Here is a 70,880-nt window from a genome sequence, read left to right on the forward strand (position 1 = left end):
AAATTAGAGATTTAGATGTTGTTTTAGGATCAACTTAATGTAATGTTTTAGTGACAAGGAAAAGTAATTGACCATGTTTAAGTAAAATCAGATTAGAAAAATCCATTGAATCTAATGTTCACTTCCCGTCTATAGGCTGCAAGCTGCGGTCTGCTAAATCCATCTTGCAGTGTTGCCCACAGAGATGAAAACAGAAGATGGCTCCAAAGGCCTTGGAGCAATTAAAGACTTAGCAAGTGTAGGCAGAGAAGCAAAAAGATTTCCTGGAGGGAAGCTCATTTAAGCTGCTTAGAATCCTGTCACTGGATTTCACCTTTGATATTATTTATTAGACAATAAATTCTTATAAAAGTGCTCTGAGATAGGTTAAAAAGTTGGACTTTCAGACTTGCCACATCCTGACCCTGACCCGGCTGCACACAATTCCTCCACTGGAAAGCTGAGCAAACACAACTTATCTGAATTCCATTTGGCAAACAGTGTGTGTGTACACCTACCTTAACATGGCCGTCATTTGCCCCAGCTTCCGTAAAACTAGCTTGCTTCCAGGGACACCTGGTATGTGTTCTGGTGAGGAAACAGGGCTCTTTAAGACACACGCCTCAGGGCAGGTGAGGCAGAGCCCGGAGCAAGCTGTGCCTCCCGTTGGACCTGCAGCTGTCCTGCTCCCTCGGACACGCCTGCAGGGTCAGAGTCAGTGTCCAGGGTCCATCCTCTTGAGTTTTCCACTTTTGGCCTTACGACACAGTGACCAGGCCACGACCTGTCCGTTCTAAGGCTCCGGGAGAGTGTGAGCGAGCACACCCTGCCTCCTTCACCCCTGGAGCTCAGAGGGGAGGCCCTGCTGCTGGCGCAACTCCCATGCTTTGGCCAAAGGAAAGGGTGCAATTCCCCTGGGGTGAAGGGAGCAGCCTGAAAGGAGACCTATCATCACTCCAGCCGTCACCTGCCCGCACTCAGTCTATCTCCTGACCCCTTCCAAGGTCGTCCACTGAGGCCCAGTTGCACAGGGGGATTGCTTATTGTCGTGACCCTGAGAGTAACTACTTTCTGATGTTGTGGTCTTTGATGGACTGAATGTCTGTGTCCGCTTAACATTCAAACACTGCAACCCTGCCTGGCCCTCAGCCCCAGTGATTGTAGTGGGAAGCAGGAGCTTTGAAACACTTTAAAATGTAAGTCTGGGAAGCAGAAATGGGGTGTGTGGACTAAGCCCCTTACCCTTCTCCGCCAAGAGGAGGAGAGTGAATTAAGGCCATTAGATTCCAGGACTGATGCCCGTTCAATACCGAAATACTGAAGTGTGCTCTCGATCCGGAGATTGTCCTGAGTGTTGACCAGGTAACTCCTCCACTAAGCAGTTTAAGATAAAACTGAACCCAGCTTGCACACCAGTGTGGTAAATGAGCTCAAGTGCCTTTTACATAAATTATGCTGAAGAGTTTTGAAAATCGTTACTTCCTGGAATTGCTCCTCCGTACATTTTCCCAAGAAGTATCTGTAATTCGGGAGTATTTTAGGCTAGAGTTTTGGGCTAAGCACAGTATTTCAATTATGTTGAGGAACTTTACTGGGAATCTCTGGCAAACACTTTTACAAACCTTTACAGTGCAGGTGGCAGCAGAAGAGACCTCATCACACGGTTCAGTTGCGTTTCATTGATTTTTATGGAGGATCCTGGCGACAAACTTCAAAGTTTTCACTTGGCAAACCATAAGTCAATCAAAGCAGGAACCATCAGAGGGCCCCACCTGGCGGAAAGCCACCCACCACGGACTACAGAGACCCAGAGGAGCCCTGACAGCCCCCGGCAGAGACCACGCGAGCACACGACAAGCGTTCCACAGAAAGACATTTATTGGGTTTCAAGGCTTGCTTTCCAAATCGTTTTTCCAATTGGGGCAGTGCCTCTAGATGGTTTGACTCATGCACTCACCATTCTTCTGGAACCAGACTAAGATCGATGCTAAACATTTTATTTTATTTTATGGCACATGCATTTTGATTTCTCTCCTTCTGAGGATTACAGGATAGGATAACTCTAGAAAGAGGACCCTTGGCAGTCTCACTGTGAATTGCGCCGATGGCCTGAAAGTGGACATGATATTCAGTTAGCATCCTACCACTGACAAGGTGTCAACAACATTCATGACATAGAATCACATTCATGGAGAAGGCAGGCGGGAGGGAGACCCAGCCCATCGGCTTATGGCAGTTTCTATCTCAGCTCCATTAATGTCATGACCAGTGATGGTCCAAGATCTCCAGGTACAGAATGCCTGTGTGTCGGCAAGTGGCATAGTTCAACTCTGCGAGAGAAACAGGTTGAGTCGGCAGCGGGAAACCACACCAATCTCCATACGGCCCCCGGGCCCAGCAGGATGGCCTTGCCCCAGAGCCTTCCAGCCCTTGCTGCTTGTCTAGCTCCGCTACAACCTCGAGATAGAATCCTGCTTCTATTTGCACCTACGCTCTCTTCAAGTGCTCTGTTTTGATGACGATTATCTGGCCAGCACAGTTTGCTCCTGTTTCTTCTGGAACCAAGCTAAGATCACTTATTGCCTTCCCAAATGTCAACACCCACTGTTGTTTGGCCTTTCCAGTTCACTGGCCATGTTCTCCAGGCCAGATGGGCCCTGGGGATGAGAGACGCCAACACGTGTGAACTGGAGGCTGCAAAAACTGGAAAAATAAGGCCAACAACTGAGAAGCAGAGCCATGGACCATTTTAATGTCTTTGACTTGGCGGGGGTCATGCAGGCTGAGCTCAGAGCACCCCCCTGCAGCTCCCAGGGCTGTTGCAGTCAGGTCCCTGCCTGTGCACCTACTGGCTTTCGGTACAGAATGGATCACCTCAGTGTTCCCCAGACAGTCTGGAATGCCTGTGGCTGCGCTGACCCGAAGGTGGGAGGAAGGTGTGTGCTGGAGTGTGGGCCACAGGAATGGCCTAATGACCTCAGGAGGTGCATCATGAAGGATCGGCCACAGCAAGTTGGTGACCTTGCCACTCGCTCCTCTCTCGGATTGTTCCCTTCACTATAGAGTGCATGAAGTTTGGCCAAGGGGTCTCCCAGATGCAGTGCCTCTACCTTCCCTGTGGTCAAGACACGGTCTTCTTTCCCCAGAAAGAAAGTTCCATTCAAACCTGCTGTTCAGGGGTCTTGATAAATTGATGACAGGCAGGCCCTGCACAGAGAGCCAGTGACCGCCATCTCCGCCCTTCAGGGCTCTCTGGGGAAACCCCAGCCTGTCCCATTTCTGCAGCCGCCCTCTCCTTCCCTTTGCCCAGCTGTGGCTCACCCCCGACTCCTCCACCACATCTTCCTGCTGAGGAGTCAGGAAGTCTCGGCCTGCGGTTTCTGCAGGGCAGCTGTGCACGTGTCTCCCTGGCTGCCTTTTCCTGTGTGTCCTGAGATGTGCCTTAACTCCTCTGATGGCCCATCTCTAGGAGGGAAGCGGACTGGGTGGAGAGCCAGTGGCTGAGTGAGAATGTAGAGGTCTGGGGATGAAAAGCAAGAACATAATTACATGACAATTGCATTTTAACCTCTGTAATTATTCATTCTGAGCAGGTCTCCAAGTGTGTTCTAATTAAAGCCTGTTATGGTGATATAAATCTCCCGGTACCGTGAAAATATGGTGTTCAATTCATATAGCAGTCTTTGGTTTCACGAGCACTTCGCCCCCGTCATTTGAGTGGGTCTAGTGGAGTTTACAGCGGAGGAAGCCAGGTGCAGGTGGGTGATGTGACCCGCCAGAACCTCGGGGCCGACTTGGGCTTCAGCCTCTCAATCCCAGGGGTTTTCCCCTGGTCTGTAGGTTGATCTCTCAAAAAATAAAGTTGAATTTTGATAGATGGGATGAACTTGGGAGCTGAAACTGAGGCCTGAAGCCTGGTGTATGTGAGTAATGGATGAGGGAGACTGTGTCCCTCATGCAGCACTGGGTCATGTGAGGGATGGGTAACAGGCCCGCTGACAAGTTCTTCAGAGCCTCCCCTCGGCCTTGGAAGGCCTTGGAGAACACGCCCAGGAACCAGGCGGTCACTGTCATGGCCTGGCCCCGGGGGAAGGCTATGGGAGGGGCAGAGGTTTGGGAGCTGGGGAAGCATCAGAGTTGGTATTTTTCTCTTCCTTTGGATCTGCAGCCTCTGGCTTGATTTGCGTTCCAGCTGATTAATGGAGAATGTGAGATGCGAACGTCTCCTTCCAGTGATCACCTTGCCGTCTGTGTGAAGAGGGACCCATTTTTTGGCTTTGTGGGAACATAACCCCAGGACACAGGGCATAAGTCTCCTCTCCCACTGGGTCCACAGGTGGGCATCTCCTGCAGAGGGGAAGAGTGAGGCTCCTGGCCAAGGTGTGAATAGCCAAGAGATGATAGGACCAGAGTGCAGTGGACACAGGGTCCCCTAGTGTCCTGCCATGATGCAGGATGCCAGATAGGGACTCACAGCAATAGGCATGTTTTACATTGTCACTGCTTTGAAATTTTGGAATTCTTTCTATTTAAATGAAAAATTGCTTTTCTTTCACTGAAGAATTGATTTCTTCTGTAGGTTTCCAGCAAACATAATGGAAAGGCTGAGCAAAATAACCCAAATTCCAGGTGCACTGAATGGCTGAGATTGAGCTGCACGTCTCCCTGCCTCACTGTGGGCAGTAAAGGAGCCCACGGGGGTGGTGGCATGTCCCCTGGCAACACCTTTCTGTCCTGCTTACCTGGACACAATGGTGGACACATTTTCCAATCAGCTGATAAAAAATAAATCGATCCAGCCTTGGATAAATATTTTTTCCAAAAAAAAAAGAAGGAAGTTGCTTTCAATTTCACATTACCTGGAAATTGCTAAACTCAAGTGCTTTCCTGAGCTGAGAAGAGGTCTCTGCCCTAGGTCTTCAATGCCCATGGAGTAATTCCATCCCTACCAGCAGTCCCAGGGGCCGAAGACCATCAGCCCCTCACTGGTTCCAGCTTGGAGAATTCCACGTTGGGGATCAGAGAGGTCAGGCTGCAAGGCACTGTCATCGAGTTTCCTGACCACAGCTGCTCTCGGGGAACCTGAGCTTGATGTCAGGCCTTCTCAAGTGGGTCACTGTAGCCTGGCAGCTGCATTTGTGTATTCGGGGCAAATAAGGAAGGGTAAGGAAATAAGAACAACAATAAAGGACAGATTTGGTTGATCCCCAGTCACTCTGCGAGGAGCAGACCTTGCTGTTTGAGGCGAAGCCTCTCTGGTCTCCAAAACCCTTGAACAAAGAGAACAGCGACCCGAGAGTCAAAACTGCCTGAAGAGTCGTTCGCAACCATCCAGAAGTGGGTTCTTCCTTCCCCGCGGGAGGTTTGGGTTTGACCCAGACGTCCCTGGTGCTTTCAGTTTAGATTCTCCTCATCTCCCTGGCTGCCCCTTGGGACTGTTTCCACCTGTTAGATTTTTGCAAAGACTGTGGGTTCCTAAGACTGCATTTCCTGGCTGTGAGCTGTGGCTCCTGAAGTACAAGTTTTGGTGTTTGCAGTCTTTGGAATATTCACATTTTACAAAGCAGATGAAATATTTTAAATGGAAGCCTAGCTCACAATGATTGGATTCTTGAGTCAGTGTGTCAGGTATGCATGATTTTATTTAAAATGTGTCCAATCAGATTTTCCACTTGGAATGAACATTTTTTACCTCTTTCCACAAGTTATTATAAACAGTATTTCCTCATTTCATGGAGTTTCTTAGAAAGTTCTAAGTAACTTAACAGAAGAGAAAAATGGAACGGCGGGAGATTAAATAACAGGAGGTTTACACCACACGAGGTGCCCGCGTCTCAACCGTGGGGGACACACATGTGACTACTTGGGGAGGAAACAGACCCGGCCATGCAAGTCAGGTGCGATCCCGTGGTCTCCCCGTCACTAGCACGCAGTCCACCGAGTCAGATGATTGCATGAGTGGGAGACAGTCTTTGCTCTGGTGGCAGGAGCACGAACCCGCTGCTGCCACGGGGGGAGTGTCTCCTCGTCTCTGCCAACACGGCTGTCTCTGTCACTGCTCTGAGCCCCAGGGGGTGCACCTGGCGTGCGTTTGCAGCATCCCTGTCTCTCATGGAATGGCACTGGTTTATCTGGAACAGCAGCACACCACACAATCAGCATAGAGAGCACAAGTAACCAAGTGGGCGGTTTTAATCACTAGAACCTGGCAATGTTAAATTGTTTTCATGAGCCGAAGGTCAGAGCATGGAAGAGGTCTAAATGATGTGACAGCAGACCAGAGGCCACAGAAAGAAAGACATGTCTTCAGGTTGTGTTGACCTGCCAGGAAGAGAGACACAGACACAGGGCACAGCAAACAGGGGCCGGCCGGCCGCAGTGCGAGGTGCTCCTAGGAAACAGGAATGCGCCGTTTACATGGGGCTGGAGCTGGCGAGCACCGAGGCTCCCGCCTGCTCGCTGGAGCTGCTGGCATGGGAAGAAGCTAAGGGCCAGGTGCCGGGAGGGCGGGGACGGGCGGGCTGGGGAACGTCACCATCTCGACATGTGTTCTAAAGCGCTTAGAGATGATCATTCATTTATCATGGAAACCTAACCCCTTCTCTCTGTGAATACACTTGTTCATAAATAACTTCAACGTCTCCTTGGCATTCAGGGTGCAGTTCTGGCTGGAGTAGAAAAGGGTGGAGGGTGTGCAGCGTGGGGAGGAGAGGTCAGGGAGTCGGTGCGAGTGGACACGGGCGGGCGGTCAGCCGTCCGACACGGGCGGGGTGACCCAGCCGTATTTTTCGTGAGTCTTCACCAAGCTCTTAAAGGTGGCTTCGGCCTCCTTGCGACTGAAGGACTTTTTTGACTTGCCGGCTTTTCTGCAGATCCGTCCCTGCGTGAGATGAGAGGAGAGAGCAGGTTAGAACTTCAGCTGTCCTTCTGTCTCCCATCAGCTCTGCCTAAAACGCGGGGGGTCATGGGACTTTCTGAATCAAGGTGACCTCGTGGCCATCAGCACGGGTGGGGCCTCTCGGCCGGGCAGACAAGGCGTTGGCACAAACAGACACAGAGCCAGGGCTGGCAAACCTGTCTTCACAGCCCACAGCCTTGGCCTCCCTGAGTGTGCTCGCTCCGTGAGGCAGGAAGCCGGCCTCTGCCCTCATCCCCACGATGGCTGGCAGGACCAGTCGTGTGGGGCGAGCGTCCACTGGGAACCCAACAGTCCCCCTCTAAGGCGAATGGGCGGAAGGCTGTGAATTCTGACTTCTGATTCCTCTTTGATAGCGGAGGGGGTAGTCAACTTATGTACAGGTGTATTTGCATATTCACAGAAGTATTTGAAAGCTCTGGCTTTTAAAATCAAGCAGTGAGTTCCTGTCACTCATGCTGTGTGTATTACACAGCTGGGAGGTAGGTGAGGGGCAGGGGACCGGTCACCTCCCTGGCAGTGGCCAGTGAGTGCTGGTCTGAGGACTGAGAAGCTGGCTCTGCAGCGGGTGAGGGTCTGGACCCTCCTAAGGTGGCACAAGAAGGCTCTAGACTGTAAGAGAGGGAGCTGGGACAGAGTCTTGGAGAGCCTCCAGGGCACAGAGCACAGCAAAGGCAAGAGCACACAAGACAACCAGCAGCCAGGGCAGTGCCTAGACGGATCTGCTGGGGCCCCTCGTATTCCAGCCTCAGTTATTCCTGAAACAGCCTCTTGATGGAGAATCACCTGAACCCTGCCCGCCCCCCCCCGGCCTCATGGGTTCCTCGGCTCCCCCTGAGCCTGGAGCAGGCTTAGGCTTTCCTGGGGATCTGCTCCTTTCCCAAGTGTCTCATGCAAGCCTTTCACACATGGGGCAGAAACATCTCTCGAAAGATCTGGCTGCATTTCAACAACTAACAAGTGCCTTCTAATGATTACTGACTACCTCCTGCTGTTTATGGAGCTTTACTAAAGGCAGAGCTCTCTGAACAGGCCCACTGTGTTCCCAGTTGTAATGCTGTTTGCAGCAGCACAGCTGGGCTCACTGTGGTGCCTTGTGCGGAACCAGGCCTCAGCACCCCCACCTCCTACACCATACTGCAGCCTGCCGCCCTGGACAGCCACTGTGGGCCGAACTGCCCGGTCCCTGTGGCTGGAGGCAGGAGTGTCTCCCAACCTTAGCTCTCTGACAGTCCACAGTGGGAGAAGCTGGGCGAACCTCCAAATCCTCTGGCAAATGGTGCCCACACCTGAGGCCCCGGGGACAGAAGGCCGTCGTGCACGTCTGACTTAGGGCTGGGGCTCCTTTCGTCAGTGGGCACACAGCGCGATCCCTGGCTGGGGGCAGAAGTCCAGGTGAGGTGTGCTGCCCTAAGTGGGCAGCCCTCTCACTCTGTCCATCTGCCATCGGAAAGGGACACCTTTGGAAAGGCCGGCTGAGTTCACATCAACTGCACCGCAGGAAGGAGCAGGGAGAGGAGAGGACAGGAAGTCACCGGCTACGACTGCTGGAAGGGCCCCTGTCCTCGCAGTACGACTCCTGGTTTTGATTTCCTCACTCTGCCCCTTGCTGTCTGCTGCATCGTAAGTGACAGAGGGGACTGCTGGGAGCTACCATGTTCATAACCGTCACCTCCACGTGCGGAGATGGGCCCCAGCTTGCTTCATTAAACACACAAGGCACATCTTTCTAGGGACACTGGTGACAATTCACGTGTCCCACGAGAGCTGGTAGCAAGGGCTGCAGTTTTGGGGTGAAGCGCGTGTTTTCAGCGCCTCTTTCTTCTCTCCAACGCTGAGTGTGTGGTGTGACTCGGGGGTTGTGAGCAGAAGGCACCTGGACAAGCTGGTCTGTGTGGCCAGAGGCAGGAGTGTTCCCTAAAAAGCAGAGTGACCTTGGGGCATCCTATCACGTTTCGCAGAACGTCCACCTGGCCTGTCCTTCGTGAAAGTCCCAGCTCTTACAAGAAGCAGCTGAGAAACCCCCAAAGGAACAGGCCAGCTCAGTCGCCTTTTCTTCTCAGGGAATCATCAACAGAAAGCCCAGGGCTCGGTCAGTTCAGCACGGGAGACAGTGGCTGTCCTGGGCCAGGGGTTGGACGCCTCCCTCCTCTAAGCCGTCCCTGGGGAACCCCCAGCTCCAAGTGCTCCCTGCACTCCCAGTTCACAGACCCCTCTTTACCGACATCCATCTGACCTCTCTGGAGGGGCCATTCCCACATCGCACACCATGTCCCCACTCGGTAGGGTGGCTGAGCTGTTCCTGTTGAGATGTTCCTCATGCCCAGGGCACAAGAGGACACCTGGCCTCAGTCCCCGAGCTGCTGCTGGCGTTCGGGGACTCTCCTTCTTGCTTTACACATGGCCTCCTGAAACTTGGTCTTTTGGGGTTAAAGTGTACCCAGGAGGAGAGTGGACTTGCAGACCCAGCACGCTGCAGTCTCCTCTCCCACCTTGGGTCTCACTGAGCTAAGGTCAGGGACCAGCCCGGAACACTTCCCTGTGGGAGCTCCTGCCCTCCGCCCACCCGCTGTACTCAATGCTGACAGGAAATTCCTGCCCTGCAGCGGCTGGCCACCACCCAGAGTGGGAAGGGTGCTCTTGGAGCCCTCTCAGGAGCCCTCTCAGCATGGGACTGTTCCACCGCAGCCTCAGAGTCCTGTCCCGTGCAGAGGCCTCCCGGCTGCATCTGTCCGAGGGACCATTGGGGCAGCTTTACCCCGAGCTCTCATTCTCCCTTTTGGGGTCAGCCGCTTTATTCAGTACGCACACATTTCTCTTCAGCCAGGAGTCTCCGTCCCGGGCTGGTCCACCCATTCCGTGCCGGGTGCCGGGAGGCAAAACCAGGCTGCCTTGGGGGCCACGCGGGGACAGGCGGATGGATGTACTGCAGCCGCTAGGGCTGACCTCTGGGCTGGGAGACTTGGTGGTGGGTGGTCCTGGGCAGGGCGCAGGGGAACCCGTGCCTGGCCTCGCTGGCCAGATGCCAGGGCACCCCTGAGCCGTGACAGTAAACTTGTCTTAACCGTGTCACATGCTCCCACAGGAGGGAGCCCCTGGCACGCGGGGCAAAGATGCCCATGAGCTCAGTCCTCAGCCCTCTGGCAGGTGACTGCTGTCTCCCTCAGAAGGGGGCTGGTGGCTGGCACTGCAGGGCTTTCCAGAGAAAGGGTTCTGGTCCTCACAGAACTCAGAGCCCCAGGGTACGAGGGGTTCTAGTTTAGGGCAAAGAGGAAAGGAGGGAGGAGGGCAGAAAGAGGGTCCTGGGGGTCTGTCTGTCAAGGAAGATTTCTGTTTGATGGCACTTAAGCTGAGCCTTGAAATCAACTTCAGTACAGGCTCAAATAGCCTGCTACACTCTGGGGACAATGAGCACATGCCCAGTCGGTTTGGGAATGGAATGTTTAGGCTGTGCGTGGGTGCTAGTTGGGGGAGGAGTGGCAGAATTCAACAGACCTGGCTTCAAATCTCTTTCAAACTGTGTGACCTTAGGTAACTTACTTAACCTCTCTGAATCTCAATTTCCTCATCTGTAAATTAAGTATATTAATAGTATTATAAACACTGGAGTTTTATAAGGATTTAACATGTTAAAATATGTAAGATGCTTGGCCTGATGCCAGGCTTAGGGTTAAAAACAATAAATGAGGCTTTTTATTTTTTAAACTATCATGGAGGGTGGCATCTTTTCATTAAATCTACTTTTATTCTGCCTTCTTGAAAAAGCAAAAGATTTCTGTCTTTTAATGTGGATATTGTGATTCTATATATTTGGTCCCCAAAATGTCTTCAGGCAAATCCAGTATATTGTGTTTACATGTTTAATCTCAGCCTTTTAAATCATGTCCATTTCCAGTGGTTCATATTCATGTATCCAAACCTATATTCTCACTTGATTAGATTTTTCTTTTATTTTCCTTGCAAACATACCCTCTTGGTATTTCTGTGTTTCACTTGCCTGTGAATCACAGGGGTAGGCTCCCTAGAAACAGTTGAAACTTCCAGACTCCTTGTAAAGATTTGAGGTCCCCCAGTGCGGTTCCTGAGACTGGATGGCGGAGCGGCGGCTGGTGGTGAAGCCGTGCCATGGTAGTTCAGCCCCCAGCAGCCTGCCCGGTGCCGTTCCACACAAGGGCCATGCGCATTGCAGACTCCCCATCCCACAGGACCTGGGGAGCAACCTGGAGCTCCTGGGCTTGAAGAAGGCAGCGCACAGTGGTGCTGCAAGGAGGTGCCCTTTGGAAGACACTGGGATTCTATTAAGGGTGTCCATAAAAGCCCATGTGTGTGGACATAGTGGTGACATTCAGACAGCAAGGACGGAAGAAAGTGTGTCTGCAGTGCACTGACCAGGGACCAGAGCCCAGCAGTGGCCTTGCTGAGTAGAGGGAGCCCTGGGTGCATGTGCCAGGTGGAGGGCGGCAGCCTCCACCTTCAGGCTGGGGGGCTTGGTGCCTGTCATCAGGACTGTGCCCAGCAGCAGCCCACCCTGAGGAAAGGAGCAGGGTCGCGAGGATGGGGCCCATGGGCTGCCTGGAGCAGCACGGCTTCTGTCCACAGTCCAACTCTCAGAGGTCGCAGAGCCCATCGCCTCCGCGGGGTGTCGCTGACCCAGGCTGAGCGCATTCCGGCGGGTGAGTTGCCATGGGCGGCTTTGCACACGGCCCAGGGCAGCAGAATTCCAAGCCCAGCCTCAGGGCTTGCTGGGAATCCGAGCTTCCATTAGGTGACTTACAACAGGCTATGGCAGAGCTGGGGTTCCCACCTGGGTCCTGGGGCCGAAGTCTGGGTCACCCACAAGACCTCGTCAGAACCAAAAGAGAGTCACGGCTGGGTCTGTGGAGCCTGGGGGGACGCACCGGCCTGGGGGCCACCTCCGGGAAGGCCAGCCTTCCTGCTCTCACCCCTCCCCACGGGTTCCTCGGCTGGTGCCTGGCGGAAGCCCCCGCCCAGCACGATTCTGGTTTCTTTCACTATTTAGGCGTCCATGTCCCCCACCAACACAATCCTCCAAAAGTTTCAGATTTCAAGGCGTTTTTCAATTTCAGATTTTTGAGTTTGAAATATTCAACCTGTAAAATCTATGCAAATATTCCAACGTTCAGAAATTTCTGGAATTGGAGGCACTTCTGGTCCCAAGAGTCTTGGATCTCAACCTGCATCTTTTTGGAGGACACAGCTCTACCCACGACAGGAGGGAAGCCCCCTAGACCTGTCCTGTGGGTGAAAGGGCTTCGGGTCAGGTTTCTTTGGGGATGAGTCATTTGGGAGGTGTTATGGCCAGACGGGTTTGGTGGCTTGTCCAGTTAGGTTATTGACATGGTCCAGAGAAGGTGGCTGAGGGCCTGGGAGAGGTGGGTGAGGAGAGTCCAACTGAGGCCCAGTAGAACCACGAACCAGCTGTTTCAGGACATGGCTTATCTTCAGGGCAAAGTCAGAAAATAGTGTCCAGATGCAAAGCTGCTCCTCTAAAGAGGAAAAGTCCCTTGGGAGAACATTCTAGAACTTTTCATTAAGATCTTAACCACAGATTCTACATTATAATCTCTAAAATATTTTCCTAATTAGTAGCCAACCCATGTATTGTTTCTTAAATTTGTAAAATCTCAGGATGACAAAACCAGCATCGAAGTTTGGGCCAGCAAACCAGTTTTGTCTAAATTTTGATGATGCTCATTAAAAAAAAAAAAGTAAAGCCACTCCCCTCAGTACTATGACAACAAGTCCTTAAGCCCTGGCAGCACTGAAGGCACGGTTCCCAGATGCTCACAAAACATGAGCGTCTCCCCCTACGCCTGAAAGAAAGTTCTAGCAATTGTCAAATCTGCTTTGAAACAGATGGCATTTCTTGGAGGAAGCCAGCAGAAAAAGGAACTTTTTTTCTAAAAATATAAATGACAGCAAATGATTATTTTAAAAAAATTGTTTTTGGAGTTTCCATCAATTCTTACAATTTTGCTTAAGCGGCTGGACCCCAGGGGGTTTCTTTAGAATGCACCTCAGTGGGTGGAGTGACAGCAAGGGGACACTGAAGGCCAATGAGGTGCGCAGCATGCCAGGCAGGGTTCTCAGGATGGGATGAGCCCTCCCACCCAGCTCACCCGGGCAACCCTGGGCCGTCACCAGCCCCAGATGACAGCCGAGGAAACGGGGACACGGACATGGATAAGATGGCTGAAGTCACACTGCCAGCAATGGCTGAGAGCGGGGTCAGCGCCGGAGTGTCTGGCTTTGGAGGCCATCTGAGCCCAGGGTCAGGCCAGCCCTCAGAAGCAGGAGAAGGGTTGCTGATGGAAGAGAAGGTGACAAGGCAGTGACGCTCCACACCCTGCAGCTGCCAGGCTTCTGCCTTGCGCGCAGCACTCTCCCCCACCAGGGAATTCCTTCCGTCCCTCTGTCCCCTCTTTCCAACTTGTGACTCCCACGTGCACCCTGTGGTTTACCACAGCTTGTGTACACCTTGAGCCTGTCAGGACATTGGCTCTGCCTTTGTCTCCCAGCCTCTGGGCCCCGTCACGGAGCCTGGACCTCCACATGCCCGGACTGATTCTCAGGGCCTGGCAGGAGCACCCTCCCGGGAAGGCTCTGTCCGCTCAGGTGCCCATGCTGAGATAATGGCAACCTGTGTCTTTCATTTTCCAAGGCACAGAATGCAAAAGGAAGATGCCCAGCCAAGGACACTGTGTTCCGTTTTCAAGGCTAAGACATCTATTTAGCACAAAACTGCCCTCCTCCTGGGTTTTCTCCTTCAGAGACATTGCTACCTGGCCATGGAGGGTTCTAGAACTGTTCCCTGAGCACACCCCACTGTCATGGGAGACTTGTGGGAGGACGCAGACAGGCACCTCTGCGTTTCCTTGAACACTTGCTCCTGCACACGTTAGTGCCATTAGCCTGCAAGCCCACTCTCCCGGTGTCACCCTGACCCAAGATGGCGCTGCCCAATCCCACACTCTGACTGTTTGCAAGGAACAAGGCATTTTCCTGGCTAGCCTGACCTCTTGGCTCAGAATCTGGGCCAACCCTCTCTGTACGCTTGGTCTTCCTTTGGGCACCAGGCTTTTCTTTCCTATTGGATCAGATTTTGAAAGGGAAGAAACTCAGGCTTCCCCACGGAGCCTCCCCCACGGAGCCTCCCCCACGGCGCTCACCCGCTTTTGCCCCTGCCTCGTTCTTGGTGCTCCCTTCTCACTGTGCCCTCCTGTTCCAGAGAGTGCGACTCTGCTCCGTCTAAACTGTGGCCGCCTGTGGCTGCAAGCCCATGACACCAGGGCTACCTCCTACTATCCATGTCACCTTGACTTAGGGATGGGACCCGGGGTCCCATTCCGTGCTTTCCTGGAGCTGCATGTCAAAAGGCAGCAGGGTGCGCCAACCTTTGTGGGAGAAGCCAGGCCTTGCTCCCGACCAGGGGGACATGTGTCCAAGAGACAGGGAAGCACAGCCCTGCAGAAGGTGGTCAGGGAGATGAGATGCTCTGAAAGTGACCCCCTCTCCACGTTCCAGACAGATAGCATCTTGGCCGACAGGGACTACTCTTCCCCATGTGTGGGACACACTCCACCTGCAGCCCTGAGCTCCTCTGCCGTGTGCTGTTGATTGCATGGCTGTCCATCATCAGGCAATCAGACACCTCCTTATTTCACGACTCCCATTGTTCAGTTCCCTTAATGCAGGTAAGAGTTATGACAATTTCTTTGAAGGGAAACACCCCCCACAATGAAGGAGCCAAAAAAGCACCAGGTAACGTGACGGGGGGGTACTGGGTAATTAACCTGTCAGACGGAGGGCAGCCATACCGTGCTCTCTACACTTGCTAGCTGGAGCTCCGTGAGTTTGACAAGAAAACCCGAATGTGGTTCTTCTGGAGAAATCCCATGGAGAGAGACGCAAGCCTTTCACAGACAACCAGGGTGACATATGCATGGAACACTCACTCTGGACACGGTTCCCGGCTGCAAGGAGCAGGTCTTCCTATGCACTTGGGGTGACATTTCACGGCTTCATTTCCCAAGTGATGGGACTTGTAATGACAGAGAAAGTTCACGTGGCATATTGCAGCACAGGAGTTGACACGTGCAAAAAGAACTTCTGCAGCATTAAACAAATAAAGCTGATGAGATTCTGGAATCGGTGGAGGTTTTGTGATATGTTTTTGGGAGAAATTCAAGAGTGAAAATGTTATGAATTGGGCACAAACTACATAAAATACATATTATTTTTCACAATAGTCTGTTTTGCTGTCAAAACGCGGCAACAAGACTCTGTGTAGATTATTTACTTCACCTACTTTACGACTCTACTGTTTTTTTCAAAAGGAGCAGAGCCTTAAAGATGTGAAATTTCACTTCTTCCCAAGACTTGCTCAACAGCGGCTGCCTGGCTCTAACGGGAGGGCTTCTGGGGACAGAGCAGGGTGACTTGAGTTTGGTTTTCTCTCTCCAGACATCTGGTACCAATGGAACTCCTGCTGTGGGGAGTGAAGGAAGCCTCCTAGAATAGCCCAGGATAGCTGCTGTTTGCACAGACTCACGAGACTGTCAGAGGTCCGCTTGGTCTTTGATCCATCACACCACGTTTGGAACACTGGGCATTCCCAGCTTCAGCCTCCGCCACTCACATGAAGAACGTTTTACTCACCCTGACAGACACTTGCACCAGGCAGCCACTGCCCTCTCCAGTGGACACAGCTAAAGTCCAGCTCACACACTTTCTGCCCCAAACACTTCTTTTCTAACTCTCCTACTGTGAACAAAGCCAAACCAGCTTCCAGCCAACCATTTCTCCAAAGCCTGTGATGCCATCAAGAGCCTGCTGGGGGCTGCTCCAGGGTCTTGGGTTTGGAGGGGTAGGGTTAGCAGGGACTCCACCCATAGCTGTCCTGGTGGGGGACACTGGGTGGATGTCAGTCTCCCCTCAGCCCACAGAGCAGCAGCAAGTCTGCAGGGGCTGACTTCAGCGTGAAGGACTGAGCCTCAAGCCACTTGCTGAGAACCTGCTGTGACGGAAAACACTGTAGGTCCAAGATGGTGGGCCCGACTTCATCACACAGAGAGGAGGCCATGGCTAGGGCTAGGCTTGGTCTGTGAGGCCCTGTGGGCTGGGTGGACAGGGGGAGTGTAAAGGAGCAGGTGAACAGGGGTGGTAGGCAGGTAGAGGTAGACAGGCGGAGGTGGGCAGGTGAAGGTGGGCAGGGAGAGGTGGGCAGGTGGAGGTGGACAGGGGGAGGTGGGCAGGTGGAGGTGGACAGGGGGAGGTGGGCAGGTGGAGGTGGACAGGGAGAGGTGGGCAGGTGGAGGTGGGCAGGTGGAGGTGGACAGGGAGAGGTGGGCAGGGGGAGGTGGGCAGGTGGAGGTGGACAGGGGGAGGTGGGCAGGTGGAGGTGGACAGGGGGAGGTGGGCAGGTGGAGGTGGACAGGGGGAGGTGGGCAGGTGGAGGTGGACAGGGGGAGGTGGGCAGGTGGAGGTGGACAGGGGGAGGTGGGCAGGTGGAGGTGGACAGGGGGAGGTGGGCAGGTGGAGGTGGACAGGGGGAGGTGGACAGGGGGAGGTGGGCAGGTGGAGGTGGACAGGGGGAGGTGGGCAGGTGGAGGTGGACAGGGGGAGGTGGGCAGGTGGAGGTGGACAGGGGGAGGTGGGTAAGGAGAGGTGGACAGGTGCTCATCTGTCTGAGGTAGCACTGTGGCCATCACTTCCCTCCTCTGGGGGGGAGGACTGTAAGTGGCTCCATTTGGAGGGTCCACCCTCCTGCTCCTGGTCTCTCTAGAGTGGCCTAGCCCCCAAGGACATGGGAACCCTCATGTGACCAAGGCCTTCATCATCATTGTTGGCCACCGGTCCCAGGATCCAGGTGGAGGCCACCCCAGGATGGCTGAGGTGGAGGTGGGAATTTGTGAGTCCCTGGAGTTGGGGTTGCTGGTTTAAGCAGAAGGGACACTTCCACCTCTCGATACCGAGGGGGCCGCTCCTGCCCTTGCGAGCGGCAGAGCCTGTGATGGCATGGTTCCAATGCCCACACGGATGGTGCACCTCTATGCCTCCCAACAACCTTCTCCTGCTGGAGATATGGATTACTGAGCAGTGGGCAGTGCTGATGGACAGGCTGATGGCATCTGGTGCAGCAACGGGGACCCAGTGCTGCCACAGGCACCTGCTGCTCTCCAGCACTTTCACCAACGTTACCCCGTAAGTCTGGGAGTTTTGTCTGCTGGGGAACGCTGCATGTGGCCCCCGCACCCCTGGACCATCGTCCATCAACAGTTCCTAAGGAGCGCCGCCCCCTCGCAGCTCCTGTCTGAGGCAGCAGGGACACAGCAACCCCGGGAGCTGAGTGAGGGCACACCCCGAACTCAGTCCAGGGCAGGATGTTTTTCACCCTGTGGGAAAATTAAACCTTTAAATGCTGAAAAACTTTTAATAACCCAATCCCCACTAAACACCAGACTGGTGCTCAGTGCATTTGCCCTGAGAACACCCTTCTGATTGTTTTGTACAGTGGCTGCTAATGAGGTGCTAATGAGGTGCCAGGGCTGTGGGTGCAGAAGGAAGCATCAACTCAGCGTAAAAATAATGACTCCCTCAGCACATGGTTGGCTCCACGCCACCAGCAGGAAGAGGAGTCTGGAGCCAGGACCCCTGAGACTCCAGGTATTCATCCTGAAACCAGGCCGGCGCTCACCTTCCCGATTTCCAGAACCCTGGAGTGCTCTGAGCCGTTTGGGGGGTGTGACAGGTGGCAATCCTTCTCCACTTTACAGCACAAGTGCATTTCCTAAATCCTACTTCTCCAGGGTTTGCAGTGAAACCAGCAGCCATAGCAGGGAAAGCAGGGCCACCTCTGGGCTGGGAGTGTCCTTGGCTCCTAGCGGCCCTCCAGCTCTCTCCACACCTGCTGTCCAGCCTCCAGCAGGCCAGATTCCGTTTCTGCCACAGCACCAGCCAGGACCTTCCTTCCATGACTGGGAGACCTTCTTCCTGCCCTGGCCGTCTCTGGGGCTGCCACTCCCTTCACCCCTTCCCCACACTCCGGCTCTGCTCACACCCGTTTCTGGTTAAATCAGAGCTCTGCGCGCACGAGATCCACACTGCACTGAACTATGAGCAGGTGAATAGGAAAAACTTGGAACCATTTCAAGGCTTCGAGACGCCACCTCACCCTTGAAAACAGGCTGCTGCTCTGCACATCTTGGTTCTGGTGTACCTGGGCCTAGATCTTCTATGTTTGCAAGGAAACTGGGCAGAGACACAGCAGGAACTAGCTTGATCAGTGTTGCCAAAACAATTTGGGGACCTTTGTGGAAAATGTCGTGTTCTATTACCATAAAATAGTTTCAAGATTGTAATCAAGCAAGGAAGCTGATTCTAAATTCACATTTCTAGACTCTAGTTGAAACGCTTAGAAAAGTAAGGGACTGATTCTGTTTGACCTAATAAAATTAGAAAGAGATTTCCTATAGGCAACTGGGATGGCTATTATTACTTTTAGGTCATTACTTTGGGAGATGTTCTGATTTTAATTCTTTAATTTGTACGAAGGCGTACTGCCACAGAGTCTCTGCCTTTTGAGTTAAGGAAGAATTATAACAAGTAGAGAAAAGAATCCAATCATTGATTTTTAAAAGCATCCCTGGAAACCTTCCGGCACTGTGTATGTCATAGGCCCATACATGTGGAGGGGTGTCAGCCCCATTCTGAGGACTTTCCATGTCCAAGGAGGCGTGACAAGGAGACAGAAGCAGAGGCTGAGGTCACACAAGGTCACGCAGCTGATGCCTATGGGAGCCGGGACCTGAATTCACAGTGCTGGGCTCCAGGGTCCCCCCTGGAGCGGTTATGATAACGGCTTCTTATCATGTGTTACAAGGAAATCTCAAGACTCTGTCACTCCTTACTTGGGTGGGCAGGGATTCATTGTGAACGTCACACACCCACACCCCCAGCAACCACTGGGTGCTCCAGCAGAGGATGATACATCTTGAAGAATCATCACCCTTTGATCTGAAGGCCCTTATGCCCCAGCTAGAATTCTGTTATGATTCTAGTCCTCAACCCAGATGCGGGCCCACTGGTAATTATGCAGATGATCAAGTAGATAATTCAGGGCAAATAACTTTCACGGTAGTAGAGGTAGTAAGTGGCCAAATTCCTCCACAACCTAAGCCTGGTGCTCGAATCAGAGTAGTCAGAGGATATAGCAGCACATGGTTGGGATTTTTTAACAGCTGTCCACCAGGACTTCCCAACCTTATCGGACCACAGAGTACCTGGCTCACCACACCATGCCGAACTTGTGGTAGTCATTAACAACCTGAGAACATGAACTCATGCGCAAGAGGTAACAGGAAGTCACAGATAATGGCAGTGACAGCCTCAGACTGTACGTAAAATATCACGTGCATGGGCCAAGGTCACATCAGCCCTACAGTCTCAAAACTCCAGTTAGCATTCCACTTCCGATTACAGTGACCCAACTAATGTTTTTAACAAGGTAAACATGTTGAAACAACTGGAGTTTAGAAGTAAAATCTTTCAATTTGGCTCCAAGTACTGACACAACATGTTGTTACGATTGCAGCTAACAATTTTGTGGCAGCCTCATTGTGGACACAGAATGTCCACTTATGAGATGTCAAAAGGTGTTGAACAACTCATCAAAACCGCCTTTGTGAAAGAAGGGAGAAGTAATCCCAGGTGTCTTTTCTCCATGGACGTAAGAAATTAACTTGATTTTGTTATTTTGATATTTACATTGGTTTGCAGTAAGATTAAAAGACGTCAAAAATCTACCTTATTCTGTCTTCATATTTAAAACTGCAAAACAGTCAGTTTTGCTCTGGCTTTGTTTGCCTGCCTCTGGCATTACTGAGTGTTTTTCTGAGGCACTGAGATGCAACATTACGTTAACTTTGTTATTTTCAGATGAGAGAATTACCCACACAGAAAATTACAAAGACTCAGCTATTTTGGGGACCTTGACTTGTTAGAGAGCATTTGTGTTCCACAACCTGCCATGTGTTTCTTACATTTCTGCTGCTCTTGCAATCAGACTGTGTCCACATGGCCAGTCTGGCCAGTGACTGCAAGCAGAAGCCTCGTGGGTGAAGGCAGGTATCGCCCACTGAGCTTCCCGCTCTGAGCCCTGCAGCTGGGAGCTTGGAGGCCCTGTGCTCCAGGGCGGGGCTCCACAAGGCAGAAGGACATACCCCAAGTCAGACTCTGCACTGAAACGCCCAGTCTCTGCGCTGAGCCTGTGATCTAGGACCTACGGAGACTTGAGTTTCCGCTCTCAGTAAAATTCCCAACATAACAGTTGAAATCTTTCCATGATTGACAAAAAGCTAAGACAATTTTGAAAAAGCAGAGCCGAGAGGAGGGTCCGGGTCTGTGTGGTGTTTGGCCGTGGGGCATATGCTAAGACCGGAGGAGGCTTGGACAGGAGCAAGAGAGGTGACGAGCAGATGAGAGTCATGACGTGGATCAGGAAGGGTGAATGAGGCACCCACAGCAGCGGGAGGGGCTGAGCGGCCCAGTGGGCAGGTCAGGATGGCTGCACACAGGGTGGAGGGGTGAGCTGCTCTGAACCCACAGCGCACAGAGAAGTGCCCCTGAGGAGGGACCTGAGATGCCACAGGCACAGTTCTGAAGCCAGCAGCAGAACACAGAGGGCACATCTGCTGACAGTGGGGAGGAACGGCCACACACGGCCTTTCCCATGAAAAGACAGACGACGCAACCACTTCCACTCCTTAGGGAGTTTTTTTGTTTTTTTGTTTTTTTCCTAAAAGACAAGAGAGAAAATGTTGGAAGAAGATATTGGCAGCATCTAAAACCCACACGAGGAAGTGAGATCTGGAAAACAGAAAGAATTCCTGAAAACCGAGAAGGAAAGGCTGGGAAACCAGGAAACTCAATATACAAATGAGAGCAAGTCCAAATGGCTGCCAAGGGCCCAGAGGGACATCCAAGTGGACACACACAGGACACCACTGAGCACCTCCAAGGGCAGCGCCTGGGGAGGAGGATCTGGCCGGCTGCTGGCAAGGAGGTGTGGGACTGACCACTCTGGAGGGTCTCTGGCCACACCTAGAGGAAATCAGCAGAGGCCCATGGGTCCAGGAGCTCCCGGCTGCACGTCTGCCCCCAGAAGCCGGCAAGCGAGCTCTGAAGAAAACCTGTTGTGATGACCAAAGGATGGAGGGGGCTGGGCTCCTCCCAGGGCAGTGGAGGGGCAAACTGAGCCTCCACACAGTGGAGTCACATGCAGGCGGGAGGAGCCGCCAGCCAGGTGGCTGCTCACAGGACCGAGATGTGCGGGAGACATCTAAGAGGGAGGCCCAGGACACAGCGCGGTCCCTGCTCCCTGAACATGCACACACAGGGCAGCACTTCATGTTCCACGGGGCCCCAGTGCACTGGAGAAGGTCTGTCCCAAACTCTGAGGTCCCTGGGCAAGGAGGGCCCTGTGTGAATGCAGGGCTTCCCCTCTCTGTACCCAAGTAAAAAGTAAGTTACAAGAAAAGGGAGGTTAAAATCAATACACAGGCAAAAACTTATAACACACAATGAAAATGTGATTGTTTTCCTGTCAATAACAACACATTAGAAAGGATGATGCAAACAAGGTCTCACTCACAGATCAAGAAACGCTCTGTGAGCCTGTGTGGAGACCCTCCAAGGTGTCCTCAAGGACACTTGATTTGTTGTTCACACCCTGTTTGTCCCCTTTGCTGAGGGGTCAGGACCTGTGATTTGCTTCTGTGGAGCAGAAGGTGGCTGGAAGGCTGGAAGGTTCTGTCTGAGATGAAGCCAGAGAAAGACGACAGCTCTGTCCTGGGTGCTCTTGTCCCCTCACTATTCCCTCTGGGAAAGCCACCACCATGTCTCCACCACCACGAAGATGCCCACCTGCCAGGGACTGTGGGAGCCACCCAGGAAGGCACTGCCCACCACCCCTGAGTCGTCCTGGAAGCTTGGCTCAGCCAAACCTTCCAAGGTGACAGCGGTGCTCGCCCCCGGTTCTGCTCAGCTTCACGACACGCCAGAGCCGAGGCGCCCAGTCAGGCAGTCACCCAGCCAGGCGGTCACCCAGCCAGGTGGTCACGGCAGCTGCGAGACGGGAGATGTGTGCTGCTCTGAGCCACTGGGTTTTGGGGTAGTTTTAGGTAATAGGTAACTAATGCAGAGGCCTGGGAATCCATTTAACAGAAAGAGTTTCTAAGTTAATAAGAAATAACAACCTAATTTGAAATGGAAAGAGGGTGAAATATAAAATTTCAGTGGCCACCCCCAAAAAAAGTCAAAGAAAAAAATCCCAACTATATGAAAGATGATAAACCTTAATAAAATAAAATATATGTGGGCTGGGGATGTGGCTCAAGTGGTAGCGCACTCGCCTGGCATGCGCGGGGCGTTGGGTTCAATCCTCAGCACCACATAAAAATAAAATAAAGATGTTGTGTCCACTGAAAACTAAAAAATAAATATTAAAAAATTCTCTCTCTCTCTAAAAAGAGAAAAATAAAATATATGTAAGTTTAAAAAAATGAGATGCTTTGCCAGTGAGATTAGGAAGTCCCATGATCTTGGGGTAGGTGGCTGGATGTTCTGGTCTCTTGCTGTCAACAAGATAACCAGGAGAACCTTTCCTATGGAGAGTTTGATGACTCTGTCCCATCAGTGTGTGCAGTGTCCCCACCCTTTGGTGCAGTGTCCCGCTTCTGGGGCACCCCTTGAAGTATGAAGGCACAAGAGCTAACCTGATGTTCAGAGTGGTCTACTGGACTGCTGCCCGCAGGAGGAACACAGGCTCCGTCATCCATGGCACACCACACCAGGGGGCTCCAAGTCTGAGTTACCAGAAAGATGGCCAGTGTACTTGTACCAAAATAGGTGCCCCCTTCAGCCACCATGAAGAGCATGTCCCTGCTGCTGGAAACCCTTGTAGGTCTGCTGGGTTGTGTGTGGACCTGTCTCGCCTGCGTGCAGAGAAAGGCCATTACCCCCTGGAATCGGGACTTCAAGACTCCACCTTGAGCTCTGGTACTGCATAAACTTTATACAGCGAGTGGGTCATATTTTCTCTTATCAGAAAACCTCTTAGGGGCTGGAGACATTAGACCACATGCACATGATCTTGTGCATTATCACACAATCTGCTTTTCTCAGTCCTTCCTGAACCATGAAAGCAATGATATTCATGGTAAGAATTGTAAAATAGTCACAGTAACGATAGCTGTGGTCTAACTGTACAACTGGCTTGTGGAGGCCTGGACAGTAGTGACCACCTGCAGGGAAAGACAAGTCTTTTGAGGACCCATCTTTCAGAGGTCCAAGACGCGGTGCCATGTCCTGTCTTCTGAACAACTGCACAGTCTCTGTTGTCCTGCGCTCAGCCTGGGCCACACTCCAAGGCTGCAGCTCGGCCCTGGGCCCGGCTCCTTGGTGCTGAGCTCTTGGACTATCTTGTGTGGACAGAGACAGGGATGCTGAGACATGTCATAAGGTGTCTCCTGCGTTTACTCATTGCCGGAGGGTGTGGTGTCAGTAGTGTCCGTGAACCTGAGCTGAATGGGAGAAATCTATTCTCTATTAATCGCTACCATCATGAGGACATATGAGGACACACGAGAGAAACTCCATTTATGTTACTTTTAATTGGGTTTGGGCTTTAAGTGTATTTATAGGGGAAAAAAGCCCTACAGGTCACTTTAATTATGATATTATAACAGTCAGGGGTGTCACCTGAAATTAAAATGTAAATATCTAAATGTATGTAAAAATTATATAAATACTTCAAACCTATTTTCAATTTACAAAAGATCTATCTGATGAGGACCTCGTCTCAGGGCACGTTGAAAGACGCTGATATTCGTGGAGTTCACGGAGAATCTCTCCACTCCACCAACATCTGGAACTGCTCAGCCTCAGAGGCAGAGCCTGGAAACGAGGGCTCGTCCCTCTGCCAGCTGTGCGCGTGGACCCAGGAGACTTGGCCAGAGCTTGAGCTTCCCAGCCTTGGCCACGTGGTGGATGAAACCCAGCCTGCCTTTCTCCTGGTCTTGCAGAGCTCAAGTTCCAAGAAGGCGAGAGGCAACTGGCTTGTCACCTGAAGAAGGTGCAAGGCTCCAGTGTGAGTGGCTCGGGCAGCCACGCTGAGGGCTCCTACCCTGTTCTGGGATCTTTGTGTCATATGGGTTGGTGGTGATATTTGGGGTCATTTTAGTGATTTTGCTCACTTTTGAGTAAAGGAAAAATGCACACAAAGTGCAAATGGTTGAGCAGAGTTCTCGAGGATGCCCTGGCTGGTCCGGTACCTCCCACACCCCTGTTAAATGCTTGTTTCCAACCAGTTTGATAAATAGAATTACCAATTGTTCTCTGATGTGACTATAAATTAAATGAGTAGAATTACCATAAAAAGTGGAATTGAGGGCTTTCAGAAAGCATCTTACATCTAATTTGGCAAGGACATCTGAAATGATAAAAATAACTTGATTAAAAACAGCTCGTCAACTTGGGTGGATTAGCATAAAAACCAATTGCATCAAATACATTCACCATAGAAATTCAACCTCAGCTGTCCACAGAGCAGTTGTTAGGAAGCCCTAACTTGTTTAAAGTAATGATCCAGCCATCATCCTCTGCTTCCTTTTGATCCACTGGCATGTCTACACTGCCTGCTCGATCCATCCCTTCCACTCTGGCTTTGCCAGACCACCCCTTTCTACAAATGCATGAAGCAGGGGTGACCCTTGACTCTGTCCAGAGGGCCTCCAGGCAGAAGAGGGCCAGCTTTCCTGAGGAACAAGTGAGGAGAGGAAAAGCACCCAACCCAGGAGAAGTCGGAATGGGTGGCTAGCCCAGCAGGGGAAGGACATTCTTAGGACAGGAAGGCTGGAAAGAAAATGGAGAGAACTCTTCGAAATCGAGAGAACTCTTCGAACTGTGGACAAATTCGGCGGAACAACATGAGAATAGGGTGGGAGGAGGAGGTTCATAAGGACCCAGAAAACGCAAAGTGGAACAAAAAAATAATAATCATGCAGGAATTAGGAGAGAGTAGAGGAAGACGGACAGGCTCCTGCTCACTGACTCATAAAAGCAGACAGAGAAACCACACAGACAGAGCGAGAGGGAATCCTCGGCTGGGAGGAAACAGCATGAGGAGGTTAAGGCAATCAAGGCAATTGGAAAGAGTGGACGGGACAGCAGGGAAGACAGAAACAGCAGGGTCTCCCTGAGGGACAGGCCACCGGGAGGAAGGCCCAGTCACTGACGCTGGGGCCTGGAGGTGGCTGGTCCTTAGGGTGAGGGGCAGGGAGGGACCAGGGCAGGAGCAGGCGAGTGGAGACCGAGGATGCCAAAGCTGTGTGATCCAACAGCCACGGCCCAGGCTGAAAAGGCGCTGGTGTGGCCCGAAGGTGTCCTCGACATCCCCCAGCTCCTCAGGACGTGACTGCACTTGGAAATGGCAGAAGTGATTAAGTTAAGATGAGGTTCTTGGGGGGCCCTGACCCAATCCACCTGGTGTCCTATAAGAAGAGGAGATCAGGACACAGATGTGCACAAAGGGAAGACCATGCGAGACCCTGTGACTGTGAGGCCAGGAGAGAGGCCCAGGAGGGGCCCCCCAACCCACCTGGCCTCACTCCAGCCTCCAGAGCCACCTGGGCTGTAGTACCTGGTTTCAGCAGCACTCCAATAACAACACCGGCTAACGGAGGCTCCAACAATAGAGGCCACAGCTGAATGGAAGAAGGGAAGGGGGGAGAGGACAGAAACTGGGAGAGGAGAGGATGAGTTCCCACATAGCATAAGCCATCTCCAATCAGGAAAGACCACAGAGAAGTGAAACAAAGGTGTTTACAGAGTTTTTAAAACAACACCCCACTCTAGACTTCTCAATGAAATCAATGCCAAGAACGAGTGTAGGTGGACCAGCAGTCTGAGGGAGCTCAGCCGCCCCGTGGGTGGCTTCCCGCCTGGGCTCCAGGCCCCGCCTCTGCCCAACCACCCCCTGCTGTGTTTTCTGGCCAGCAATATGACGATGCTTCCAGGGTACAGGGCTACAAACACAACCCATGAAGCCAGTTCTCATTGGCTAAAGCACCATGACCCATGCCTTCAATGTTCAGAGAGAAACAGGAAATCCCGATGGCATGGGACGCACAGGGTGCCAGGAGTGAGAGGATGCTGTGCTCAGAGTCAACCAGAAAACGCCCTTTGACTGAGCATTGCTTTGTTGCTAAAAATGTCCACTCTCCTGGCACTGCAATTACAAAGTACTCAACACCCTCAATCTTCCTCTGATGATTCATGATCTTGCTGCGCCTGAAGGGCACCGACTCGATTTCATCCTACAGCTTTTGATGAGTGCCCACTAGGAGCAAGGTCTGGGCTTGTTCTGAGGTCCTGTACTCTGGCAGGCCAGAAGCCACATGGCTTGCCTTCCCTGGGAGCGTCCAGCTCGGCAGGTGGGCACCCAGCTGCTCCAGGAAGCACAAGTCTCCAGAAGGCCCAAAGCACTCAGGAACCCAGGCAGAGGGAAGGGCTGATACTTCATGGAAAACCTGACACCCAGAGGGGCCTGCAGATGGGTGGGATGCAACAGGAAAACCTGGCCTGGGGCTGCTCAAAAGGGGCTTGAGACCTGCTTATGTGCACAGAGTCCTGAGTTAAATGCTTCCCAGGACAGGCCACTGGGTCCTTAGGGGGACTAGAGGTAGACTCTTGTTCTGGTATCTGGAAGAGGAGACTGAAGGTGAAGAGCCATTCACTCCTTCCTCATGGTGAGCTGCATCTCCCCAGTTCCAGTCAGAGCCTCAGGCAGGGGAGGGCAAGGACGGGGTGGGGACATAACACTCACCAGAGCCTGCACAGGGCCCTGCCCTTACACGGCACAGAGCAACACTAGCACCAAGGAGGGAAGCCACGGTGGAGAACCGTTGCATCCTGAGATAAGTGACTTGGTGACAATCATTTTTTTTTCTTGTCCCCTAGCTTTCTCTTATGAGATTAAAATATTCTTTTGAAGAATCTTCTCAATGCCTGCCACTTTACTTGGCTCTGAAATTTCAAGGTGAATACCTCTCAACCAAGAGTCTAAAAAAACTAAGATGGCAGTGGCATTTTAGAAGTGTGACAGGGCTCTGAGCCCCATGTGAGGATGGTTGCTGCCTGTGTCTCAGGGACAGGAGTGATGCCCTTCAGAGTCCGAATGCCCACCACCGCAGGTGGTGAAAACACCCAGATGCGCGGTGCCCGACGTCAAAATGAAACTGCGTTGAAACATCACCAAGGCATTTAAGGTCCTGTGGGCGGTCCCCAAGAGGTGCTGTGTGGGGTACGCACCAGTGAAGCCCAGTGCAGGGGGGCCTTCCTGGCCACACTTTCCAGACTCCCGGCCTGCTGGCAGGACGTCCCTAGCTCTGAGCTCTAGGAGGGAGAGCAGGGCAGAGCAGTCCTCTTGGCTGCTGCCTGACCTCTGCACGCCATTCAAGTCTCTTCTAACTGGGAAACGCAGCCCAAGTGGCCAAGAGCCCTCTGCGATGCCGGGGAAACCAGCCACTTCTGATAAAGCCCTTCGGAAACTTAAACAGACCAACAAAGGAAGAAAACAGAGCTCGTGTGCTGAGCGGTTCCACTGGAACCGACTGGGAGCTATTTCTCATTTCTTTTCTATTTCTGAGATAGCATCTCGCCACCTGGAATTTGGAATTGTCTCACATCTGATCTTAGGGCTTTCATAGCTTGATGGTCTGTACTGCAGAACTTAACATACCGGGAAGAGGATTTACTTTGAATAACAGGAAAGTGCTAAATGTTGTCACAGCTCCATATATATCACTGAAATCTTGGTTTACCAATGACTTGTTCACGATGCCTACTTTTCTCAATTCTGCTTAATTATGCTATTCTAGATATTCATTTAAAAAAAACCCCTTAAATTCCTTTGAAATGAAACATGTAAAATCACAGCACAAATGCTATTAACATGACTGGGCTTTGATATCTTAGAAAACGAGGAGGTTCATGCAGATTGGGCTGGGAGGGCCACATGCCAGGAACCCCCACCTTCCCAGTCCACACCAGTGGGACAAATGGCAGTGTAACATGCCACGCTGCTCCTCCCCATGCTGAGATCACTCTACCTGCCTTTGCATCTGTTCAAGTGGCCCTCATGCTCCCCTTCACTGCTGTTTCCCAAACTCATACCCTTTCCACAGATTTTACTGAAAATCGCTGCATTATATACTTAGAATATGGCATGCTTTTATGGTTTGCAAAAGGTCACTTTTCAAAGGATTTACTCGCCCAATCCTGGAGTAAAACATTCTAGAATGTTCTGAAATAGTTTCTTTTTAGAAAACTATAACTATTGGGACACAGTAATTTAAAAGTTTGGCAGGAAACAGTGAAATAAGAGACTGAAAGGAGGTGAAGAAAATTAAGATTGGCACAACATTACTACTGATCAGTGTAGAAAATATCATATGCAAAGGAAAGGGAAGGATTCAACAGTGAAGAAATGAATGACTTAAATACATGTGGCTGAAGGGAAGATCATCAATGAAACATGCTTTTATCAGGCCCCCAAACTGGACTGGACTTAGAAGACCAGTTAACTTCACTGCATTTTTTTTTAAACAGACCAAACAAAACCACAAACTAGCCTTTCACAGCCGGTTTCAGTGTTAGAGATGCTGACTTGTTTCCTTGCTATGGAAACCTTACCATGTCCCTCGACTTGCTGGGCAACTTAATTTCATGGTGAAGTGGGAAAGTTTCCATCAAACTCTGTAGGGATGGTCCCACAGCAATTCTGAGTGGGCTTGCTCTGCCCTAGTTCAGCTAAATCACTTCTTGAGTCCTCTGACAAACACATCTGTCCATCCTATAGGGTGGATCAACTTCCCTCTAACTAGAGGGCTCTCAAACTTGGGAACTTGCAACTTGGACTTGGTGATGTGTCAACATGAGACAACACAGAAGGAGGAAGGTACACCTTGGAACCCTCACTATGAAGACAGGAGGTGAGTCAGGCCCTGGGGGCTGCTTGGGAAGGAAGAGCCTTGTTCCGTCAAACACCCTTGGGAGCCCAGGACAACAGGGCCCTTGCTTGTTCCTCATGACTGCCAGCCCCTCTCAGCCTCCCACTCTTGGACTTGCAGAAGCCCTACATGCTTGTAGTCTCTAAAGTTGAATGCACATTGAAGGCTGGGGGTCTATCTCACCCTCTGCAGCCCACCTCAGTTACAGGATGCCACTGGCTGCCACATCCTTGATCTTTCTTGATGGAGACCTGTGTCACTGGGGCCATCATTTGACTGCATCCACCCATACTTCCTCCCACAGTCAGGGTTGGGTCCTGGGTTGCAGTGTCTTTTGTGCTTGGGTGCTGATCAAGACCCGGTTCTGAGGTCCCTGAGCATCTTCTGGCCACAGAGATGGTGCAGGGCCATCTGACAGTCCTGACAAGGTAAATATAGGCACTCTGGTTTATGCTTGTTGAACCCATGGGCTCCCAGCAGGGCCACTAACTATGTCAACTCTGAGTGACAGCTACCATAGAGTGAGCTGGGCTCACTCCTTCCAACAGAGCTGTCAGGGCTGAGCACAGGGAAGGCCCTACGGCTGATCTGCAAGACATCTGGTGCAGCTGGGAAGCCTCCCATGGTCTCAGGGCTGGAGACCTGGTGGGAGCCTCACTGTAAGAACTAAGGACCTTCCAGATTTTTCTTAGAATAGGGCCACTAAAATGGTCTCAATCAAGAGATTATATAACAATTAAATGCTGTGTTTATACAGGAGTGAAAAAGAGAAATTTGAGAATACAGTCTGAGCCACTGGGTAGAACTGTTTCCATTGGCTGACTCTGATGCTAAAAAACATTACAAACATGAAGAGGTAGTTATGGCAACACAGCCTAAGCCCCCAAACGGATGTAGATATCGCCATGAACTCTGTTTCCATGTAAAAGATAATATTCCTTCTTAGAATAATATTCAGGGAAGACTGAGGACCACTGGGGACAGGAGAGTGCTTTATGCCCATAATGTTCGCAGAGGAAGAAGTTTCGCTATTGCTGAAATGTGGGACTATGGTCACAAGCACAATAAAAATAGCGGATGAATCCCAGAGTATCAATGAAGTGTGTGCCAGCCTCTCTCCCTGTAAGGATGCTGATTCTACCCATGTGAATCTTAGGAGTTGGAAAGAACCCTAGAGATGGCTACTCAGTCTCCCCCCAAGGGCAGGAAGTCCTCCCAGATCCTGGGCCACTCCCCAGCTCCAGCTGACTAAGAAATTAAGAGAATGTGAATCAGCCATTGGCACTGCATTACTGGTGAGCCTCTGATGGCCAGAATATCACCTGTAACACCCACAGGTGTTTCTGACGAGCTCTTTCAACAATTCTTGCAGGTCAGTTAGGTTTATCTTGAATTCCACTCAGGAAAGGCCTTTCCCCAAGAGCATTGGAAAGGCAATGTGTAATGGACCACAGTGAAGATCTCTTTCAATTCCACTGAAATGATTTATGTTCATTTTGCATGAGCTATGATAATTGCTGGAGTCCACAACTTGGTACAAAATTTTAGATTTACCAACCAGTTTTTCACTTTAAAAACAAAATGGTAGCAGAGTTTTCAAGTGGACATCATATTTTGTAGTGTCTTTTGTGCTTGGGTGCTGATCACGACAGAATTTCAACAATAGTTAGTGAGGTTATGAGAACATATGGCATGCATCTAGAGATCCTAGATCCAATGTTATAAACAATAATATTCTCCCATGTAATTTTCTAACTTAACATCAGCAAAAGCTGAGTTAAATGTAAAGATACTAGTAACAGAATGGTATTCTTAATAGAACAAAGCCAAAAAGGTGAATAAGTGGGACACGAACATCACTATGACCTTACCAAAAATCAGTTCCTGGTGCTGCAGAGTGGGGAGCCAGCAAAGGTAAGGACAGTCCATCTAAGGCAGCCGTCTAAGAGGAGAAAAGGGAGCTTCCCCTGTGTTTCTTGGAAGTATTTATAAAATTGTGTTAAACATAAAAAAGTTGAGCCAACTAGACATCAATTTGACTATGAAATACTAACAACATGGATAATTTCACACACTTTTCTTTTTTATGTATTTTGATAAATATTCTACTTCTTTAAAAGAGGGACATCTGTGGGTCACCTCCTCTCTCTGAGGAACTTGCCAACATCATTTCCTTTGAATATTATGATTCCCAGGAGCTACTGGGCTCATGCTTTCCCTATTTATCTTGAATTTTCCTATTTATCTTGAAGGAGGTGCCTTATGCTCAGAAAGTAGCTGGCTGCCCAATAGTGAATGTGCTCAGGGCCAGTAGTGGGATTAAGTGCTGCCTTTGCCTCCAGATCCACTAGGGTTTTATCCTAACCCCACCCGAGAGCAACATGGCAGAACCGGGACACCTATTGGTTCTGGCCATGAGCTGCAGAATAAGCTGTATAGTCTTTCCAAGACACCTGGAGAACCAGGCACTACCTGGAGTCACCTGGAGCCTGTGCATTCCTAAGGATGTATAAACTTGAGTGGGAAAAATGTCAGGATTTTCACTTGTAGGAGTCATTCAGCACTTCTAAAATTCTGGTTGACTGTGGTAGACCCTATTACAATGCCTTGACAGTTGTTAATAGAAACCCCAGGTTTCAAAGTCACATTATAGTTGCTATTGATATTTAGATGCAGCAGGAAGGGACTCCTGGGATTTCCTATTTCTCTGTTCCTCAAGAATAACCAAGAAGAGACCTCCATTTCTTTTATTATTAAAAAGGCAGATGCCAGAATCACCTTTTAAGCAGAATTACTAATAAAATCATCATCTTGATTCAATTCGTAGAGTTCAAGCTCACTCTTTATTAGACTAGTTTTCATTTTGATTATGATAATGTCTTTTAAGCTTTACATGACTTTATGGGTTGGCCCTTAGAGAAACTGTCTTGTAGGAGTTCTCTCTGGTTAGGATGCTTCACACTGTGAAAGAGATCAGAGGGAGTCCATCAGCAGGGCTCCGAAGGCTGGGCCCCTACTGCACAGCTCCCTGTATTCTCCAGAGATTTAGGGGCTCTTCCCCTGGCTGTCTTGCCTTCTTTCCCCAGCCAACATGCATGGGGGAGGGGCAAGGGGGAGGGCAGCCCTCGCGCCCCCACCAGGACTGAGTTCTCAGACACAAGCAAACATGAAACCCAGGGAAGGCTTGATGAAGGATGACCCACAGCCCCTTTGCAAAAGATAAGGTTAAAGAAATTGTGATTCACGGGGTATTTTGATGACTCTTAACCAGTCACATTTTAAAGGTTCATAATATTCAACTAGTTACAATTAATGTAAGCTTGTCACAGATTCAGATTTTGGTAAGTTTCTTCATGTTATTTCTGTTTTTCCTTCATGGGGAAGCAGAGTTGCGCATATATGTCCTTAACCACCAAGGACCCCAGCACAAATGAATCTCTGCAGCAACTGATATTTATTCCATACGATTATAAGCAATGCTTAGCTGACACCTTTTAAGAAGCAAACTGGGCACCCACACTGATACTCACATATCACCCTAACACATAAGTATCAGTAAGGCTAAAATAATTGTTTTTAACAATAGCGTGCACAAAATATCCAAGTTCCTAAAGTATCAATAGCTGCTTTTTAGTATCACAGCTATAATAAATTCTGAATTTTAGAAAAGTCTGATTCAATATAGGAAAATATCTTTACAATATTTTTTCTAGAAATTTTCCCTTCAATTCCCAAGTGAAATGAATAGTTTCAACTTTACCTGTAATGATTCATTATGTGACAGCATTTCCTTATCTCCCTCATCAAAAAACTCAATAAAAATTATTGGGAATTCTTGCCAAATATTGTGATGGAGAATTGGTTTTTATTTTACAAAAATTATTTTTAAAGCAGCAATTTCTTCAATCTGAGTGCTTTCACCCATGCAATAATTATGTTCAAGAAAGCACTTTCTCAAGTTATTTTCAGAATCTTTAAAATGCCTTTTTCTTTTGCATATAGAAGAAATAAAACAGCACTAATTATCTTTCTCCTACAGTTTGAAAGAATTAAAGCATTATTCTATTTCACACAACAGAATCAACAAGCTTAGGGGGAAGTTGGGCATATATTTGCCCAAATTGATAATTCAGGACCGTGTATCAGATTTGATGGATGCATCATCAACCCCCCAGGTCCTCCATGAATTATTCCTGAGAAGCACATCAAGCAACAGTACTCGGATATCCACCTGCACCCGTGGGGACCAACCAAGCTACACCCCGCTCTAGGTTGGCTCTGGCTCCAGACTGCCCGGGGGCAGCTCGGTTCTGCTCCTTTTACTCCTGTGCTTCTTGCCTGTGATTAAACCTCCACAAATCTCAGTTTCCTCCTCTGCAAAATGGAGTAACAGCAGCAGCCACCCTGTAGGCCGTTGCCAGGCTTTAGTGAAATGATCTGCATACAGCAGCTGGCAAGCAGCTGGCCCACAGAAAGCACCTGTGCATGTTCTCGATTCTTGTGTTGCTCTTCAGGAAATGGCAAAGTGAAGGGCATGGGTGTCTGCTCCGATAAAGGAATCTTGCAACAAGCATATCTATTTGGCACACACAATGTATTGGACATTGTGTGCAGATAAGAGGCAACAAGAGTGTAAACATATAGACACAATCTAGCAAAATAGGCTCAGAAATGAACAGTTCTCAGCCCAGAGGGGTTCAGAGGAGGAAGTCAGCACTTTGGAGAAGCAGGAAGGGGCCCTTTGCAGAGGAGCTGGGGAGACATGGCAGGGTTTAGAAGGACGGTCAGGGGCTCGCCCATGGACAGGACTAAAGGACCTTCCAGACAAAGGGGATGGTGAGGGAGAAATCCTGGTGGGTGCCATGGAGCATGGAAGAGTGTGCCATGGTGGGCACTGCTGGGGCACATGGGCTGTAGTGTGCAAAGGTCATAATCAAGGGTCTCAGAAAATCAGGTCTGTATTTTAGAGGAACCATGTGGGAGATGGCAGCAGGTAAGATGAAGGGACAGGAATATGGTGGGGGCTCTGCAGGAATTCAGGCAGAGCATCCCTCTGGGTAGGGCAGCTCAGCAGCGGTCTCCCACTTCTGCAGCCGCACTTCAGCCCTGACGGTTCCACTCTGTTCCTTCCCTTGCTTTTACAATCAGGTGTCGTTGGTTCCCTGCTCAGCTAATTTCCTCCCAGCCTCCCAGGATTAGTGGGCCAGGGAGCAGACCAGGACAGGACCAGGAACAATACACAGAGAGGGTATGACAAGAGTGTCATCGCTACGGTGCCCAATCATGGTACACCCTCAGCAAACGGGTGCTAAATGACCGAATGAAAGACGCCACAACCGTGAGGAAATAAATGAACAACTGGACCTTATGTCAGCTTGCCAGCTCACTAGGCAGGAGCACCCAGTCGCTACTGGGAGGACTTCTGGCAGGAGGACAACTTCTTGGTGGGGTTGGGAAATGCCCGATCTTTCCACTTACTGCCCATGAAACAATGCTCAGAACAGGCCAACAATGTCAACGTCAACCCGACCACCCTCAAGTAGAGGGTTCTCTCTGAGAATTGAAGACACTTATGACCTCAGGGCCCCACCTGGCCCAAATCCCCTGTGCACATCCAGGCCACTGCCAACTGTCAGGTCCATGGATATTTAACAAATGGGAGCTTCTCCAAATAGGAACCAAGATGTGACTGTGAAGACAAAGATGAAGGGGGCTGCATTACTCCTCAGAGAGCAGGCTCTCAGTGCCAGCTGCCTCCAGGCACTCTCCCCTTCCTGCCCAGGCAGTCCTGGTCCACAGCAGGCCTCGGCACATGTGCTCTGCTAACCAACAGCCCTTCCTCAGTCTGCACACCCCAGGCCCCGCCCTCCACAGCTGGATCTGCTGGAGGACTCGGGGAGCACATTTGCTTGCTCAGGGGTTACCCTCCCTCTGCTCCATGTGTTAGTAGTGGCTTTGGACGGTTCAGCTTTAGGATGGTCTTCTCTACAGTGCTGGGCTTTGACAGGCTGAGTCAGAGCTGCCCAGGGGCAATGAGTGCCCTGAGAATCACTGGCAGAAAGGACAGGATCAACCCATGTCATCACTTACCCCTCTATCTTAGGGCCGCAACATCAATGCTTCATGGACATCTGGAATGTAGCTTGAAGAACCCACTGCGAGTGGCTGGTCGGTTTACATTTAATGATCATTATTTTTAACACAAAACCCACTTAAACTGGTTCCTTGTCTGTCGCCAACACGGTGCTAGGGAGTCTGCTTTACTTCTGCACCTGGATCCAGGCACCTGGATCCAGGCAAGTAGACATCAGGGGATGAAAAAGGAGACATGGGGCCTCGGGGTCAGGCCATCAACTTATTGTCCCACGAGAGCTTCAACTTACTGTCCCAAGAGGGCACCTGCCCACAGACAGAAACAACAAACCTATGCTGTCCCTTCAAAAGAAAAACCACCCTTTCCCAGCACTTAAACCAGAAAAGCAAACAAATACACATCTGCACCCTCTTCTTGCAGGTTCCGATTCTCAAATGTCACCACTCAGGGCAAAGGAGGTGGATCCTATTATTAACTGTCCTAAGAGCCAGGGGCGGGCGCTCTCTGGGGGAGCTCTCCAAGTTGGCGTGGGGCTATTTTTAGGATGCAGAGTCCTGTCTGTGTCCTCCTTGTGCCCTACTTGATAGAAGAACAAGTAGCTATTTTTTTCTTCGAATAGTCAGGCATATCAATACCTCAGACTGCACAGCCATGGTCGGTGGTAATTATCTGTCCCCTCATGCTGCACAGGACAAAATGACAGTGGCTCACAAGAACACATACCTGAGTCTCCTTGGGTGGATCAGATGGCGACGTCCCCTCTGTCCCTGTGGCACTGTTTACACTCTAGCTGTCCCCAGTTCCCTCTAAACACCTGAGTTTCTCTGCTCCCACCTGCAGGTGAGCTGAGCCTCCTGTGCCTCCCCACTTGAATGAGGCTTCACCGAGGACTTGGTTTTCAAACCAGCAACAGCTCTAGAGGAACAGGATGTGGTCTTGGCTAATGCTCTGCTGGTGCTGTTGATTCCTTCCTCCCAATTCATATGCTCGGTGCTCAGTCCTCAGGAGCCAGAGTGGGACTTTACTTGAAGATGGGGTCTTTAAATCAACTTACATCAAGGTCGTGAGGGTGGTCCTAACCTCACAGGACTGGTGTCCTACTAAGAAGAGGAGATGAGGACAAAGACAATCAGGTAAGCATGCAGGGAAGCCAGTCCCGCTCACACCTGGATCTTGGATTTCCAGCCTCCAGAGCTGTGAGAGAATGAATTTCTGTCACTTAAGCCACCCAGTCTCTAGTCCTTTAGTACAGCAGCTCCAGCAAACTAACACAGTGCTTTTAGACTTCTGTGTCAGTTGTAGCAGGTTAGAAGCCCACAAATTTCAGGAGCTCAGAGGGCTGATTGTCTTCTGCTCTTGACCAGAAGATGTGGTAATTTTATAGTCCCGGGTCAAGTGCTGCTTCCAGGTCTTGAACGTGGAGGGCCTTCTGGTAAGGGACTTTCCTTGTGTCTGTGTGTGCGTGCTCACGTGCACGGTTCTCTGTGACACTGCAGTGTAGACTGAAAGTGCTAAAGCTGACCTTGGTGCGCACAACATCCCTGAACAAGGCTGAGCTGCCGGCCCTTTGCTCACCATCACACACAGACAGATGGTGATATCCGTCACTTTTCTTTGTTAATAAAACTTCAGGAACCAGTGCTGTTAAGTCAACATGACTGCCCAGCAATCCTTACTAATTTTTAATTCAAACTCTAAGACACCGGGATGTTTTACTCCAGTCATTCTGTGAATCTTCTGCTGATGGCTGGCCTGTGTCTTTTTTCTGTGGATACAGTGATTGTCATTCAGGTCACAGTGAACAAAGGACTGCCTGGAAACAGCAAGGTGCCTGGGAGGCCTGGGCTTGACTGTGCCCTCTGGGTAGCTTTTGCTCCTGCTGGAGGGCTTCAGAGGCTGGCCTCAAGCCGTATGAAGTCAGCCTGACTCTGGCGCTGTAATTTCCTTTCTGTACAATGACCATCCACAGAAGGGCACCCAGGGAGGCTGAGCATGCTGCACGCTCAGCTGGCCCCGAGCTTGGCACAAGCCAGTGGGAAATGCTATCTGCGGGCTGACACCATTGTAATCAGCACTGTGTCCTGGCTGGTAGGGTTAGTTCTGAGGGACAGGGAGGAGTGAGGAACTGTCACTCAGCTGCCATCTGGTTCCTTGCCGCTAGCAATGTCTAATTAATTAAAAGGGGGACACTCAGGAGGTGTGCAGGTGAGAAAGCACAACAGTGAGTCAGTGCACAATCAAGTGGCTTTTTTTGATCCCTACTGCTCACACAGCTGCAAGGGCAGGGTGGCCGGCCACTCATGCTGCCATCTTGTGTCCCACCCCTGGAGAAGAAGCCAGGACCCCACCAGGCTGTGCTCGCTTGTCCAGGTTTACAGTTCGCTCTCGGTACTCTGGGATTGGAACTTCTGTAGGGTCCACTGTCTGCTGAGTTTCCTTTAGCTTTAAGACATAAATCTTACACTTTTCAATGTCAAAAATCCCACATGAAAACTATGAATTATAATCTTTTGTCTGAGTAAATGATAAAAGATATAAATGATGGTCCAAGAGGATACTTGTAACATTTTCCCAGCTCATTTTAAAGGCCCAAGGATTATTCATTTTAACTAAACAGAATAAAACGCCTCTGTTTAGTAAAGAAGGTTTAGTCACAGATGAGAGGATCAAGTCACTACTTCTAAAGAGAAATTATCATAAGAAATCTATACAATCCTTTAATTTAAAACAGCCAAAATTCATACCACAACAGGAAAGAGATGTTGATCATGTGGGGCAAAGATTCAGTCAGGTAAAAATCTTCATGAAATGACTGAATTTCTCATATTATGTGATAAATCTAAACTTTTGCATACAAAGCTGCTAAGCAGATATTTTTGCAGTATTACACATGGAATCTTAAAATTGTTTTGAGGTTTCTCTAAAGATATAAAAGCAGGGTGTATTTAATTCAGAGTTGAGATAAGGTAAGTGTTTTCCTATAGGAAAGAGGAAACCATGCCTTTTCTAACTTTGCAGCTTAAGAGAATGGGTCCTAAAAAAGAAATCCCAACTAACAGAGGAACATAACTTCCATATTACAACTCTTTCTTTTAAAGTAATTATTGGTTTGATAGCATCCCAGTGCTTTCAACACCTGAGCAGGTATTTTGATTGCTTTCCCAAAGCACATTACCTTTAACTATGGAAATAATTTGGCAATTGCTTTATGCACAGTGAACAACCTACAAGCAGTGAAATTGCACAGGGACTCAAAGGCACCTGACTGAGGTTACCTGAGACACTACCATGTCCTTCTGTGCATGAAACCCTAAAACATAAATGATGGTCCAAGTTCTTCAATCCTTTCTTTGCATTTTGGCAATTTCATGAGTACCACACCTTACTCTCTTTTGGAGAACTGTATGTTGGTTGAAACCAGCATGGAAAATGCAAAGAAATTGCACTGATATTTTAAAAAATGCTGAGCTTTAAACATCATTCCAAATGTCAATATTTAAATGTAATACAATATGCTAGGTGGGAGAAGCTGAGTCCAGTTAAGCTTTTATCAAATACATAAAAATGTTGATAATTGTTTTCAATACTGAAGCCTCTGATTTGCAAACTGAATGCTTGGCTCTCAATTTTGATTACAAAGAAAGTGAATGTACACACCAAGACTCCTCTATTTTAAGAGAAGCTTAAGGTTGCCAATAAGACAGTTTTTATTCATAGCATCAGTGTAGAAATAGAAAAAAAACCATTTAATCTACTAAGATATTTCTCTTTTTAAAAACAACTGCTTCATTTCTTGTTTAAATCTTTTTTCCCTGTTCCAGAATGAAGGCTGCAGTCTAAGATCCCCCCAAGTCTAAAATGTTAGGATTCAACTCTGTGATTCTATAGGGAAAAATTACAATTCTCTGCCTCTGACTTCAAAGACATATTTCCTGTAAAGAATGAAAGACAATAACAGACAGGTCCAAAGAATTCTGATTATGTACAGTGAAATGAACAACAAGGCATTTCTGTAGAATATTTTTCTACACTTGTATATAAATCGTGCTTGCTAAATAAACTGAGATCCAATGGCTTGTATTCAATCACATGCACCTTGCAGTGGACCCAACATTCCACTATATGATGAGGAAGATGCTTTGACATGAAAGCATCAAGCCTTGCTCAGTTAAAGCTGTCTTTCTAGAGCTGTTATAGCCATCCTATCCCTAATTCAAGAAATAGGTAAAACCTGGGCCCTAGAAAAGATAAGAATTAAGTGACCTTCTCTGCTGGAGTTGGGATGCTATTTGTTTGGAATCCCAGGGGTTCCACCTCTAGTGAAATTGGCAGAACAAGCATCTTTTGATTAGTGTGAAACCCCCTGCAGTGAAGGGGTCAGAGGCAGCAATGGGAAGAACTGATCCCTCTGATAAGGAGACTGTATAAAGACCACAGGAGGTCATTCAGGGTCTTCTTTAAGAAAACAAGGATTCTCCAAAAGACACCTACGGAAATATTATTTTATCCAATAATGTTTAATATCATTTCAGGAGGACACCTCAGAATTTGAACACGTTCAAGAACATATAGTTGGGAAGATAAAGCCAGAGGCCCCTGCCTGCAGCCAGGCAGGACCACATCAGAAAATCCATTCTCTGCTTTCCTGCACTCTGGGGCTTCTTTCCCATAAAGCAGTCCCCTGGTACAATAGGGGAGAAGACTCAGGTGACCTGCTTAGCCTTCCTCTCTGAGTTTAGTTAAATTCTTTAGCCTTGTCAACACCCAACCTCCACCCTGGGGACAAGGAAAAAAGGGTTTAAAAGAGGCCAAGACTTGGAGGGCTACCCCAGAGGTTCTGGAAAGGAGCAGGTACCAGGCAGGAAGGGAGCCTGGCTAGGGACTGCAGACATTGCCTTGATGGGGTCTGGCCGTGTCACTTAAGGAAGGGCTCAAACCACACTTCTGCCTCTCTCTAGAGAAATTTCTCAAGAACACATCTTTACAGGGGATGCTAAGAAGGAGAGAGCAGTGGAGAGGGGTCACTTGCAGGCAGCTGGCTCTCAGAAAGGCCAGAGGAGGAAACCTCTGTGTTGGGGGGGGGGCAGGGAGGAGGCAATACGCTGGGACAGATGCCTAGGTCACGCTACACAAGAAGTTCCCACCTTCATAGATTACAGGGGCATAAGATGGGTTGAGTAGACAGGATGGAGAGGGAGAGAAATGGGGGAGGGCAAGGAGAAGGGGGCGACTCTAGAGGGTGGAGAAGGGGAAGGGAGAGCAGTATGCAGATGGGGGAGAACAGGAGAGGTTAAGGGCAAGAAGGAATAGAAGAGAAAGGGGAGAGGACATGGGAGGGAGGGAGGGAGGGAGGGGGAGAGAGAGAGAGAGAGAGAGAGAGAGAGAGAGAGAGAGAGAGAGAGAGAGAATGAATGAGAATGAATGGGCAAGCTAGAGAGACCAGAGACACTAACAGGGCCAGGCAGGGGACAGGAGCGACAGGATGGAGACGCGGGGAAAGGAAGAATCTATCAGGGAAAAGAGGCAGAGGCGCTCAGGAGCATCCCTCCCTGGGGGAGATATATTCAGAAAAACTCCCTGGGAGGTTTATTCAGAAAGAGCCAGACCGGCACAAGTAGCCCTGGGCCAGGAGCAAGGTGGCCAGAGGCCCCATCCCTGGTCTCCCATCCCGGGCGGGGTGCACCGGGCCTTAAGGGTCGGATCGCCGCATCCCCGCCCCCCTCCGCGGGCCTTACCTGGCCCTTGACCAGGCTGGCCGCGAACTGGCGCATGACGGCCTCCACTGTGTAGGCGCTGGACCAGCCGCGCGGCGTGAGCAGCTCCATGCAGATGGCGCCGCCGTCCAGCACGTAGCCGTTCTCCAGGCGCGGACTGAGCACCCGCATGAAGGGTGGCGAGAAGGGGAAGTTGTCGGGGAAGGTGAGGTTGAGCAGGATGAACTCAGTGTTGGTCTCCTTCATGTCCTGCCACAGCACCGAGTCCTTGTCCACCTGGTGCAGCTTCACGTTCCAGTCGAAGAGGCTCTCGTCCACCAGCTCCACGGAGATAAAGCGGTCGCTGAGGCGCGCGATGTCCTGCAGCTCCTTCATGAGCCGCCGGCTGCGCACCTGCGTGCAGTGCTGCTGGCGGGCGGCGGGCACCAGGCTGCCACCCGCCGCCGCCGCTACCGCGGGGCCCGGCCCCGCCCTGGCGCCCGCTGCCCGCTCCCGGGGGCCCCCGGCGCCCGCTGCCCCCGCCGCCCCCGCTGCCGGCTGCGGCGGCTTGTCGCGCGGGGCCAGCTCCGCTGCGCGCTTGCCCTTGCCCTTGCCGGGTCCCGGGCTCGAGTCGCCCGCGCCCCCGGGGTGCTGCTGCTGCTGCTGCTGCTGCTGCTGCTGCTGCTGCTGCTGCTGCTTGTGGCCGCCGCTCTTGGCGCCGCCTTTGCCGCGCAGCGACGCGCTCTGCTGGCCGCCGCCGCCGCCGCGGTGGTTGTGGTGGTGCTTGGGGTCCTCGGTGTCCCGGTTGTGCAGGCGGATGAGCCCGATTTTACGGAGCAGCGTGGCCATTTTAGGCTCGGCGCCGGCTGGGGGCTTCCCTGGACTCCTGCCCCCCGGAGCCCGCGAGCCGGGACGCGGGGGTCGCGGGGCGGCGGCTACCGGCGACCACTCAGTGGGGTGCGGCGCGGGTCACCCCAGGCGCCAGCGGCCTTGGTGCAGCGGAGCGGGCGGCACGGGGGCTCGCAGGCTGCTGTGTCGCCGCTGTCATATGACGGGGCCCGCTCCGGCTCCGGCTCTGGCCGCCGAGGGAGGTGTGGAGGAGACGCGGCGCCGCTAGCCGTCCCTGGGCCGGTCCCTGGACGCAGCCCTCGGATTCCCAGTGTCCACGGTCCTTTGTGCGCGGCCGCAGCGCGGCTGGCCCCGAGTCCAGCGCCGCGCCGGGGCGCGCAGAGTCGCCCGCAGCGCCCCGGAGGCAGCGGGATGGCCGTGGGCTCCGACCGTGAGCGTCTGCCCGGCTGTGCCGCTCTGGCGGCTACCGCGGGGCCCGGGCCACTGCCGCTCGTGTCGCCGCCGCCGCCGCCGCCGCCGCTGCGGCTGCTGACATTGCAGAGGCGGCTGCTCCGTCTGAGGCGAGCGCGGTGCGGAGGGGGCGGCACTGCCGGCCGCGGGGGGGGGGTGCGCGGGGCGGAGCCGCGGGCTTGCCTGCGCCGTGCCACCCCCGCCGCCCGGCTCCCGCGGCGACACGCGCTCGGCCGCTGGGGGGAGACAGCGGTGCGCGCCCGGCCCGCCGGACTCCGGCTCGGGGAGAGCGGCGCGGTGGGCTCGCAGCCCCAAGCCCGCAGGGGCCGCGAGGGAGGGGCTCGCGGGGAGGGGACTGTCTGCGCGCGCTCAAGGGGTCTCCGAGGCCACGGGTCGGTCTGTGCGGAATCCGGGATCGCTGTGGACCCCAGCTTGAGCCGCAGGCCCCATTTAACCTCCTTACAGCAGCCCAGAGGGGAAGGGCCGAAAGCAACCTGTTTATTGATTCCTTCAGATGGAGAACAGTGTTCCCGCATAGCCGATTTGGGCGGTCGGGGCCAAAAACCCGCGGCGGGACACTTTTCATAAGGATCCTTCAAAGAATCAGGGTTAGCGGGGGGGGGGGCGCGGGATGCCAGCCGCAAACCTCCTAAAGAACGGACCCTGGAGTCACGACTCCGGTAAAGGTGGACGTTTCGCCAGCTCATTCCCCCTCCTTGGCCCGCTCCACTCCTCTTGCCTGAGGTTGAGTGTTCCGTGGCAGGTCTCCGGAGGAAGGGGCCGTCAAGCAGTGTGCCCAGTGGCTCGTTTTCAGCTGCGGAGAAGCACATCAGACCCCCGGAGGCGCGAGCAGCCTGGTCTGCTCCCCGGAGTGCGTACTCGCCGCTGACCTTACGACCGCCGGAGGAGCGGGAGTTCTACCTTCGACCTGAGCCTCTGGGTCCTCCCTTTCCTCTCTTTCATTAACCCGCTGAAAATCTTATTTTTAATCTGGTGAAATAACAAAAAAGTGAGTTCAGACCCCCAGAAGCTGGAAGGTCCTGAGAATTCTGGCACATTCACGGTTGTGCAGGGGTGAAATCTAGGACACACAGGAAACACTATCATGAACCTAAAACTGAAATGGCTTAAATTCTAACCCCCACCCCTTAGGAGGTTTGGCTTTTAATTTCGGGAGACTCTTCCAGTTTCTTCTGGAAAGTGTGTTGACTTTTTGTATTTGATATCTTTTTCCATTTTCATTTTTTCCAAGTCATTAGAAAAATTCACTGTAAAAAAACACTGCTTTGGGCCTAGAGAATGTGGGGTCTTGTCTCTTGGGGATGTCTAACAGGAGAGAGTTGAACTTGTGGTGAAGGAGAGGGAGTGACTAGGAGACAGGTGCATCCCTTGTTGTTCAGATGGTGTGATTGAAGGCAGTGTGGTAATACAGCTGACCTGAGGGGCAGTGGACTCTCACCTGAAGCAGACCCAGGGTCTGTGTGTCCTGATCTCAGGGGGTTTTCTTTTTGTTTTGTGACCTTATCCTATGCAATGTGTATGTGTAATTTAAGATAGGGCGAGAGGGAAGATGACAGTGTCTACTTGCAAAGTCCTGTGAGTTCATTTGACATAAGGAAAGGGCATAAGACAAGGTTGAAAGCTGATATAGGAGGAGAAGCAGTCATTCCGTGTTTTATTATTTAACTTCCATGGAAGCCCTCTCAGGTTTTATCAGATTCATCAATATGGTGAAGAAACTGAATTTCAAAGAGGCCTTGCAGCTGGCCCAGCTCAGCCATGTGCTGGGAAGGAAGGCTCAGCTGGACCTGCACATGAGGACCCTCTGCCTCCAGACCCTGTACTTGCTGTTGATCAACTGCCCTACCAGCTGCTGGGCCTCAGATCCATCAAGGGTTAGGGTTAGGGTTGGGGTTAGGACTTGTAAGAGGTGGGGCCTAGTGGGAGGTCAGTACTGGCCCTCCCTGCTCTTTGGCTTTCTGTCTTCCCATGCAGTCTCCTCTTCCTTCCACCAGGAGCTACCTGCTATGATATGCCACATCTGAGGAGCTCTCAGAAAAGCGGGTGCCATGCTATCTGTACTTTCAGCCTCCCAAACTGTGAGCCAAACAAACCACATTTCTTTACAATTACCCAGCTTCAGATATTTCATTGTAGCAATAGAAAACAGGCTAATAACAGTGATTGTATAACTTCTTTCTGGTTGTAAATATTGTTTGAAAGTGAAAGGAGCCTGATTAATTCTGATGCTGAGATAAGAGGTGCAATCAGGACAGGTTGACCCAGGGAGATGGTGGCATCTCACAGGTTATCTTTCTATCTAAAACATAGTCTCCTGGATCAACTCTTTAAAAGGCTAAAGCCAAATGTTAAAAATGAGAAACAACCAACGTTTAAACAATAGTCAAAGTGTCAAGAAAATTATACCTAGTCCACTTAAAAGTATATTATACAGCAACAATATTATAGTTATGAAGATTACATGAAACATGGAAATATTTATGATCTACTTAATTTTAAATGAGAAAGCAGAGTGCAAGATCGTACCCCGATGTTGCTACCATTATATAAAACTATGGTAAAAGTAAGGAAAAGTCTAGAAGGAAAATATTTTGAATGGTAACTCTTGTTGCATTAAAATAGTAGGTTATTCTCAGCTGCCAGCACATGAATCCAAATGTCACTTCACCTGCAGGACAGTCAGGGTGGACAGAAGACCTGTGTGCTCCATAAGTTCTTCTTTTCCTTTCTCAAGATCACAGAAAGTTCTGTCTCACCAGAGGAATGAACAGATATGTACCTGGACCCACAGTGTGACAGATTATCTTTTGTTGTTACAATTATTCCTTTTTACTTGATTTTCAAGCATTTGTAAAAGGAATGTGTTGCAGTTGTGATTAAAAAAAAGTTACATTAAAGATTAAGTTAACAACTTTGGTGTAGTTGAATACAGTGCATTTAGTTAAAAAAAAAATCTCTAAGGACAACTATGGGTTTCAACTAGGGGTTGGGGAAAAAAATGGTTAGGGAATCTGCAGCCAGAGCCTGAACCAATCAAGCAAGAAAAGAAGGAAGGGAGGTAGGAAGGGAAGAAGGGAGGTGTTTACAATAGGTGGTCACTTGAGCCTTGAGTTGCACCTGCCAAAGGCTTCTCCCAAGAGCATTTAATCAGTGTTCCCAAATACTAGCTCTCTCCAGTTGCAGTTTCGATAAAAAGGCAGAACTAGTGTTTTTCCATGTACTTTCCCTCAAAGGAACATCTCCCCATTATTTTGGTTCATCCTGTTTTCAATGAGCACCAATCTCATAAGGTCACCAAAACACCATTCCACCTTAAAATATCTGTCCCAGAGCTGGGAAGGGTGGTACACACCAATAATCTCAGTAACTCTGAAAGTAGAGGCAAGAGGGTTGCCAATTTGAGGCCAGCCTAGCAACTTAGTGCGAACCCCAGGGTTAACTTTGTATGACCCTGTCTCAAAAAAAAAAAAAAAAAAAAAAAAGGTCAGGCATATATATATATATAGATATAGATCAATGGTAAAGTGCCCCTGGGTTCAATCCACAGTACCAAAAATAAAACAAATAAATAAATAAATTTGCCCAATTTGTATAAGAAAATATCTGACCAAAATTCATGCACATAGTTTGTTTTCTTGAAGTAGATTGTTAAGGTCACTGTCGATGTTGAAAAACATTGTCTGTGTGGATCTGTGTCATTACAAGGTCACAGGACACATTAAACCACTCATTTCTCCATCAGCAAAGCCTGTGACTGGAAGGCACATTCCATATCTGAAGCGCCATCCACACAGACCTGTTTATCTTCATGACAATCCTATTAAGTAAGTCCTGTGTCTTTCCCTTCCTTATAATTCTGTAAACACAGAGAAATTAAGCAGGCCCAAGATAATGTGGCAAATGCATGGCTACCGTGCTTTGGGACAGTATGCAATCCAAGGGTGGATGACTGATACAACTCTTACGGTCCTGGCCTCCAGGAAAGCAGGAACTCACTTTCCCAGATGGCCTTGCAGCCAGGCGTCGGCATGTGACCTGTCTCAGCCTATCAGAACTTCAAGGTGGAAGAGGAAAGCCTGAAGGGGGCTAGTTCTGGGTGAGTGGGTGGAGGAGCCCTGTCCAGCTTCCTGAGGCAGCTCTGAAGCTCAGGTTCATGGTTCCATCTAGAGGTTGGACCCAGGCTGGAGCGGGCTTCCTCATTGGGATGCTTCAGTGTTGGGATCTAGATGATGTTCCAGGCTGTGTAGCAGCCTTCAAATCAGATTTCTGACCTCCTAGAGATTCTTCGCATGACAGGGTACATTCCCTTTGGTTGCAACAAAATGACTTTGTTTCCTTTAACCCAGGACGTCTGGCCAAGTTAGACTGCCCTTGTTGGGAATAGTGCCCGGCACGCTGTCTTTGCTCCTTTCATTTGCTGTCGTTGACCCCCACCCCAACTCACGTGTCCTCACGCTTCATCTTGCTTCTCAAAGTCTTTGCTTCAGTGACCACCTGTTTGCTCTTTTCCATCCCAACCTAACTCAGCAGGGAAAGTGGGTTTTCTCGCCTCACCGGCTTGGGTCAGTTAGCCAAAGCTGGCAGCAGCGCGGTGTGGGGAAGGATTGGTGCTGGACTTAGAGGGAAGTACACGGGGTAAAGACTTTAGCTTGCACCTGTTTTTTTTTCAAGTGAGTTTAAGCCAGGCAAGTGCTATTCAGCCACAGATGACATTCTGTAGGCTACTTTGTATCTAAGTGTGACCTGAGGTCTGGGTAAAACTTAGAATATAATTTCCAGGCTATTTAAGTACAGTTATTTCCAGAATCTGGAAAAGGCATTGGTTGGGTCACCGTGGAGGCTCTGTGTTAACCACCCTGTCCTATTACATAGGAGAGAAATAATTTTCTTATTTGATCCTCTGGATTACTTTTTCTTAAAGCAAACTAACCAGGGCTCTAACTAATATGAGCCATGTTATCCTAAAACATAAATATTGCTAGGAAACCATGTAAGATTTAAAATCTCATATGACAGCTTAATCAAATGGATTTCTTCCAGGCTCATTGCAGTTAAGTCAAGGTCAACTTGCTGCTAGGGATGCTAGTTCCCCATCACTTGGCCTGATGTGTATGGCAGAGGTCCTTAACTGATGATCTCATCCTCCTCTAAGTGGGATTTTAATAGCTTGATTTTAGAGAATGAACCCATAAAATGGACTTCAGATCACTCGTGCATGAGCTTTTTATTAGGCTTTTCCTCGGCCACTGTCTCTCCCCTCTTCCCTTCCAACGGGGACACAGGCTGCTGATAGAGTACATTAATGCCACCCCACCATTCCTTGGGTGTGTGAGCTGTCTCCCTTTTAGATCAGACATGGCGTTCAGCCCCTCATGGATACAAGAATTCTTCGCAAGGTGTCTTCCTGGGATACACTTAGCACAGGGGCTGAAGCAAAGGAGGATTGCTGTTTTAGTCAACTTTTCTGTCACTTTGAACAAAAGACCTGACAAGAACAATTTTAGAGGAGGAAAAGTTTATTTGGGGCTCACAGTTTCAGAGGTCTCCATCCGTAGATGGCCAACTCCGTTACTCTGCTCCTGAGATGAGGCAGAACATCATGGTAGAAGGGCATGGTGGAGGAAATCAGCTCAGGACCTGACTACCAGGAAGCACAGAGTTCTCCACTCACCAGGGACAAATATATACTGCAAAGGCACACCCCCAGTGACCCACTCCTCCAGTCACACCCTACCCTCCTATGAGTACCACCCCGTTAGTCCCTATTAGTGGATTAATGCACTAATTAGGTTAAGGCTCTCATAACCCAATCTTTTCATCTCTGAACGTTCTTGTATTGTCTCACATGAGCTTTCCAGAGACACCTCATATCTAAACCATAATAGCTGGTCTTCTTAATTATGCAAATGGACTCATTTCAATTCTCAGGGTCCTACTTATTTCCAACCGATGCTAATTCTCATGGGAGAAGTTTGATATGGCTGTAAATTCAAGGCACTTTATAATTCTGCAACCTCAAGAATCAAATTTTAAAAATATATATTTTTAGTTATAAATGGACACAATACCTTTATTTCATTTGCTTACTTTTTGTGTGGTGTTGAGGAACCCAGGGCCTGACTCATGCTACGCTAGCACTCTACCACTGAGCCCCAGCCCCAGCCCTAGGAATCACATTTTGGGGGTGTTTTCCAGCAGATCTGAGAGTTACAATATTTTAGGGTTGCTACAGGACATTCCCCTAGCCTGACTGCCCCCTCTCTCCTGTCATATGTCATAGCTGCAGCTCTGTGTCTCTTCTTTAAAAACAGTTCTCCAAGTGCCTGTCTGCAGTGGCACCCCCCTACTTTGTCGTCATTGGTTCCTCAATGGTCAGTGCAGAAGGTGCTCTCCAAAGCTTTCCTTCCAATGGGTTTGTCACCCCAGGCCACCACAGGTGTGCTAATGACAGCATGGTGAAGCTACAGCTTTATGGCTTTCTGCTAATAACCATTTTCCAATTGGCCACTGGCACTAACACCATGACCCAGCTTAAGGTCAAAGTTGATTGGTCGTCTTGGTCTTTGAACCCCCTCCTGTTACTTGGCTGTGGATGAGTCAGGGTCCAATCAGGAACACAGGGCAAGTGTTTCAACCAAAGAGATTTAATCCAGGCAATGAGTCACAAAAATGCTAAAGCCCTCCAGGACCCAAAGAAGAAATGGAGTGGTGAAGAAAGCAAGAAGGAGGTTTCTTGTCCTGAGGTTTCAGCTGCTGACCTTTCACCTGGAGCTGCCCTTTAGGGACTGGAGAGGCGCTGTCACCTTGGGTGGCACACATGCCCAGAGGCTTCACCTGCACCGTCACTGTGGCAACTGCCAGAACCGGCAGGGACCTCACCACCCCTCTCTTCATTCATGGCTCCAGTGTCTGGTGGTCAGAACTGAGCCCGTGGATGGGGTGTGGACTCCCTGGAGGACCCACAAAAACCCTATCTGTGACAATCTCTGAACGGTTCCTCTTGGGCTATCCTCAGCTTTTGGAGGAGAGAAGAAGGACCTGAGCTGGCTTTGGTGATTGCGGAATAGAGATTTTTCTCTGGCAGTTGAAGGAATTCTTGAGTGGTGAAATGAATCGCATATTCCTTCCTGAAGAAGAGACTGCTTGGTCCTAAAGAGACTTCCAGAGATAATAATCTCATCTTCCCTGTCCTTTTCATCTTTGCTTGAGGTTGTGTGGAAGTGTGAAATGACAGCTTATCAGCTGTCATGATATTGTGCCAAGGTAGCATCTCTATTCAATGCTACCTTCAATATTAGGTCTAAACATAGGTTCCAGTGCAGAACTCTGAGGAGGGGAGGTGGATTCTGCTTCCTGGCACTGTTAAGGGGTGGTGAGTGCAATATCATCATTAGTCAAAACCAAGAACATGTATCATATTTCTATTATGCATTTTCAAAGCATTAGAATGTAATAAAATCATTTGAATCTTTTTGTTTATCTTACCATCAGTGTATGATGGTAAATGTTTTGTTGCTCCCATGTCAGCTTTGAAAAATTTATTTAGGAATAAATTCTCCAACTTTGGTACTCGAAAATAATATCTAATTTTAAATCGGTTTTCAGTTGGCTTTGAAAAAAATGAATGTGTGCATCTTTGTAATTTTTACCCCAATCGAAGCACAGAATATTTCCATCATTCTAGAAAGTTCTTCCAAGTTTCTTTCCCCTCAAGATTACCCCCTCCTTCCACCAGAGATACCCTGTTTTGAATTCTATTACCATAAATTAGTCTGCTGGTTTTTTTTTTAAAGAGAGAGAAGAGAGAGAATTTTTTAATATTTATTTTTCAGTTTTTCAGTGGACACAACATCTTTATTTTTATTTTTATGTGGTGCTGAGGATCGAACCCAGCACCCATGCATGCCAGGTGAGCGTTACCGCTTGAGCCACATCCCCAGCCCAAGGCTTGCTGGTTTTCTGTGCATAATATGAGTGAAATAATACAGTCTATACTGTCTATATCTTGCTTCTATCTGTCAGTGTATCATCTCTGTGAGATCGGCCCCTGTGCCCTGTGTGTCAGGAGTTTTACCTCCTGTTCGTTGGTGGTGTTCTCTGTGTGTGTGCCACATCTGCTTACCCGTCTTCCTGTTGAAGGACACTTAGGCTGCTTCTGGTTTTGTCTGTTTTACACACAGCTTCTAGGAATGCTCATGTCCAAGCTTTTTTGACACATATTTTTACTTCTTTTGGATAAATGCCAAAGAGTGGCATGGCTGTGTCAAAGGCTAGGTAGGAAGTCATTTTATAAGAAACTGCCATGTTGCTTTCCAGGGTAACGGTGGCATTTTTCGTTTCCACTGGCATAACAGCTGCCAAGCATGGAAGAAGAGCATCCATGGGCTGGCGTTTGGAGGAATCCCCGAAGGACTGTGCAGATAGGGGCAGACAGAGGATGCAGCCTCAGAGGTCTGCAGCAGGACATTTCCTCCACTGAGGCTGGGACTCTCCAGGGTGAGTGGAAATAGCCAACAGGACAGGGCAGGCCTGAGGTCACCCCCAGGTGCTCCTAGATGTGCTGGCATGAGTGTGGCCGGGCAGCCCAGGAAGAACCGGAAGCTTCTGAGCACATGTCAAGTTCCCTCCTTCCAGAAGTGGGCCCCACCTTCCTAGTCCTGGAAGGTGAGGCACTCAGAACCAGCCTCTAGCAACCGTGAGTAGGGAACCCCAGACACGCAGACATTCATTCACAGAGGAAAGAAAGACCACGAGACAGCTGAGAAAAAGAAACCTTAACCAAAGGCCTGACACCAAAGGAAACAGTTAAAAGCAAGAAGGATCGAGAAAGAGGGGATTTGAATAGACACCAGGAATATCTTCAAGCGAGATGTGAGTAAAGTGCACTGTTATCTCTCAGTGCACAGCATTTCTGCATGCAGTCTCATTAGATGATTGGATACATGCCTAAACGAATTAATCCAAGAATAAATATGTAAATAGAAAAGTCTGTCCCCACTGGCCTTGCTCTGTTGAGAAATGTACTTCTGCAGCTTTCCTTGGGCACAGTCAGGCCTCAAGAGGGAGGACCTGGGTCTCACTGGTTCACCATGTTGCTTTAAACACACACACACACACCTACATATACATACATATATTTAGTTGCAGATGAACATAATACCTTTATTTTATTTATTGATTTTTATGTGGTGCTGAGGATCAAACCCAGTGCCTCACATGTGCTAGGTGAGTGCTCTGTCACTGATCCATAGTGTTGCTTTTGTTGGTTTGTTACATACGGCCCATGCTGTCCTGCATGTTTGCTTTTTAGCAATTCTCCATATGACTCTCTACACATCTCAGCTTGGACAGCTTGCTTCTACAAAGCCCCCCACTGTTTTGAGGGGTTGTGTCCCCACAGAGAGTAGGCAATGCATAGGAGAGGAGCTGCCCCAGGGTGTATGCAGTGGGATGGCTGTGGCTTCTGTTTGTCAGCAGAGACCACAGCAGTGCTGTGGCTCCCCTGGGCTCATGTTTCCCAGAAGCCTGCCGCAGAGCTTGGGGGAGAGTGCTATCCAGTGTGTGATACAACCTTTGATGGACACATCAGTGTGCAAGAGCCAGGCATGGAATCTTTTCAAACATGGCAAGGGTGGGGAGAAGAGGAAACCAAATTCTATTTAGATTGCTAACTAGGAAAAAAAGATGAAAAAAGCCAATGTGCCAACTTAATGGCAATTTCAATGGAAGGGAGAGGTCATGTTTAGGGTGTGCAGCTGTTCCCATCACCATTTTAGAATCCAATAGTTTGCCAAAGCTCACAAATATTTGCATACTGAACAAAATCTGGACATACAAGAGTGCAAGAGGCTGATGTGTTTAGAGACCCCACATACTTATTTTAGGAATAAATGACATTTTGGATTGCCCGAGTCTGAGTTGCCTCTGAAATCATATTTGTGTTTCATTTTTGCCCTTTATCTTGTTAAAATGTGAATTTCATTTATAAACATTTCAGCAAGAAATGTGTTTTGGACGCATAGGACAGGGAATGGGCTGTAACACAGATGTGCATAATCACAAGAAAAATCCATAGGCCTTCGTTAGAAGTCAATGGCTTCTTTCTGAAAATGTCCACAGTGTCTCCTTTCCACATTTGCAAAGGGGACATGGACATAGTGAGGCTCCTCTCTTCTTTGCCTCAAACTTACATCACCCATTGTTGGAACCAGCTCATGAGATGATAGGCAAAGCGGGGTGGCCTGTTTGGTGTCTCTGAGCAGATACTGCGTTTTAGCCTGTGATCCTGGTCAGCCCATCCAATTGAATTAACTCCCAGGGATGTGACACTTGCTTATCTGAATCTCTATTCAGGTCTTCCCAGCACCTTTTGTTTAGCCTCTGGAAGCATTAACCCTTCCTGTCAGGAGGAGGGTGGGTGGTGGGTGAAAGAAAGGGCCACAAGTCCTACCCCTCCTGTGTGCAAGGCACTCTGACGTGTTCTTTGTCATCTCCTAATCCAGCTAGTTCTGTTATTTTATTTTTCAGAAGATTCTAAATTGATTTCACTCCCTCCTAATATGCTTTGATCTACAGTGTTAAAATCCTACCCTATGTTATCTCCCACTAATAAGAGTCACTTCTTCCCACACATGCATAAAATATTTGTTTTTAGGAAGCATTTTATAGGTAGGAGAATATTATTCAGGGCTAAAGCTGAAACACTCTACACGAAGCCATCTTTTAAAGAAGGGGAATTATCCTGGTAGGACCTTGGGAGTAATTGCACTGAGTTATTCCTAACATGTGCAGAATTCTCTTTTACCCTGGAATGTGGGCTAGTCTTCACAGGGTGTGTTCACACACAGGAAAATCCAAAAAAACTTCATTTTGCTCTCTGCATTCACAAGTAGCTAGGAGCAAAAGCTTAGAAGACTTCCCTCTGAGTCTCGACACTTTGCAATCTCATCTTCTCTGAGAAAATACTCATTTTTTTAACTTTCTTTCTTTTGTGTGTGTGTGTGTGTGTTTCTTTTCAGTTTAGGCCAGCAATATTTTTCTGAAAAGATATTTTATTCAGAATTAGTCTTTACAGAGTAAAAAAAAATAGCTAATTTAAAAAGACAGATATTACTTTCTCAAAACAGATGAGACGTGAGTTGTATACACACATGCACACGCACATGCATGCATGCACATATTTAAAAGCAATTACCATCTGCCTGATAGAGAAGAATAACTCTGTTGGAATTGAGGGTTATTGTGTAGCTTTATAATTAGGATGCCTCTGCACAGAATAATATCCTTATCAGAATTCATGAAGAATGCCTTCTAATATTTTCCTTTTATTTTCCAACCCATTATATAAACAGCGTTTTGATTTTCAACTGGAGGAATTTAGAATATAGCAGGTTTCTTGTAAGGCAGAATATTCAAGAAGATATTTATATTTTCTAAAGGGTTTTGAGAGGTGGAAGAGCTGCTCAAGATGAGACATGGGCCCTCTTTGATCACTGTCATCCATTTCGGTCACATCGAGTGTACATGCTGAACTGCCTGTTTATTCCAGCACCAGACCCAGTCCTGAGTGAATCAGAGGCGGGCAGATCAGCCCTTACTTCCACACCTTGCAGGACGATGGGAACTGGGGGTCAGTTCCCCTTGTCCTGCAAGGCTCTTCCAAGCACTCAGTTCTACCTGTCCCCTTCCCTGCTCATGTTGAAAATGATCTGCTCCTGGTCTCCAGAGTCACTTTTCCGTGGATAGCCTTATCTCACCTTCCCCAGTCCCCTGTAATGACCTAGAAGGGCTGTTTATTTGGATAATTCAACTGCTAAGAGAAAAATGAAAACCAGCTCAGTTTAACTTGAATAAGAATGAAAGGTTCTAGGTTCTGCATCATTCTGGACCAGATTCTACTTCTATCCAGAGAAAAGAAAGTGATATCCAGAAGCAACCTGATTGGCTGCCTTGGGAGTTTTCTTTATATGGACAGGGTCTGATGAGTCGACAACCTGTGATTGGCTGTAGCTCAACTGCTGTGAATGGCTGAGATGCAGTTGCTTGGCGATGAGGGTAGACTCTTAGCTTATAATTTGTTTACCCAGCCTGCAAGGGGTACAGTTCACTATATATAGTCTGCTTTGGGTCAGATTTATTACACAAGAATGGAAGCTGGTTTAGGGCAAATTTGTTTCAGTTCAACACAACCATGTTGAAATGAGCATGAATTGGGGGGTCAGGAAAATGTTGTATCTACCCCTTTCTCCCCAAGACACACATTTTTTTTTCCCTTTATGGGATGAATTATATACCATTGAAAATTTCTGTGTTGAAGTCCTGAGCCTGACTACCTGAGAAGTGACAGTGTTTGGAGACAGGGCCTTTAAAGGGTCCACTATACAAGGTCACCTAGGTGAGTCCTACTGCAAGCCTCCTGGCTCCTAAAAGTCACATGTGAGGACACAGGGAGACAATGTCTTCTACACGCCAAGGAGAAGCCTGGGAAGGATCCAGCCTCACCTACACCTTGGTCTTGGACTTCCAGCCTCAGCACTGCAAGAACAAGCTGCTGTGCCTAAGCCATGTGCTGTGTGGCCCTTGCTAAGACAGCTGGAGTCTACCACCCCACCCCCCATGGGGAGGCTGTTAACCCAGTGGCACTTTGTGTCCTTGGCACGGATTCCCTGCTGGCCCTACATGGCTGTAGCTTGGATTTTAAGTTTCTTCCCCGGAGGGTTCTGCTGAAGGTGTAAATGCAGCAGGCCCTGCTTTGGGATGGCCTGTGTTCCCCAGGCTCAACTTTTAAGTCTGTTAGAGAACAAAATCTCTTAGTCCTAAAAATACTCAGATGCATCAGAGTTAGGTCCCCAGACCACACACGGTGGCCTTTTAAACCTTAATACCTGGCATTCCATCCTGGCCACCTGAGGTGCTCGCTCTCAACCCATCAGACAGACAGACAGATGACAGACTCCAGCGCAGCCCCAGAAGGCTAACTTGCCCTCTGCTTTGCTGGTTCTGCTGGTGGCATCCCCTGGGCAGGAGGGGAGGCAAACCTTTCTCCATCCCTCTATTTAACAGCGTTCATTTAATAGCTGGTCTTGCTTACTTTTTACCCCAAGTAGGTTATAAACTGCCTGGGGTCTCGCCTCCTCTGCATCCCTCACTGTCCAGTAGTGTCCCTGGCACTTGTAGGTACTCAATGAGGACTACAGGACTGTGCTGATGGAGCCTGTGCTGGTGAAGCGAAGGGAGGGATCCTGGCCTCTCCTCCTTCCCAGAGACCTCAGGACAGCATCCAGGGGGTAAAAACGCCTTCCCACTCTGGCCTCCCTGACTCCTCAGGAGGCGTGGAAAGTCAGGCTTCCAGGTCTCTGAAAGAGGGAGGAAGGAGACAGCCAGCCAGGGAGGGCATGGCCCAGCCACCAAGCCAGCTGCCCAGGGGCCTGTGCAATCAGTTCCGGGGCCCCAGTGGTTGCTCCCTGTCTCCCATCTAGAAGAGCTGCAGAAACCTAGCTAGTCCACCGCTGGTTTTGAGAGACAGCGTCCCAAGAGCTGTTCCAGAGAATGGCTCCCAAGGCCACGACCCATTTGGCTCCTGAAGTCAGGTACCACACAGCTTTCCCGAGCCTTGGTCTCTGGGCCTGGCTCCATCCCACGGGCTCCGGCACCTCACGGCCTACAGCCTGGGAAGCTCTCCAAGGCAATGCCAGGCAAGGATGAGCTAGCTCTGGCTTGGAACCCAAATGGGCTATTTTTAAAAGTTCTACACAAAAGCTGGGCTGCGACATAGAACAAGATTGCGTGCGAGGAGGAAATGAGATCCATCTTGTGACGTTCGCGCAATGCCACCGCGTGAGGTCAGGAAGCCTTAAGGCAGGCCAGCTTTTTAAAGGTCCACGATTTGCTGGGTTTTATAAAAGGTGAAACTTATGGATTTGGGAATAGCATTGACCAGGAATGCATGAAGGAAGGAAATTTTGAAAATAAGCCTGAAAATATTCCACTGTTTTAAGGAGACTTCCCTGAAATTCTGGGTCAGACCTGTTTATTTATTAAGGAGTTGACTGCTAGTGTCCTATCACCTGACCTCGGCTCATCTGGGATCAGTTTAATTAATTTTTTTTCCTCTCCCCTCTCAAATAAGAACATCTAAATGTAAAAATTGTCAAATCTGGAAATTGTCTTTGACCAGAGCATCAAGAATCTTACATCCATTGGACAAGCAGTTGTTGCTGTGTGATCAAAGATGAGGCCTGGTCTCACTGTACCTTCAAGAGGGATATGAATGTCCCTTCGGATATCAGTGTTGCAATGTGCCCAGCCCACTGTCCCATGAGAATGGCACTGGCTCTGTCCCTGGTGAGCTGATGCTTGTCCTTGGCTCTACTGATTCCCAGCTGTGCCAGCATCTGTAAGGGCAGTTTTCTCACCATAGTGAGGCCACCCCCCCTTGGCCTTGGACTTACATCTCTCGGGCTCCAGGGAAGGGTTTTTGTTTAAGTACAGATTTTGGTGAACCATTTGTTGGGTTACTTTGGGGCAAGTTATTTAGCTTCTGTGAGATTTACACATCTTCAGCAATAAAATAAGAGTGATACATAATCAGAATGGTTGCAACATTTCCAAAATAGATGCCATATTAATCACCCAGTAAATATTTGTGGTCACCCCCAAGTGATTTACAAGACATCAGCAATGGGCCTCTTCCATTTTATTTTCCTTTCAAAAGTCTAAATCCTCAAAGATCCAATCCAAGGTTTTCCAGCTTTGGTGCTGTTAACATTTTGAGCAGAATGATTCTTGGTTTTAGAGGCTGTCCTGTGCATCACAGGGCCTTTAGTGACATCCCTGTCTCTATCACTTGATAGATGCCAGTCGCACCCATGACAATTAACATCTACAGACAGTGCTCAGCCTCCCCAGGGGTGGGTTGGCCCTGGGCAAGAGCCTTGCATTTACTGCAGGGACCAGCTTCTGGTTGCTATGGTTTGGATCTTAAACATCCCCCAAAGGCCGTAGGTGAAAGATCTGGTCAGCAGCCTGTGCACCATCGGAAGGTGGCAGAACCTTTGGGCAGTGGGGGCTAGTGGAAGGCCAGCGGGCCACCGGAGCCTGTCCCTGACTGGGATGTGCAACCTCGACCTCTTCCACCCTTTCCCTTTGCTTCCCAGCTGCCATGGGGGAGCAGGTGTGCTGTACCACATGCTCCCTGCCCTGACGTTCTGCTCTGCCACCAGCTCCAAGACAATGCGGCCATCCTGCGTGGACTGAAAGCTCAGAACTATAAACACTTCCAGCGCAGATGTTCCATCACAGTGATGGGAAGCTGTCAGACAGGTTAGTGGTGAACTTCAGGCTCTTGGTGGCCAGGGGTTCTCTAGGTGCTGCACTGAGGCTCCTTCACTTATTTCTCTGTGACCTGTCTTTGCCAAGAGAGGAAAAGGCAATGGAGCACTAAAGGTGCCCTTCCCAGGGTGACCTTGGAGTGCTGCTTAGAAATGTGCGTAAAAGGTTGTGGTTTGGGCTTGGTGCAGTGGTGCACACCTGTAATCCCCATGGCTCCACTGAGCCAGGAGGTTCAAAGCTAGCCTCAGCAATGGGCGAGGTGCTAAGAAATTAGCAAGACCCTGTCTCTAAATAAAATATAAAAGAGGGCTGGGGATGTGACTAAGTGGTTTCGGGCCCTGGGATCAATTAGTAATACCCCCAAAATGAATAAATAAATAAATTAATAAGGTTGTGGTTTGGGGGAAGTGACACCTCTAAAGAAGATCACTGGTACTGAGAATCTGCTGCACCCTTCATTCCTCTGACCTTTTTTAAAAAAACTCTCTGCCTTTAGAGAAATGTTGGAATTATTTTATAAACTAACTGCAGCAAACATGACACCCATTTCAGTGCTCCTATATTACAAGTGTCATTAGCTCCTGGTACATGTGCATGTGTCAGTAGCTCCTCTCATCCATCCACCTTTCCATCCATCCATCTGTTCATCTGTCAGAGGTCCTTAGAGATGATCTAGGTCCAAGGACAAAGACTAACTGCGTCTTAATCAGGTGCAGGGAGACTCAGGTTCTCCAATATGATCTGCTGGTAACTGTTAGACACATGCTCACACATGGGCACCTGTGTGTATGCATGCTTCAGTGTAGATGGCATGATGCGTGTCCTGTGTGATGTCGTCTATGTGTCATGTGTACATACATGTGTTATTACAGTGATATAATTAGGATCAGGCACTCTGGGTGTGTTCCCCAGCAAACCAGCATTGGTCCCTGCACCTGCATGCATCAGGGAGAAGGAAGACAGGTCCTGTTCTCAGATCATTTAAATCCAGGGAGCAGGGCATGTGCATTGACAGCGCAGGTAATCAGAAAGAACATTGACCAACACTTGTTTGCTGATGAAGGAAAAAGATGGCTTGGTAACCAGGAGACTGTCACCACCCTTATGAAAACGTCCTTCCCTGTGTGTCCCTGTGTCCTTTGAGAAGTGAATTCTCACTTCCATGAGCTGTCTTTGCTAGGTCCCCTTCCATGAGAACCAGGGACTCCTGTATTGGTCGACATCACCTGACTCATTCCTTCTTTCCTTCATTACCCACTTGTTTTCAAAATTATTTCTTTTTTTTTTTTTTAGTTATCGGCAGACACAACATCTTTGTTGGTATGTGGTGCTGAGGATCGAACCTGGGCCGCACGCATGCCAGGCGAGCGCGCTACCGCTTGAGCCACATCCCCAGCCCCAATTATTTCTTAATCTCTTGCTTGTCGGAAGGATTTTTCTTCTCTACTGTGTAAATGTTTGAGTCCAGTTGGTGAAATTTAATGAGATGTTGTTTGTTTGAAGCTTGAAAAAGAAGACATCATTTAACCCAGGCCTTTCCTGCACAAAGAATGAGAAAGGTTAATAAGCCTTGGCACTGCCAGCTTTGATCCACAGCCCGCTCAGTGTCGCTGCCACGCTCGCGTCTGTCACAGAAAGCCCTTCCACGCTGGTTTTCATCTGCCCGCTTTTACAACTCGTGGCTCATATCTGCAACTCTGTATTTAAGCCAATTCCAGAGTCAAATCATTTTTGTTTTATTCGAGTCAAATGAGGCCTGCTGTTCATCAGTTTTGCAGGTGTGAAAAATACATTGTTCACTTTTGACGTAGCATTCTCCTTTCATGTCAGATGTGAATTCTAGAGAGTCAAAATGTGACAGGAGAGCAACCTTCATACTGTTGTACTCAGAACAAGCAGGTCCCTTATAAACGCTTCCTTTTAATCCAAGGAAGGCACATGAAGGTCACACTCATTCATTCACTCATCGACATCCGTCAGATGTGACAGATTTTCTAGGCTTTTACAATGAAAGGGAGGAAGAAAGGAAGGAAGAAAGAGAGAAAGAAAGCAAAGGAAGAATGGAATCGACGCATCGCCAGGGCTTCTGGGCCTTCTGTTCTGGCTTAGCCCTCTCACCCTGGGCACTCCTGGGCTTACCTGCATGGGGTTTGGGCTTGTCTTGCAGATCCTTGGCCCTCTTGGGGGAGGCTCAGACATGGGATTGCTGGCCTAGCTGGAGAGGAGGGGCAGCAAACAGGTCTCTCCATGTGATGTGCTGAGCCGAGGCAGCCTGGGTGCTGGGCACAGGAGGAGGAAGCCTTGGTCCTGCTGAGTCAGCTCAGAGAGGGCGGCTCTCTGCAGAGGCTGCACAGTAGGCGGGAGCGGGAGGCCTTGCCAGTGCATTCCAGCAAGTCCTTGCATTGGGCAGGTCTCACTCACTGCAGCCAGGGGACACTGTCCTAATGGCCAGCATGGCTGACTCGAGGGGCCTGTGTGGACCCAGAACCCTCCTCAGGGCTGTCCCCTGGCTCTGGAGGCCCCAAGGCAGCTGGCTGGGCACAGGGTTGGGCTCTGGGAGGGGGACAGCTTGGCATGATAGTCCTGTACGGCCAGAGCTCTGGCCAGGTCAGCTGGGGTCACTTCCTGGTCTGCGTCTCTGTTGGTGAGTCAGAAACACATCGTCCTGGACAGGGACAGAGGGTCTCTTCCAGGACTGACGTGCCCACCTAGGACAGTGCAGGAACTGACATCGTTGTCTGAGGAATCCTGGATGGAGACAGGGGATCCCACCAGGAAAACAAGAGGAAGAGACCACGTCCTGGGTGGCTGTGGGACAAGCAGAGCTAATGAGAGCTCCCTCCGCTGCCGTTTTTCCCCCAAGACTGAATCATCTGGGCCTCAGTGGCCATTATTAAGGCACGTGGGCAGGCCTGCTCCCGCTCCAGCAACCCTCCCCCAGAGGCCCAAGTGCTCTGAAGGTGCTCCAGGGGCCTGTGACGCCTGCCAGTGGACAGACACGGCTCGTCTCCAGGGTGTCGGGTCTCGGGTGGCTTTCTCTGAGTCCCGCTTTGACTCTCAGAGTGAGTCCACCTGCACTTTGAGGCCCACTCACCCGCTCCCTGGAGACAGCTCCTGTTGAAGGAAGGAGCCCCATGCTGTGGGTGCCACAGTGACTCACAGGGACAGCGGGTGCCACCTGCCACCGCACAGGAATGGCTTGTCCTCAGTCCTGGCTCCAGGACAAAGGAGGTGGTAAACAGGGAGTGGCGGAGGATTGTGCATCCCCCTCACAGCTGAGGGAGTAACCCATTCCCTGATCTGAATGCAGCTCTTCACCAGCCCGGTGGTTCCTTGGGCTGGTTTTCACTGAGCGGTTGGTGCCTCTGGCCAGCGCCCATGAGTAAGTGGCGAAGGAGATGAGGGGAGCCGCGCTGGTCCTGGCTGCCATGACCAAGAGCCATGACCCATGCAGAACAACACACGTGTGTCCTTGTGAGTTATGGGGGCCAGAAGTTCAAGGTCAAGCTGGTGGCAGAGCCACGCGGCTCCCTTTGAGACTCTAGGTAGAGTCCTCTCAGCCTTGGCCTGGGCTTCATGGCTTCATGAGTCCTCAGTGTCCCTAGGCCGCAGCTGCAGCACCCAGGTCTCCCGTCACCATGCCACCTTCCTCCTACATGTCTGACTTCACATGGTGTCCCCCTCATCTCTTAAGGACACCAGTCATTGGGATCTTGTCTTAACCTGAGCCTCTCTCCACGTGAGGTCAGGTTCACAGGTCCCAGGGTTAGGACAGCAACAAGTCCTTGGGGCCAGAATTCCGCCATGGCAGAGAGTGGGAGGGCACAGAACAACAGTGCTCCTACGGAAGCGGCCGGCAGGGACCGAGGCAGGGGAGGCAACACAGGGCGCAGGAGGCCCCACTCCTCCAAGATGCTGGCAATGCGAGGCCACGGTCCTCTGCTGCTGTCCCATGAAGCCTGTCCCAATTCCCATTCCAGTGGTTTCTTCCTGGTGAAGGTGGTCTCACGTCACTGACAGAATTTAAATGGGCAGAAGTAAAGAAGTTGATTTGTGGGGCAAGGAACTCAGTCTGCTTCCAAGTCCAGGGTCGGCAGGGCCAGCAAGGGGAGCTGGGCGGAGGTGAGCGGGGACAGCCAGAGAGGAAGCCCTGTCTTCATCTGGAGTTTGACCTGGGCCCGTGCTTCCCTGTCAGGGCCCAGCACCCTGCGGCCTCCTGGGCCCCAACCTCTGACCTCCATGTGATGAGGCCCACTGCCCTGGGCACCACCCTGGCTGAGATTCAGCGGGAATCAACTGCCTGGGGTTGTGCCTGTCTTCCTTCTGCTCCACAGGCAAGGAATTCTGCATGAAGCAACAATGGAAAACAAATAATCGGAGACAGGACCTCTAATACCATAATAGCTCTGCTTAGAAGACGAACTACAAAGCCGAAGGCTTATGCTTGACTTCCAAATTAAAAATATAAAATTGTGGAAATGAGTTTCCCAATGACACGTTTACAACCCACGAGGGGTTTCTGCTTTCTCTGGAGGAGCTGTGGGCTCCTTGCAGGAGCTAAATTAAGGCTGGCTTACTTTAATTACAAGGGGAACGAGGAGCAGCAGGAAGGGGCAGGTTGGACAGGGAAGGACCTGAGCCTTACGACTGGTCAGGCCCAGTCTCCAGTGCTGACTCGGCCACCTCCAGCTGTGGGGACAAAGACAAGAGGGAGTGCCTGGGGTTGCTGGCAGGATCAGGTCTGAGATGTGCACAAAGGCCTTTGCCAGAAGCCTGGTGCTCATGAGCCCTGTGCAACTGTGTCTCCCTCCTGTGTGTTGACCAAGGAACAGGCCAGAGGAAGAAGTGGGTCAAGAGTTGAGTTGTGTCCCCACCCCCACCCAAAAGGGAAGTTGAAGCCCTAACCTCCCACACTTTAGAATGTGACCTTATTTGGAAATAGGTCTTTACAGAGATAATAAAGCGAGGCCACTAGGCTGGGCCTAATCACCATGACCTGTGTCCTTGTCAGAAGGGGAAACTTGGACCCAGAGACAGACAGGCACAGAGAAGATGAGGAGACCCAGGGAGAAGAAGGCTGTCCTCGGGGCCCAGGAGGAGCATGGCCCACTGACACCTTGGCCTGAGTCTGGGCTCCAGGGCTGTGAGGACGCCCTTCTGTGGGGACCCCATCTGTCACTAGCACGCAAGGCCTGAGACTCCACTAAAGGGGGTGGCAGTGGCCCAGACTCAGGGCACACTGCAGGGTGGGGCTGAGTTCACCGCAGGGTCTTTACCAGGCTCAGCACCAGACTCGCCTTGGCTCCAGTAAGTGACGTGTACCCGGTACCAGTGAGAGCACAGAGGCTCAACAGGAAGGAGTCCCTTCTGGTGGCCACCCGGCTGTGTCTTTTTCTATTCTTATTAGTGAGACCTATAAGCAGACTGGAACATCTTGAAGTGTGTGGGGGATGCACTGGAGAGCAGCGTAGCCTCTGAAAATCCCCCTGAAGGGAGGCTTGAGTGTGTCGGTGACATCACATGCTGGAGCAGTGTGTGATTACAGGAGATATTATTAAATTGTAAAATGGGAAGCTGGGGAAACATGTAATTTGGGCAGCTCTGTCTCCCGCCTGGTGTAATTACATGCCTCTCCTTCGGCCGACCTTGTGTGCACAGGGCTGATATTGTCTGGGCTCCTGCCTGGGCTGCTAATGTGAGGCATGTCAGGGAAAATGCCAAGGTGACCAGTCAGAGGCAGAAGGAGCACTCATCCTATTTGGGACCCACTTCTTTATTTACCCTCTGATGAGATGCGCTGACTGCAGCCTGAATGGAAGCCTCTGGATGGCCCTGGATGCCTGTCTTCCCGCTCTCTTCTGTGGACTGTCTCTGACCCTCAGGCGTCTCAGCTGTGATGATTTCAGTACGTAAGGTAGCTGTGATTGGTTTGAATGAATGAACCTGGAGCTTGAAGACATCCCAACAGTTTAGAACCTGGATCTTGGAGGGTTCCAGCAGGCCTCTCCCCCTTGCCACTGTTGCTGTTGGGGCAGGTCATCGTCCCTGGGAAGGGCCCTGTGCATTGCAGATGCCTGGCAGCACCCTTGCCCCTTGACCACTAAATGCCAGTGGCAACAGCCCCTCTCGGCATGACAACCAGTGTCCCCAGATATCGCCAGGTGGGCTTCAGAGGCACGCTGAGTTGCTGAGTTGCCCCCCTTGTCGGCTCTCCCAAATGCTTGGTGATGCGGCTGAAACGAAGCTGAAGATGCTCCCCGTTTCCAAGGTGCAGTCAGTCCAGGGACGCGAGAGATGACCCCAACCTCCTGAAACCAGGCCTCCTCTCTCCAGCACCTCCCCACTTCATAAGTGGTGCTGATGGAGGTTTCAGGGGAATCTCTGGTCAGGGTACCAAGTCTGTCGGGAAAGTTGATCTCCATCATGTGTCCATTAGTTGCTCATTAAAGTAAGCCCACATGGCCTTGGAAGTGAGCAATGTTGGAAACTCCTTGCAGATTATTAGTGGGAAGATGTCCAGGTGTGAGGTGCATGGGTCTGGGTAGGGGCCAGCCTAAGGCTCACCAGGCCTTCCCAGGCTGCAGCTTGGATTCCGTGATTTGCTACATCATCCAACACCTGCTCTTCCTCTCACCTGGCAGATGCCATCAGAGATTATGGGGTGTGTGGGGGGCTGTATAAATCCCTTATGCCCACTGTCCCTTGGTTTTACTTTCTTGTAAAATGGGCGGTGGGGTCAAGGATAACTGAGTTCCATTTTTTCAGGGCCTCTCCACGTTCTGTCTTCAGCCCCTTATCCTAGATGCCCTGGTCCATGGGCCTTTCATCCCGGACCTCCTCCTCCTTCCCTTCCCTCCTGAGCACCTTCCTCTTCCAGCGACCCTCCTCCTCTGCATGCTGTGTGCACATAATGCTCTTCCTGCGTCCCCATGGGGACCTTGCTACCCCAGACTCCCTGGTCATATTTTTTATAAATAGTCCTCCTTTGGGGCTTGGTCTCCCTGAATAGTCTCCTTCCTGTGCAGTCTCTGAGAGGATCTGGCCTCTGGGCACTGGCTGTGCCCTGCCTCCCGCTACGGGTCCCTGCAGGCGGATGCCCATGGCCTCTGGCCCAAATCCCCAGGACCCTCCTTCCTCCCTCAGGTTCACCTTCTTCAGAATAGGTCTGGCCTAGCAGCTCCTTCCTGCCCTCTTCCCTCCCAGAGAGACCCCAGCGTCAAGTCAAAGCCAGAGGACTTCATTTGTGCTTTTCCAAAGTTAGTTTTAATCGCCAAAGCAAGATGTTTGTTAAATATATTTATACACCACTAAATCTATAAAAGGCAAAGGCCCACTCCCTGTCCACTCCTCTGAGGCACGAGTCTTAACCCTTTGGACAGTATTCCTCCTCTGCATGTAGATGAAGGAGAGTGCCTGCTGTGTGTGGCCTGTGACCTGGCCTGTGGCCGTCTGTGGCCTGCACTCCCACAGCGTGGCCAGCATCACACGCCCTCCTTTGCTGAGGGGTCCGGATGGACTATTTCTCCAATTTCAAACTTGGAGACAGGCCTGGAATGATGAAATGACTGTCCCCAGGTTTTGTCCACACCCTGAGCTTAACCACAGGGCCAAAGCTCCTCTCCTTAAAATTAGAAATGGGCTTCTTCTAAGAAAGGGTAAAGAATGAGTGGAAAGGTCAGGAGAAAACATAGTTAAAACCAGCAAACAAAACAAAGGCATTTCCCAAGTGCTGTCAAGGGTTGTCCTGTTCAGAGTTGCAAAGTCTGTCTTGGATCCTGAGGTTCTCCCAGCACCAGATTGTCCATGTCACCATGCCTGTCTCACTTAGGAAGAGGAGGTCCAGGGGGTGTCCTGTCCGCCTGAGGTCATGCTTGGTTACAATGGAAGTGGGCACCAGACTCAGGTCTCCTGTCCTGAGAGTGTTTTCTGAAGAAAAATGTCCTTCTCACCCAGGAAGGGCTAGAGAAGGGGAAAGGGCAGCTGCCCTCTGGCTACAGAGGGTCCCAGGTTGCAGCAAGCCCCACAAAGCTTTCAGGGGAATTCTGGGTAGAGGTGCACACAGGTTGCTAGGAGTCGGGCTGCTGCAGGGCCCCAGCCCTGGTGGAGGGTATCATCCAGGGTCTGAGTGTTTCTGGCTCTAAAGCTTCTCTTTGCAGCATCTCCGGGAATCACTGAATACTGCTCCACCCTGGGTTTTTATGGGCAGGTGTGAAATTTAATGTGATGGGCTGACCTTGGGTGGGGTGAGAAAGACATGACAGACTCACACACGCTGCTGAGGACCCATGGCACTGTGCTGGGTGGCTGACTAGGTGGTCGACGGTAGGCAGGAGATGTGCCTCTCAGAGGAGTGACAGCACAGCACTCCTCCCCAAGCACTGGCCCGTGGGACAAGGTGGTGCAGATGGCTGGCATGCCAAGGAGCTGGCGAGACCTGTGCCTACCGTTTCTACCATTGCTTTCCAGAACCTTCTGCAAGTCTCTCTTGGCCTCTCTGCCCTTGGGCAAGGTACAGAGGGAGATGTGCATGACACCAGGGTTCCCCCACCTTAGCCAGGAGCGGGCATGGACCCAGTCTGTCCTGCTTCTGCTGGGTCTGAATCCCAGCTTACCTCGCAATGAAGCCTCATCAAAAGAACCTGACATGTGCTGCCACATGCCCTCCCAGAACTTGAGAGGGTAGAAAGCTGTGGTCTCTGTGAAGCCAGGGAGAGGGCTGCTCAGGAGAAGCAGGGAGCCTGGTGAGCTGTATCAGAGAGGCAAGCCAGCCTCTCTGACGGAATCACCCATGGGGCCCTGTTTTGTGCTTCATCTTGAGCAGAAGCGACCCCAAACACAGCACACCCACACTGAAGAGTGCCAAGGCCGTGTGCTGCCCTCCTGAAAGGGAAGCATTCCTCCGCTCTTGGTTTGAAACTTCCATGCGGAATGTTGCATTTCCCAGAGACCCTCTTGATTTCACCTCTTCCACCTTCTCACCCAGGAAGGGCCAGAGAAAAGTGGCAAGACAGGAACAAGGGTCCATGCTCTTCCGAGTAGGAATAGCATTCTGTTTCCTTGACCCCTAGGGCAAATCCTGGGGGTGCAAGAGGAAGCCACATGGCCCTGTTCTGTCCTTGCTGGACAGAGAGGACTCAACTCCCCAGGCCTTCCAAGATGGGAGAGCCTTGAACAGGAACTTCCCCTGCTTTGAGGGAAGTGAGGGAGGGCTTCCTGGATGGAGGAAGGCTGCGGTGAGGAGCTTTTAAATGGGAATTTGCAAGCTAGCTTTAGAAACTGAAATGGAGGCCTTGCTTTTCTCGAGGCCATTTACATCCACCAGGGCATTTTAATTATGGTGAAACTGGCTATGCTAAATGAAATTTGGGATTATTTATTTTAAAAATTTTCATAAAATTGCCCTAATTAGGGATGCCCCTGAATGCAAACAAGGAAGGAGAAAAGAGACATCTTTTCTGTTCTTCTGTGCAAAAAGTAAGCATGCAGTGAGAGAAAGGGTTCTAACTGGAGACCTGGGCGGGAGGCTGGTGTCCGGGAAGGCGTCTCTCACATGGATCAACTGTTCTCTGCAGCTGGAGGTCCCAGGGATGGTGCAGAAACCTGTGGGTCATTGAAGTGTTGACCAGGAGGACTGTGGACAGCCAGGACCTGAAACATCCCCAACTACTCAGCATGCTCCCCACTGGCAGGGGCTCCCACCCCAAACTGATCTTAGAAATCCCTTCAGATGTTGCTAACAGAGGAAGACATCCACCGGGGGGAGACAGGCCGGGTGGTCTTTGATCCTCAACCCTGGATGCACACTGGTTACCTGAGAAATAATGCTGGGGGAGAAGAAAGAAAAACCTCCTAAGAATCTTTGGAAATACCCAGGTCACCCTAAGGTGCAGCTGGGGAAGCAAACCTTGCTTTAGACCTACCTTCAGAGAGGTACAGAAACTTAGGACCTGGGAGAAAGAGCCGCATTCCCACAGGGTGTACCTAGGCTTCAGGCTTCTGGATCGTTCCAGGCCAGCAGTTCTCCAACCCTGCTGCCCATCCAATTCACTGGAGAATTTAGGAAATCCTCATGTCCACACCACACCCCAGGTCAAATGAATCATAATCTCTAAGGGTCAAAATGTCAGCAGTCTTTGTTTGTTTCTTTCTTTAATGTACAGCCAAGTTTGAAACCAGGGTCCCAGAGCAGGAGTCCTGGCATCTGAGGGCACATTGGGAGGCTGGACGGCATGCCAATTCATGGGTACTAAGCCCCACCTGGTGTTTCTGGTTCGGCCGTCTGGAGGAGGGATGAGAATGTTCATTTCTGACAAGTTCCCAGGGGCTGCTGGTCTGGGCACACATTTTGAGAACCATGGTCTACGTCAAGCGGAACTTCCTGATCTCTTCAGCCCGCTGTGAGCTGCTTCCTACTGGATCCAACAAAGGAACCCAGAGCCAGACAAATGGACAAGTGTCCGTCATGCCCAGCACTGGGCAGGTGCACTTGGCAGCAGCCTTCTGCTCTGAGGAATCAAAGTCAAGGTTTGACTATGAAGACCTTCTTTGGCCCCTGGTTGGTTGCTTTTGGCTGGTTCCAATGTGACCTAATTGACCTTGGCTAGGGGATGAGCAATGAGCTTTCAGACCCAAGTAGAAACAGGGCATGGTGAAGATGACCACCTTCCGCCCATGGGAGAAGAGGGGGCCAACACCTTAACTAACAGAACTGTTCACTCTGGGTGCTTGTTTCTGAAAGCCCTTCCCCCAATCCTTCAAACATGCCCAAGAAAATTAAACATGGGTTAAGCTACTCAGGATAAGAAGTAGAGATAAATTATTCAACCAGTTAGTTTGACATTTAAAAAGGCTATTTATAAAAATGATCATTTCTCAAGAAAATAAAAATAGTGAGAAACTCAAAATTGGCAGTTCTAACAGAGAGAGAGGGATCGTCAGGCAGAAGGCACTCTGGGGGCTCTTGAAAACGTAGCTGGAGTGCACGTGGTGTTCTTTCTCCCCACGACATTCAGGCTGCTCCTCAGGTGAGATTCTGCAATCCCGAATCTGCCTTTCACCTCATCAGTGAGAAGAATGCCACCTGTCACTATCTGTCACATGGGCATCAGCTCCCGCAGCTCGGAGCTGGACAGTGGGGGCGAAGAGCTGGCTGCTCTGTTTTCCACGTGTGGGTGTTTGGTGGCATTACACCGGAAGTTACGTGGCGCTGCACACATGGCGGAACTCTTTTTAGCTCTCAGTTCAAGTGGGAGGTGACTCTCCCCCTAAAAGAATTTAAATCTCTTTCCTTCCCCCGTCAGGCTCCGTGCCTGGCTGTGGTGGATCAAGGGCACAGTGTTCATTCCCCAGCGAGACACAGACCCAGGAAGGCCAGGAGGGAGAGAGGCCTCCGCCCCACGCAGCTCACTATGGTGATCAACAAGCGGGGCCAAGAGACCCCTCTCTAATGGTCACACCCCCGTGCCAGTGCAGAAGTAGATTGTGAGCGGCCAGACCAACACGGGTTCCAGAACTCTGGGTTCAGCTTCATGCTGTCCATCCTGGTTTGGGGGAAGTTCTCTAGGGAACAGAAAAAGGAAATTCTTTTAATAATACATTATTTTTTTAAAAAACAATACATAATAATTGTACATATATATGGAATAAATGTTATACTTCAGTGCATGCATAGAACACGTGATTATTAGCTCAGAGTAATGGGCATATTCGTCACCTTAAACATGTCTCATTTCTTCGTGTTGGAAACATTTAAAACTCTCTCCACTTGCTATGTTGCAATATACAATAAATTGCTGTCAACCACAGTCACCCTGCTGTGCTGTAGAATGGGGGGGAGCTAGTTCCTTGTCCACCTGCACCTCTGCACCTGTTAACCATCTTGCCTCCATCTCCTCTCACCCCCACCTTTGTAGCTAGAAGGTAACCACCATTCTACTCTCTAGTTCCATGAGATTGAGTTTTTAAGCTTCTACATATAAGTGGAAACGGGTTTGTCTTTCTGTGACTGACTTACTTCACTTGACACAGTGTCCTCCAGTGCCATCCATTTGGTGCAAATGATAAGTCTTCTGATTTTTCGTGGCTGAATAATGCTCCCCGGTGTGTGCTCATTCATCCCTCAGTGGACGCTGAGGTTGTTTCTATGTCTTGGTCATCGTGGATGGTGCTGCATTGAGCCTGGGAATTGCTAGTTCTGATGGAGGCATTTCCGTACTGTTTTCTGTAATGGTTGTACTAATTCGAGTGCTCTCTTTCTCTGGGTCTTTGCCATATTTTTCACTCTTTGTCTTTTTGATAATGGCAATTTGTATTGGGGTGTGACGGTATCTCATCCTGGTTTCAATTTTCGTCTTCCTGATGATGAATGATGTTGGCCAATTTTTCACTCACCTAGGATCAGCCTGCGGAGAGAAGCTCTAAGTTCTAGGAAGCGAGGAAGAGTCCCTCAGCGAGGCCACCCTGTCCTGGCCTTTCCCTGGTGGGAGACTTTCTACTACGGATTCAATGTCGTTGCTTGTTATTGGCTTCTTTAGCTTCTCTATTTCTCCATCATTCCGTCTTGGTAGGTTTTATCTGTCTAGAAATGTATATATTTGTGTGGTCTTTCCAATTTGACGTACAGTTGTCTATGTCCCTAATGCTGCTTTGTATTTATATGGTGCCAGTTTTGTGTCTTTTTCATCTCTGATTTTATTTATATGGGTATTATATTTTTTTTAGTCAAGCCAAAATTTTGTCATTTTATCTTTTCAAAAATCCTACTCTCTGTTTTCTTAACATTTTATCTTTCCAAAACCTCAATTTTATTTATTTATGCTCTGATTTTTCTCATTTATTTACTTCTGCTAATTTTGGGTTCGGTTTGTTCTTGTTTTTCTGGTTCATTCAGTGCATCGTTGGGTTGTTTATTTGATGTCTTCCACATCTGTGAGATAGGCTTTCGTTTCTGTAAATGTCCTTCTCAGAGCTATTTTTGTTATATTCCACAGGTTTCAGTAACTTGGAAATTCTTACCAGAACCCACAGTGCGTCATCCACGCTGCCTGTGAGCAGTTAAGTGTAGTACACCGAACTCTCCTAGTGACATTTGTGCCAAAACCTCCATAAATACTTTGGTTGGGCTTATGACATCCCAGATGAAGGAATCCCTTTAGGTGCTGTTAAATATGGTTACTTTACCTGGGGAGCTCCGGTTGACTTACTGTGCCCCAAATTTGGTGGCTTGGGCCATGTGACACCATGTCTCTCTGAGCTGGACATTTCATGGCAGGCCTGTGTACACCTGGGTGACAGGTAGGGTAGAATGACCCCCCCACACACAGCTCTGGAGTAGGCTGCAACTTCCTGGACTTTGTGTGTCACATTTTCTTTTCTCTTGCTGATAATGCAGCTGTTTCATACCCTAAAGAGAACACTGCAAGGTTCAAATGAGGTTTCTTTTTGTAATTTTTTGGACACAA

General features: G+C 49.9%; 1 protein-coding gene and 1 long non-coding RNA gene across 3 annotated transcripts; one reads left to right on the forward strand and one right to left on the reverse strand.

Moving 5' to 3' along the window:
- Nucleotides 1–5,603: 5,603 nt before the first annotated feature.
- Nucleotides 5,604–41,753, reverse strand: UBE2QL1 (ubiquitin conjugating enzyme E2 QL1). 2 transcript variants are annotated; one of them, XM_081284724.1, is made up of 3 exons: nucleotides 40,813–41,753; nucleotides 24,345–24,404; nucleotides 6,661–6,859 (listed from the first exon to the last, which is right to left on the reverse strand). In XM_081284724.1, exons 1-2 carry the CDS (start codon nucleotides 41,617–41,619, stop codon nucleotides 24,387–24,389), a joined length of 825 nt encoding a protein of 274 aa, XP_081140850.1. In that variant the 5' UTR covers nucleotides 41,620–41,753; the 3' UTR covers nucleotides 6,661–6,859; nucleotides 24,345–24,386. The 2 variants fall into 2 exon arrangements, with proteins under 2 accessions (XP_081140849.1, XP_081140850.1); XM_081284723.1 differs by lacking the exon at nucleotides 24,345–24,404 and having other exon boundaries at nucleotides 5,604–6,859.
- Nucleotides 41,754–55,881: 14,128 nt separating this feature from the next.
- Nucleotides 55,882–59,004, forward strand: LOC308655249. Its single transcript, XR_014023434.1, has 3 exons — nucleotides 55,882–55,994; nucleotides 57,246–57,411; nucleotides 58,714–59,004. It is a non-coding gene; the product is annotated as an uncharacterized lncRNA (long non-coding RNA).
- The last annotated feature ends 11,876 nt before the right edge of the window (nucleotides 59,005–70,880 follow it).

This window comes from Spermophilus citellus (assembly GCF_964194105.1).
Source record: "Spermophilus citellus genome assembly, chromosome: 1".
Taxonomy (NCBI): Eukaryota; Metazoa; Chordata; class Mammalia; order Rodentia; family Sciuridae; genus Spermophilus; species Spermophilus citellus.

Coding starts and splice junctions, on each gene's coding strand:
- UBE2QL1 (XM_081284723.1), bottom strand. CDS start 41,619: ATGGCCACGCTGCTCCGTAAAATCGGGCTCATCCGCCTGCACAACCGG. Junction 6,860..40,812: donor CCAGCCTGGTCAAGGGCCAG/GTAAGGCCCGCG, acceptor CATCTCACGCAG/GGACGGATCTGCAGAAAAGC.